We start from the raw sequence: 65,287 nt of genomic DNA, 5'->3' as shown, positions 1-65,287 counted from the left end.
GCCAAAGGCTTCAGCTTTTCTGAAAGCTCCAGCTGCATGTGCCTCCCCCCCTGGGGAATACCTGAAATTTGGGGTGTCTGTGTGGTGAGGCCACCCCGCTCCCTCTGCATTCCCCACTCGGTTTCCAGCTGGCACTGCATGCTCAGATAGTCTGATAATGCTCTTCTGAAATGCTCCTTTTTGTCTGGCTGTAATTAAAGCCAGAATTTGCCCTTTCTGAGTTGTTATTTCGGGAGCTGGAGCTCGGCCTGTGCTGTTGTCACTCGTGGGTTACAAATGCCATTGTCCCGGGCAGCCGGGCCCGGCCGGTGCTGCTGGAGGCAGCTCTGGAATCTCACTCCGCTATTTTTAGTCGGTGGTGAAAAATTGCTCTTCCAACACTTTTGAATCGCTGTCAGTGCTTAAATAAACCAAAGGGCAGGTCCTGGCTGCTGTAAAGAGCAGGATGAGGAGGTGACCTGGAGCTGCTGCAGGGCTGAGCTGCCAATGGGGGAGCTGGGGGAGCCCTGGCCCTGCCTGGGCTGGGAAGGGGCTGGGAGGGGTCAGACATTGCTGCCCTGCCACTGCCCTGCCACTGCCCTGCCACAGCCCTGCCACTGCCACAGCCCTGCCACAGCCCTGACACTGCCCTGCCACTGCCCTGCCACAGCCACAGCTTTGCCACTGCCCTGACACTGCCCTGACACAGCCACAGCTCTGCCACTGCCCTGCCACTGCCCTGACACAGCCCTGCCACTGCCCTGCCACTGCCACAGCTCTGCCACTGCCCTGCCACTGCCACAGCCCTGACACAGCCCTGACACAGCCCTGACACAGCCACAGCTCTGCCACTGCCCTGACACAGCCCTGCCACTGCCCTGCCACAGCCACTGCCCTGCCACTGCCACAGCCCTGCCACTGCCACAGCTCTGCCACTGCCCTGCCACTGCCCTGACACAGCCACAGCCCTGCCACTGCCCTGACACAGCCCTGACACAGCCACAGCTCTGCCACTGCCACAGCTCTGCCACTGCCACAGCCCTGCCACTGCCACAGCTCTGCCACTGCCCTGCCACTGCCCTGCACTGCCCTGACACAGCCACAGCTCTGCCACTGCCCTGACACTGCCACAGCCCTGACACAGCCACAGCTCTGCCACTGCCCTGCCACAGCCACAGCTCTGCCACTGCCCTGCCACTGCCACAGCTCTGCCACTGCCACAGCTCTGACACTGCCCTGCCACTGCCCTGCCACTGCCACAGCTCTGACACTGCCCTGACACAGCCACAGCTCTGACACTGCCACAGCCCTGACACTGCCACAGCCCTGCCACTGCCCTGCCACTGCCACAGCTCTGCCACTGCCACAGCTCTGACACTGCCCTGCCACTGCCACAGCTCTGACACTGCCCTGACACTGCCACAGCTCTGCCACTGCCACAGCTCTGACACTGCCCTGACACTGCCACAGCTCTGACACTGCCCTGACACTGCCACAGCCACTGCTCTGCCACTGCCACAGCCCTGCCATAGCCACCTGTCTGTCCCCTCTGTGCAGGTGTCCCATGGTCACTGCTATGGTGGGGTGGCGCTGGGCTCCTTGCTCATCTCACTGTGCCCCTTTTGGGGTCAGTTCTCCCCCCTTCCCTCTGTGTCCCCAGGTGTCCCCGTTGGCGCTGCTGCAGCTGCAGCTCTGTGGCCATGCCCTGTGTGCAGCTCTGCTCTCCCCAGAGCCACCACGGGGCCCACCCTGGACATGGAAGCTCTTGGACAGCTGGGATGGAGGCAGGAGCTGCTGAAGGACTCTGTAAATCCAGGCGAGTGTCCCTTGTGTGGGAGTCTCCCCTTCCACCCCAGCCACCTCCAGAGCTGTGAGACAAAAGCTGTTGCTTGCCCAGTTTCTCCTTTTCAGTGCCAGGGCAGGAGTTTCCTGAGAAGCTGCTTCCCCTGTTTGGCCACCAGGTTCCCACATGGGCACAAACCCCTCCTCCCCAGCTAAAGGATCCTCACAGCTGAGTTTCCCTGCCTGGTTGTTCCCTGCCATGTGCCTGGAGAGCCCAGGTGGCTGCTTTGCTTCCCTGCTTCGGCTCCAGGACTTGCTTGGAGTGGGGAACCTTCAAATCAGCTTGGCTGAGGCTCCTGGGATCTCCAGTGTCCCTTGAGCTGCTCTGCTGCCAGCCTGTGGAGGGGCAGTGGCAGTGGCTCCTGGAAGGACCCTGGTGAGACTGGGCTTGTCTGGGCAGTGCAGCTGTCAGGGAATCTTGGCCAGCCTCAGGACAGCCCAGTGTGGGAGGGTGTCAGGAGAAATAGTTCAGCTCATTATCCAGAAAAGATGTAGTGAGAGAAAATCCAAGGGCATCACTCCCAAAATCCTGCCCCAGGTGTGCTGTGGTGGTGCCAGGGCACGTGACAGACAGACAGACAGACAGAGCCTGTGTGGGAATAGAGGTGGGGATGACCAGGGAGCAAATCCTTCCCTGGGACAATGAGTGGGCAGAAAACATGGACAGAACCGATGGCTGAGTCCCACTGGAATCAGCCCAGGGGAATGGGGGTTCCCAGGGTTATTCTAAGCACAGGATTACTTTGCTTCCATACAGTGAGGCTGTGGTGACCCTCCAGGAATCACTGCCCTGTTGCACAACACGAAGATATCTCCAGGTTGGTGGCGCCAGGACTTTCCCTTCCACTCCCCCCCCCATCCTCATCCTCGCAGGAAAACTGGCAGAGCAAGTTCTCTGGGACACGAAACGGCCCCACCTCCCTGTGTGCCTCCACCTGAGCAGAGGCCTCATTAGCATTAATTAGCAGCTGTGTCCCTGCACGGCTGCTGTGCAGATGTGACACAGATCTGTCACACACTGGCACAGCCTTGTCTGAGCAAGGCACACCCAGAGACTGCTCCTCAAATTCCTGCAGCCAGTTAGGCATGGGAATATTGTGCTTGAATCATGGAAACATTTAGGGAGGAAAAGACCTCCAGGACTGAGTCCAAGCTGTGCCTGATCCCCTCCTTGTCCCCAGCCCAGAGCACTCAGTGCCACCTCCAGTCCTATCCAGAACCCCCCTGGGCAGCCCCTCCCAATCCCTGAGCCCCCTTTCCATGGGGAAATTCCTCCTGGTGCCCCCCCTGAGCCTGCCCTGGCCCAGCCTGAGGCCGTTCCCTCTGCTCCTGTCCCTGTTCCCTGGAGCACAGCCCGGCCCCCCCGGCTGTGCCCTCCTGGCAGGAGCTGTGCAGAGCCACAAGGGCCCCCTGAGCCTCCTTTGCTCCAGGCTGAGCCCCTGCCCAGCTCCCTCAGCTGCTCCTCCTAGGACTGACTCTTTCCCAGTGAGTTTCTATCTCAGAACAAATTTATCAAAACCTGTTTTTTCATCTTATTATGCCTTGGACATGTTGCTCAGTCCTCATGAGGTTTTAAGTTGTGAGTTGGTCAGAAGCAATTTTAATTTACAGGCATAGGGGTTGATATCCTCACTCTTGCTTTCCTTGATGTTCCACACTAAGGGCTAAATATTTGATATTTTTATAATGCTTTCCTTAATTATTTTCTGTGTTTTTCTCCTTCTCACATCATAGGAATTGCTTTTATTAACCATTAAGAGCAGATTACAGGAACTCCAATTCCATCTGACATCTCCTGCCAGAGTGAGGCCCATCCTGATGTGCAACATCCATTGCTGTGCTGCAGGAACCCTCGGAACTGCCGGGGTGGCTACAATGATTTACCCTTTGTACAGAATCATGGAAGATTTTCCCCCTCCTTTTTTCTTGATTTCATTTTCTCCTCATTTCCTTTGCCCTAGGAATCCTTCCCATACTCAGAACACCAGGCTGTGCTTGGGAAAGCACTGGGAGCCTTGTGCTGTCAGCAAATCCCTGCCCTGGGTATATTTAGACTGAGACATGCTGATTTTTTACTTTGGTGTCCCAAACAAATCTCTGCTGCCTTGGTTGATGTCCAGAGCCAGGGACAGCAGAATGGAGCTGGATTTTGTCCCACCTTTCTCAGTGACACCTGTGTGGGGGTGTTACACAATGGGTATAATTGCACTGCAATCCTTCCTTCCTTAGGGGCTCTGATGGGAAGGGGAAGGATCCAGCCCAGCTGCCAGCAGGGCCCAGTGTGGCAGGAAAAGGAAGGATTGTCCCTGGCAGGGGGGTGTCAGGGTGAGGGGCAGTACTGCTGGGGGCACCCTGGGGGGTTTGGGGAGCCTTGCTCGAGGCACTTTGGGCAGTGGCATCTCTGGGTTTGGCTTTGTCCCCACAAATGGAAATGGGGCAGCTTTTGGGGCACATCAATTTGTTATCCCCAGTTGAGCAGCAGCAGGGGTTTGATGCAGAGGGGCATTTGCAGTTCTTGTTTTGCCTTTTAAATGCTCTAAAAAGAGTTTAGACCTCATGTTAAGTATTGTTCTAAGGGATTTTGTGTGATGAAGGACATTTCTGACTCCACTGTCCTGTGGAGCAGGTGAACTGTCAGTAAGAAAGGACTTTGCACCATTTCCATTTGTTCATCCTCCATCTCTTCACCATTTGGCAGAGATGTGAACAGGTAACAGAAAAAAATGCTTAGCAGGAAGCTGCAGGTCCATTTTCATGGCAAGCCCAGTGCTGTGCTGTCAAGCAGACTGCTGCTCAGCACAGGTTTGCTTCCCATTTCCAATGCCTATGGCTGCAGTTGGTCCCTGCTGCGTGGCCAGAGGGCAGCCTGGGTGTCCTTGGTCCCCAAAGCACCTGAGCTCTGGATGGCTCCTGGGTGCTCTGTGGCTCCTGTGGCAGAGGCACAGTTTGCCAGCAGGATCCAGACCCTAAAGGCTGAATAAGCTGCTCATTGCCAAGGGTTGAGGTCAGCTACATGGAAATGCTCTGTGGTGCCAGCAAGACCAGGCCTAAGGCACAGATCAGGACTTGTTAAATAGAACTGTTTATTAAGTGAACAGTACAACATGCAGAGCCATCTCGTGAGTCCATGTACCACAGAATCCCAGACTGGTTTGGGCTGGAAGGGGCCTTAAAGCTCATCCCATCCCACCCCTGCCATGGCAGGGACACCTTTCATCATCCCAGGCTGCTCCAAGCCCCATCCAGCCTGGCCTTGGGCACTGCCAGGGATCCAGGGGCAGCCACAGCTGCTCTGGGCACGGCAGGAGCCGATAGGGGCGAGTCCCAAAGGCGCTTTCCAAGCTTCCGATCCCGCAGCGTCTGGCAGCAAACCCGGCCCTGGCCGTTCCCACACGGCTCTGCCCGCTCGGCAGCCCCGGCAGCGCGGGACAGGAGGCCCCGGGCGCTTCCGCCGCCCCACGGAGGCGCTCGCTGCCACTCCGTTCTATTCCTGTTCTGTTCTGTTCCGTTCCCGTTCCCATTCCCGTTCCGTTCCCGTTCCTGTTCTATTTCTATTCCCGTTCCATTCCTGTTCCTATTTCCATTTCTGTTCCCGTTTCCGATCGGGCCCCTCAGGCCGCCCCCCCCCCCCCCCGCATTCGGCGGGCGCGCGCCGCTCCCGGCACCCCCCGCGGGCGCCCCGTGGCCAATGGGCAGCGCGGGGCTGCCCCGGGGGGCGGGGCCGGGCCCCCGCTCTTTCCGCGAGCGCCGTGACATCACGGCGGACGCAGCGCGCGTGCGTTTGCGCGTGCGCGCGGCGGGGGCGGGCGGGCCGCGGCGGGGCCTGGCGGGCGCGGGGCGGCGGCGGCGGGGCCGAGTCGGGCCGGGCAGGCGGAGCGGAGCGGCCGCCGCCGCGATGGAGCCCGACTCGGTCATCGAGGACAAGACCATCGAGCTCATGGTGAGTCACCCCCGGCCCCCGCGCACACCCTCCCGCCCCCTCTCCCCCCCCGGCTCAGGCCCCGCCGGCGCGCCCGGCCCGCGGGGTCCGACGCCGCCGCTGCGGGGGCTGTGCCGGGCCCTGCTCGGCCCCGGCCCGGCCGCGCTCTCCCCGCGGGGGGATCCGCTCGCTCTCGCCTCAGCCGCGGCCCCGCGGCCCGGCCGGGGCGCCACGGGCGCCTCCGTTTCATTGAAAATAAATAAATAATTCCAATTAACCCCCGCAGCGGGCAGGGCCGGGCCGGGGCACGAACCGAAAGCGAAATGCCCCGGGCGGGGGGGGCTCCGGCTCCAGCCCCGGCCCGGCCGGACCCCTCCGCGCCCCCGGGGGCGGATCAGACCCCGCAGCGGGGGTTCGGGGCCCCGGGCCGGGGCAGCACCGGTGCTGCAGCTCCGGTCCAGCACACACGGAATTACCTAACGAGACCTAATTGGTGTATTGGTTATACTCCTAATTAACGCTTACGCCGCTAAATTCGCGTTAGTGGAGAGGCAGCCAGGTGGGAGCAGTAGAAAGAGGTGTTGATTGTTTTTTTTTTAAATATAAACAAATAAGGTTTCTATGGGCAAATATCGGAGGCCTATCATTTTACTGTTTTTAGGCATGAATAAAATTAAGTTAGGTGTTGAGATAAAATACTAATCGGTAAATATATCCTAATTTATTTGTTATAAACATAATTGCTTTTTCTCCTAAGCATAATTTGCTCTCATATACAAAATTTCTTACAGTTCTCCAGAACTGAGGGGCAAAATGCAAATAATTTCCCTTTAAGGCACTCTGAAGGTGAGCTGGGTTCAGTGGAGACATAAATGGGTTTTTTAGCCAGTGGAGTTGTTGCTAAACTACCTGCTCCAGAATATATGAACTTTCTTTAAGTGTGCCATCTGGTCTCAAAAAGCAGAAACAAGATGAAAAAAAAAAAGGGGAACCTACAAAGCCTTTGTGTATCTTTCATTCTTTCTGCTGGTTACTGAGAGCAGGGGCTTAAAAGTCATTCCTAGGAGCCTCCTCCCCTGGTCTGTGATCTCACACTTGCCCTGGGGGACATCAGAGCCATCAGTCCCCTCAGCAGGAAGGGCAGGGCTGGGGCAGCTCTGTGGGCAGCCGGCTCAGGAGCAGCCTCCCAGAGATGCCTCCTAAATTCCCGAGGTGGGAAGTGTGCTCTGGTGGCTTTCTTCTTCCGTGGAACAGTCACCAGCGCTCCTCAGCTTTGGGTTCTGTGAGGTGTTCAAATAGCATTTGGAGCTGGAAGGTTTGGCTTCCTCAGTTTTCAAAAACCCCCACTTCTTTGTCTTTTCACAAGTGCTCTCCCATTTTAGTCTCTCCTCTTTGCGGCCAGGTTGTATCAGGAGGAAGCAAATGGGACTTTTGCTGGTGAGTGTTGTATCCTCCACTTGCTGGAGCTGGGAAATGTGCTAATCCATGCAAACATCAGTGGGGCTTGTAGGAGTTTTAGTCTGTTGTAGGAGGTTTTAGAAATACACTTTTCTCACTTTCACAAGAAATGGATAAATGTAAAAATTGAATAAGATGAACAATTAATTCTGTCATTTCAAAGAGAAAATGGTGCTCTCTACAATGCAATTATTAGTTGAATTTCATGTTAACCTTAGTAGAGGCTTGCATGGGATCACTTGTGTTTGAGTGGAGATGTTTCCCTAAAAGCTTTGCAAATCACTGCTGGATGCAGATGTGGAGGTTTTGCCTTCTGGTGTGGTGCAGAAGGGGAGATTCTCCAGGAGATTTGTTTGAATCCACAGGGCAGAAGCTGTTTGGGCTGAGTTCCCTGTTGGGGATTTCTGTGTGATCTGGAAACGTGGGAGTTGGTCTGTGGGAAACATCCCAAACCCAGGATCATCCCTGGCAGACTTAGGGGGATGCTGCTTTTATAAAGTGTTCCACATTCCTAAAAGCAGATGTTTTATACCCCTCTCTGATCAGGGAGATGGGGTTTGGTGCATTGCTTCCCTCCAGTGCCAGGGATGAATCTGTAGTAAATGCAGGAGCAGAGTGTGATCTGAAAGTTCTGAGGAGCAAATAGACCATAATTCTGAGGGGCTGATGGGCATGAAGTAATGTGTCAATATGTTAATTGCATGTACGTTTCAGAACATGCTGCTCTACCCATCAACTGTGCCTTCCCTGGATTGATCATTTGCATTTATTTAAAGGAAAATCAGTCATGGAAATAAAACTGTTCTATTTTTAAGGCTGGAATCTCAGAGAAATATTTCAAGGTTTCAGAGTGAAAACTTTGATTTGCTGTGTGAAGTTTTAGTGAGTGTTCCAAGCCACTGTGTCCCTCAGGACAGCTGAAGGCTTCCCGTGCCTTGTGCTGCTTCTGTGGATGCTGTCCTTAGTCATTTCCAGGGGGATGAGTGTTGAGTGATGCCATTCCAGGTGCAGGTGGTGCCCACCTGTAGGGTGGGATCCCCAAGGGTAACTGGGGCTGACTGGGCTGCCCAGGCTGAGCTCACGGTGTCTGGCAGGGTTGGGGCTGCTTCACTATGGGCTCAGGGAAATGCTGGGTGTGAGGAGGTAATCCAGAACAGATGGAGGGTCACTCACTGAAAGGGCTCTTTCTGCCCCTGGTTTTGGTTTTCTCAGTGAAATTAGATAACTGTGACCTTTTTGCTCTTTTAAAGAACCACCTGCAATGCTTTGTGAAATAAGTTTTGTTGCCTGCAGATTCGAGTTGTGTTTAAAATCTGTGTTCAGTTGCATCAACCCTGTGATTTGCATTTACCTTCAATATCTGCTGGAAGCCTTGTGCTCTTCATCTCCCCAGGACCCTTCCCATAATTGTTATTTAGTCTTACCAGCAGCTTTCACAGTGTGGAGGGTTAGCTGCTTAGGTTGTACTGAGGTGGTTGTAACCAAATACATCAGTGTGGCGAGTAGTTTGGGGGGCTTTTTATACATTTGTGGGGTGAACTGTGTGCACCATGAGATGTGGATGGCATAACAAAATAAATCTGCTGCTCCCTGGCTCCTGTACCTACCAGCCACCTACGGGAGATGGCTCCTGAGCAGGAATCCAGCTGTGTGGAAATTCTCCCACTCACTGAGCTTATGCCCCTCATGTTTCACTGTGGCTTTGCTGCCCAAGCCGCTCTCCAAACACAGGTCCCTGTGCTGGCAGGTTAAATTCAGCATTCACTGCTCTGTGGTAGGAGCATGAAAAGGTTTGGGAAAGGCCATGCCTGGCAATAAAATGGGCAAGCACTTGTTCACACCGCTATCATTTGTATCTTGAAGTTGTATATACGGAAATAATCTTCCTACCACATGGCCTTCAGTGTCTAGAATGCTTCTCTGGCTCTCCTAAAAGCATCCAGTGTTTAAGTACCTTGGTAAATAATAAATGAAGAATTATAATTTATTATCTTGCCAAAAATCTTTCTGTTTCTCCTGGTAGGACTTTGATGTGAGGTGGAGGTGTTCAATTCAGAGGTACCAGTCTGGGAAGGAAGTGTTTCACACAGGCCTGCTGAGCAGCAGCAGCTCCTGCTGTAAATCACTCCAGGGGTACCTGAAGTTCCTTGGGTCACTGCAACTGGAGATGGTTGTGCCCCCAAACTATTTAAAGCTAAAGTGCAAAATAAATCCCAACATTCTGCTTGGAAGGTGAAATACAGCTGCTGTATATATATATATATATCTATCTCAGTAGGGCTGTAGTGCTCTGGCTTTTTTCTTCCCTGTCTCAGTCATTGCAAGGTAAGCAGGCAGTTGGATTTGTGTGATTTTTTTTTTTTTTCCACATACTCTTGGAGGAATCCTTCAAAGAGTTGACTTTTGTAGCGACACAGATACAGGAAATGATCATCTTTGCAGCTGAAACAAAGGAGATACTGTTCTAACTAAAATGTGACTGGTTCTTAATTGAAGCCTGGGAGTAGATGGAGTGTTAGTAAGGTATTTGTAAACCTGTGTGTAACTTGGATGTGCTTTCTTCAGCAGGATAACAATCCGTTTGCTTTGCTGGCATCTTTTTTAAATCTTCAGGAGCTAAATGAGCAGAGTTGAGAGCTGCATGTTGGACAGTAAAGCATGCAGGGTTTTATACATGGGGAAATAAGCAATGGCTGGAGCAGACAGCTAAAGAGGTGGTGGTGGGATGGATTTGAGGAAGGCACAGCCTTGGGATTAGCCTTGGGGCAGGGGATGTGAGGTATGTGCTGCTGCCAGGCTCTCAGAATGACAGTCCCGTTTCAGAGAGTGCCTTGCAGAGGAAGGATGCAAATCTGAAGAGAAGAGATTGCTGTGACTTTGGCAGCAGTGCAGAAAATGGGAAGGAAGAGCTTAAGAACATGAATTAGAGCAAGGCAACTGCACTCAGAGCCAGCGGAGTGGTGAAAGGAGGGAAGTGGACAAAAGAGTGTGGAAAGCTTTATCTTTTGGGAAGGGTTGGCTGGAGCAATGGCCTGATTGGGGAAATGAGATGGCAGAGAGAAGGAGGCTACAGAGATGCAGAAGTGTGTAAAGTTACCTGAGGTTTCTGATGATGGTGGCAGTAGCCATCAGATAAGTCAGGTGAAGGAAAGCTGCAGATGTGCCCATTATGGGGGAACTTCTGAAACTAAATTGCTTTTGGTTCTTAATGAAAGGAAGTTACCAATTATTGTGGAGACTAAGTCCTGGTGTTTAACCAGAGGCTTTTTAAATCTCATTCCAGACTCAGAGATTTCTCACTTCACATTGCAGTTACATTTTCTGACATAACAAAGTTCTCCAAGCTTTGCCTGGTGCTGAGCTAGTGAGGTGCAGCAGAGGAAGTTCCCTGCAGTCTGGAACACGTGCAGGGCCCATCTGGGGGAGTGTGACTGGGCGGCTGTCGGCTCCACGGCTGCCCCAGAGCTCTGCCTGGGGGCCAGCAGCTCCCAGAGTGAATCCCTGTCCAGGTGTCTGTGTGGAACGAGGTCCTGTCTCTGCAGGCAGCTGCTGTGGGTGCAGCTGCCCTCTCTGAAGTGCTCTGGGGCTGCTGCTTTGAAAAGCCCATCTGCCTTTGCTGCGTGTCAGACAGTGCCGGCTGTGTCCCTCGGATACAGAGCTTTGAGCACTGCTAAGATTTGGGTCACTGAGGAGTGTTGTGAGCAGCATCGCAGCAAAACAACCTGCCTTGTTACAAGCTGTACCCTCAGAGAGACCTGGGAATGTTCTTTGAAAGATGGATGTACCTTTTCATTTCATGGTTTCTAAAACACCTCTGCTGCTTGTTAAATCAGCTTGCCGTGTGTCTCTGGGTCTGCTGGGTTTATTGCCTCGCAGTTTAGAGGTCGCTGGTGCTTTGGCATTTCCAGTTGCCCAGCCCTGGGCAGCTTGGAGTGCTTGTGCAGCAGCATGCTCAGGGATATTGCTGATGGCTTTCAGATGAAATGGATGTTGCAGCAAATGTGCCAATGCGAGAGGAATGATGTGTGGGAGAGAACAAGAGGCCGTGCTTATGAGAGGGCTGCTCCGTGACAAGGAATTTTTTTTTTTGTTGCAGGGCAGAAAATGAATTGAAGGAAATGAGAATATTGACTGAGTTGTTTAAATTAATGCTGATGGATAACAATTCTTTCCTTCTAGCTTTTTCCTTGGGCGACGTCTTCTTTATACAGATGCCACTGTTTATGTTGTTACATAATCTAATTTCGTGGTTTGATTTTTATGGCATCATTATTCACAGAAAATCCACTTTTTCTGGAAATTCCCTTCCTTCCCCAGTTTATTGATGTATTTATGAGCTCAGTGGTGTGACATCTGACAGCCTACTCCATTTTCCTGTACCACTTCCATACATTTCCCAATACAAGCAATGCATGACCCGAGAGCAGATAATGCAAAAATAATGCAATGCCATTGGTGTTTTAACAACGAAAAGCATTGACTCTTTCTGAAAACTCAATTTGCTCCTCATGCAAGCTAAATTAACAGTGGTAACATTTGAAGGCATGTTGTTTCTTTGGTGCTTTGTTAATCCACATCCCCGCAGGACTTGCATCCTTGTACTTCCACCCCAGGAAATTAACAGTTTTGTGTGGGATCAAAGAGTAGTTCAGCTTCCTGGGCCCATTTGTAGGGTGAATACAGATGGAAATTTGTAAGATGTAGGTAGGGACCCATTTGCTAGGAATAGGGAGTGATGTGTTTTCTGGGTAAAATGACAAAAAAAGCTTTTTGGGTCAACTTCAAGCTGTTGGCAACACTACAGAATTTTGGTTTACTCACTGACTTAGAGGAGAATCACTATATATATATATAAATATATATATTCAGTGTTACAAGTTTGCTCTGAGTTTCATTCTGTTGAGTTCTAGAATGTGGAGTTTTGGTACAAAAGTTGTGCCAATCTGCACTGTTTGCCTTTTTGAGGGGTGTGAGCTTGTGTATTTCAACATGGTTTGCATGATGGGGCTGTTTTCAAGTCTTCCAGCCTTTGCAGTGAGACCAGTTTTTGATTTTCAGACAAAAATGCCTAAATCTCTTTGAAAATCTATACTCAGAATTTGCAGAACTGAGTATGTTCCAGCTTGGACTTGATAGAGAATCTCATTGGCAATTCTCTTAGGGCAGGGGAGGACTAGCCAGGGAAACTTGTTATTCAGGCTGTCTCCAGCACGCCAGGCCTTCTGGAGACAAAAATCAGACCTGTGCTGTTGCACTTGCAAATAATGTTAAGGTTTGGCTTCCTGGAGAAGTGCCTCTCCTTCCAGCACCCTGCTGGCTCTGCAGTGACTTGGCAAATCAGTACATTTATATAATTTGATAGCTGGCTTCTTGCTGAGCTATATTGTACTCTGAAAATTCTGAGTCATATGCCTTGACATCCTAGCACTTTCCTTGGCAGCCTTAAAAATCATGCATTGGACATGGTACTGGGCCTACAACGCTGCTTTGTCCTTGAAACGCTGCCCTGGGATTGACTGCCTTTGCCAGTGGCTGAAAGCAGGAAATCACCCCACCATGAAGATGCTCCTTTCTTTAAGGAGCTGTGGGCACTCAGGACAGTCCTGTCCTCATGGGGACAGTTTCTTGGCACACCTGGAGACAGTGGCATTTTTTCCACCCTTCTGTGACTTGCTGGAGCTCGAGATGTGGGGCACAGCAGTGGAAGCTGAGGTTCAGCTCTCTGGAGGGGCTGCAGAGCAGAGAGGGTGAGAGGTGGTGGTGATGTGTTCCTCTGGGGATGTTGCAGCATTTTGTTCTCACTGCTGGTAGGGGAAGCTCCATAGGCCATGGCCTGAAGTTTTTGAAGGTCTCGGTGCAAGTTGCATGGTTTGGTCTCTGCAGGCTGAGCTTTCTGTTGCACATGGAGTATGAGTTTTCTGTGGACTCCATCTTCTCTGAGGTGTCACTTCCTAGCTGCTTTAAAGTAGTCACACTCTCACTGTGCTGCTGGCAGGACTGGCTGGAGGCCTTTTATCTCCCTGCTTAGCAAGAGGTGACTTGTCTCAGGAGTAGTGTACAGTGTCTTACTCTCTTCTGGTTCTAGATTGTTTTCCAGAGACACAGCAGTACTGCAAATGTACTGAATACAGTGCTGTGTTCCCATCAGGAGTGTCTTGACAACTCCATCTTTGTGCTGCAGACGTGTAAGGCAAATGAGGTCATTTTGAGCCTGGAAACAGGGAAATAATCATTGGAGTAAAGTGCTTTAGAGGATGTTTATGGCAGACCAGGAGAACTTCATTGAGCTGTCGTGCAAACCTGTGTTCCTGGAGCAGGCCCTGTGAGGTGTGAGCTGGTGGTTGAAGCTTTAGGACTTGGCTTTGTTATTTGCATTGTAGCTTCTTCTCATCTTCCTTAATCTTAGCAAAGTGAGCTGTACCCAAAACCACTTGTTTGGGTGACCAGGGTAAGGGAAGGAGCAATTTCTTGTCTGTAAATGCGTTTCTCTGTCTTAGATCCACCAATCCAACAACCCCACTAACGTAGTCGGTCCCGGGCTGGGCAGGTGCCTGGGCTGCCTTGTCTCTAACAGCATTAGCAGTAATTGGGATTTCGTTCAAGAAAGAAGTAGATACACCAAGCTGAAGATGATTGGCTGCTCTCTTTTAACAGACAAGTCTGAGAAGGAAAACCCATTCGAATCCCCTTTCATTCTGGATTGGTGGATCTGAAGCCCAGAAACAAAGTTTCAGGTAAGAAGTCACCCTGTACTATATCTTGCTGCTTCTGCTTAGATGAGTTTGTCCGCACATTCAGTCCCTCGCTTTAACTGCTTCATGTCCCCAAGTGTTAGGGCAGAGTCAGACAGGGCATGGCCCAGAGATACAGGAGCAATACTGGAGGGCATTGCCAGTCTGCTGTGGAGCATCAGTCTGGGAGCACGAGGTGAACTTCTGTGTGTGCAGGAACAGGCACAGAGCCATTGGCTGCCCCATCCTGTTTCTGGAAGGGGAGAGCAGCCTTGTCAGTGACTGTCTTGGGCTCCCTGTGAAGTTCAGGGAGCTCTGAGTTCAGTCCCTATCCTTCTGATGGATCCATCAGAACTGGAGAGAACTTCTCTGGTTATTCCTAGGACAATTTCCTGCAGCTTTTCCTGCTAAAATACCATTTGAAATCCTGTTGTGGGCAGCACTTGGAGTCAGTGTCCTAAACCCTTCCTGAGCTGTCAGTGTGAAGGTTTGGCCTCAGCTGTTTTGGGACAGGTGTAGGGCTGGGGTGGCAGGAGAAGTCTCACAGTGACAGTGGGTTTATTTCAGAGTAGGGGTGAGCCATTTTACTTGGAGTCACATTCCTCTGAGATTTGGGATGGCTACAAAAAGTTATCTTAGAGATGGGTTTGGAAGGTGTTTCTGTGCCTCAGGAAGGCAAGCTGGGTCCCTGGCTGGCAGGAAAAGAAAATTATGTGGGTTCAATATCATATCTGGTGTGAATGGGAGAGCTGCACCTCCCAGTGCCCAGCTTTACTGTAAGCTGGTGCTTTGATGGACTTGGCAAGTTATTTCTAAAGTCACTGTGAAACAGTGTACCTGGATTCCTGTGGACAGTAACAGCAGTAATGCTCAGCCTTTGTGTGTTCTCCTTTGTAGGCAGTTACTGCAGTGACTGGTGAGGCCTCTGTATTTAACCTCCTGTAGCAGAAACTCTGTACGTGCTGTCGATCTCATGCATGGTTTGAATTCTGCGTTTGTTTTCCTGGTGTGGTGTTTTGTGCCAAAGTTATATTTGAATTTAATTGATAAGTACATTTATAATTAATTACTTGTGCAAAGGTTTCCTGGTTTGATTTTTTTGAGTAGTTGAATTTTATTTGGTTAGGGTGGAGAAGTCTGTTTTAATGTGACTCTGTTAAATAAACCAGAGGGAGAATGTATGGGCAATACTTATTAACCTTAGACTGACACATTTCTTGCATTCTCATCTATATCAAATTGAATTTGTTCCACACAGCCATCAGACTCACTTTGGAGTTAAAATTGTAAAATAGTGTCTCTCTGTGGAATATTTGCTGTTCAGGGTGTGCCTTTTTCTAAAAACGAGAGAACAGGGAGGCAGAAGCAAACTTGGCATCTTTAGTGATGAAAACTGAAAAGAGGAAATAATTTAAAATACACTGAGCAGGGAAAAAAAAGAGGAAGCATAAATGAGTGCTCCTGCTGATCAAGATCCTCAATGTTATTTAATATTGCTTAACTTTTGGAAACATCAGCCAGCCCTACAAAGGCAGCAGTTGAGCTGAGCAGGTTGGAGGCTTTGCTCTTGCCTGTGTTTTGAATGTTACATTTCAGAAAGTGCCATGTGAGGCAGCTCTCAGAGCTGTGGCAGTATTCCTGTGCAGCCCTGCCTGGCAGTCCTGGGTGGTTCTGGCAGCCCAGCCTCCACAGGCATCAAAACTTGAGTGCTTCTACCCTGCCTTGGCTGTCGTAGGATTTATTGTTAGCTCTGTTAGGCCTCAGCCTTGAAAACCTAAGGGTCTGAGACAGCTTTTAACATGTTAGACAAGCTTCAACCATGTTTTTCTCTGTGTTTGATGCCCTGCAAGTTTCTCCTGTGTGATGGGCAGTGCTGGGTCTGTGTTGCCCACTCAGGATTTGCCCTGAGCTGCTGGCTGGAGATGTCTGCAAGTCCCTGTTCTGCTGCAGGGGAGCAGAAGAAAGTGTTTTGCTTTAGAAATGGCCTTTTTAATGTAACACAGGGGATGTTAGTGCAGAAAGGTGTATCATACAACTGTGGGAGTTGGGGTGTATGTACATGAAGGAAGCAAGGGCTAATCTAAATGCTGTGTTTTGGAAAATTGAGATTATTTCAGTTAATGATCAGAGTGGCTTATGCAAACATCTTAGAATTTTTTCCCAGTCCTTTGTATCTTCTTGAAAATGAACTGCTGCATCTCATGAGTCTTATCCTGATTAATAAATTATAATGGAGTAAGATGGTTATTCTATTCAAAGAAAGCATTTAATCTTCTCTCCACTGAACCCATATTCCTTTTGTAGCATTGACTGTGTGTAGCAAACACACTTTGATCTTCAGGAGCAGAGTGGGACAGCGTTATCCATCAGCCTCCTGTGAATTCAGTGTCCTATCTAGAGCATCGCTGTGGTAATAAGGAGAATTTCTCTGGTCAATTCTTTTCCCTTGTCTTGCTTTAAATTTCCTGATTCCTCACTTAGTGTTTTTCCCCAAATGCAAGAGCTTACGTGCAGATCTCGAATGGCTGTTGGAAGGTTATTCCATTGAGCAGTTTGAAAAACTATTGTGAATGGCAGTGATTTGGCTAAATTGATTTTCCTAGTGGCACTGTGACTCAGCTATTGGTTACCTATTTTTTTAGAATTATCTAATAACAGAATAATAAAAGAATAATAAAAAAATTCACAAGTTAAAATTAGTTTTCCACTCTGTGGGTATTCATTTTTGAGAAATTAATTTTTGCATTTGTAGCTCATGGAAAGAGAGAAATAAATGCAAGAGTAAATTACGTCTGAAACAACTTTGTTGACCTGGGAGTCCAGTTCTGCTGAAATTGAAGCAGATTGCTGGAATGCACATGTAAAACTCCCTGGAGTGTGGAAATGTGTTGTATGGATGGTGCTCCAACAGCCTTCCGAATCCCCCAGGCCCGGTGGGGTTGCATTGGCCGTGGGAAAGGCAGTGATGTGATGGCACCGAGTCCAACAGACTCGCGCGGAGCACGTGGGCACAGGGCACGTCCCCGGGCACAGCCTGGCTGTGGGGCGGCAGCAGGAGGAGCCCAGAGTGCTCCTGTTGGTCAGGCAGCGGTGTCTGTGCCTCCAGAGGTGTGCAGGGATGTCCCCTGCCAGCCGGGCTGTCCCTGGGGAAGCGCGTGTCCCCGCTCCCTGCATGTCCCACCCAGTGTTCACACAGACCTTGGATGTTCTGCTTCCCCACCTGTGCACACTCATTCCCAGCCCAGGGCTTCACCACTGCTCTGCTTGGCACTGTTTGAAGCCTGAACAGGAAAAGCACCAGGTAAGATCTGGAGGAAATCCCAGCCTGCAAACTGGGAGGGAGTTGGAGTTGGCTGCTGTTCCTGCCGAGCGTAAAATAATAATGAAGGCCTTGAAACAGTGTTACTGCTCATGTTTTTTATGTCTTAGTGTGGTTAATGCTGATTTTTGAGGAGATCTGAACTTGCCATTAAGTTGGAGGTGGGAACATAAGGCTTTCCCAGACTGTCAGACTGCCCTCAAATCCAAGTTGGCTTTTCAGAGCACCTCTTGGGCTGCATTAAAGTGAGCCCCCAGCCATGGAGAGGGGTTTAATTAGCACCACTTACCCATAAAATTATCAATATTAAATGTTGGTGGAAATAAATACCAATTGTGTTGGTCCAGGCCAAAGTAAACTAACCAGGAAGTCACCATTGTTGAGTAGCATGTGAATTTCTTATAGCTAAAAAGCTGGAAATAATTGACAGTGAAGGCTGAGGTTATTTGGTTCTACCTTTTTTGCATGTTTTTGCCTTAAGACCAGAATTTCCCAAGCTGTAAACACACCAATAAATTTGGATTCTCTAAATTATCTTGTATAGATAAAATTAATGCAGTGAAAAATTTCGAGGTCATAATTTTAATATTTTATAAAACTTGCAGCATAAGTCTGGGTTATATAAATGCTGTCATTCTTAGTTGTGACACTGCAATATTGCCATGCCTGGGTTGCAAAGGTGTTCTAATTCCATCAGAAATACAGGCTATAGGCATTTCTTGGGCAGTTTAAAGGGCTTTAGAGGATAAATATATGAGGTTTTTATAAGGGATACAAAAGTGTGAGGATTTCTGTGTTACAGTATCAGATGCATTGGAGGAAATGATTTCTGGGCATGTTACACTGCTTTAACCAGGCTGTGCTGTAACCTGGGAGAAGTCCAGAGTGAAGGAAAACTTTAGGATAGGATAGTTCAGGGCCTGAGGAGGTGCTTTTTATACCTCCATCTAAAAGTTCCCAGCTACAAAGTTGGTTTATTAGATGCACACTGCTGTGTGCTTAATTAATATAAGAAGTTCTTAACATTTGAGTTTTAAAGACATTGAAGCATCTCCCCTTTTTACTGAGGATTTACAGGTTTCTCTGGGAATGCAGCATTTTGTATAGGCTGCTTCAGTTTGAGATTTAAGATTGAAATGTAAAGCTTGAAATGTAATTCCTGGGGCTAGACCACCAAAGCAGTTCTTTGTGTATGGAATTAGCATCAGTCGTCTAATAATAAAATTAAAGTACAGAATCTTTGCAAGCACAAGGCATTGAAGTGATCAGAATGAGAGTTTGTGTCTGTTCCTGCCTTGCCCTGGGGCTCAAAGCCCCTTTCAGCTCTGCAAATAGGACCTCCAGGTGATCCACTGCCCTCAGAATGTGAGGCAGTTAAAGCTTGCATTGCTAATTACCTTATTCCTTAAAATCTGAGTTTCACTTGGCCTTACCTTAACCTGTGCAGTTCTGAGCTCTGTGTTCTCATTTAATTCTGTGCCTGTTGGCCACTGGCACTTTCTCCTCCCAGACTTTATTAAACAGTGCTGCACCTCCCTGGGCTCCTGGTGAAAGAAGGGCCAGTGCAAAGTGAAGCCTTTGGAACACTTTTAAGCTTTTATTCGTGACAGGGTCAGGCAATAACATGTCAGGGAAGCACACAAATATTTGCACGTTGCTGTTTTGGTGTGAAGTGGGACACAATATTTAATTTGTAGCATTGTGCAATAGCAGTGCTGCAGCTGAGTGTCCAGGGAGTTTTTGTAAAGCCTTTCATGCAGGTTTCGTAATGCTGTGAAAAGGTTTTTGTGTGGCTTAACCTTGGCATGGAAATGGCCTGTGTCTAATGCATTTTGAATTAAATTTTTTAAAATGTTCTCAACTTACCCATTTTTCTCTTAAGCACTTAAAATTCAGTTTGTTTAGCTAGAGTAGTTCCTAAACTCCCCCACATGATAACCTGTAAACCAGTGATTTTTAGCTTATAATTTGTGGACATCTACAGGTGTAGATTCATTATAAACATTATCCTCAGCTTTGTGTACCTAATCTGAACATCTCAGGAGAGGAGTTTGCTGTGATTTTTATCAATGACTTTTATTAAGTCTAGTGAGCAAAGTGACTTTTTTTGATCAGGCCTGTATGTTTAAAAATGTTTTTGAGCTTTAATGAACACCTGCAGAAATACCCTGAATTTTGCTGGTTCAGTGTTGCAGAATAACCATGAAGGTATTGTCCTAAATAGGAACAAAGAACAAAACAGATTGGAAAGGGAGTTTCTTGAATTATACACTCATTTTTGAGAAACAGATCTATAAAAGTATGTATCTTCAATCAGTGGGTTCTAACAGTACATCCCATCTTTTTTGAAAATATGAAAACCTCTTTTTTTGTGTGTCTTCTTGAAGTTAAGGTAGTTTCCCTGTTGTCACTGATTGACTGTCTTAGAAGTGTCCTGCAAACTAAATTTCCAATGTTAATGTGAGGACATGTCAAAGTTAAGTAATGCAAAGTAATGACAGATACAGTGGAGTAATTACTTAATAGCTAAATCCTATTTCTCTATAAACATTAAATAAACTTAAAAACTTTTAGTAATTGAAAACTATGGATTTGTTTTGCTATTAATGAAAGAATAATACAATAAAACATAGATATGACTATTTTTACCCCTGTCCATAAGAGATATGCTCCCACTCTTGCCATTCCAAGTGTGTAGCACAGGACATCCCTGTGGAATCAGCACCTTCCTGCTGGGTAAGAGAGGGAAATTCGATGTGTTTTGGTGCTGCTAGGGCCATTCTTGTGCTGGTTTTGCTATAATTTCTCTCCTTGGCATGGAGATGAAAATATGAGTCTTCCTTTTGTTTTATTCATAAGATAGGAAACAAAAAAAAGTTTTTTACCCTTCAGGTGCTCTGGGCTCTCTCCCCCTCCTTGATCCTGGCACAAACTGCTTTCCATGAGGCTTCACCTCCAGTTATTCCACTTTCAGCTTTGACCTGTGTGGGGCTTTTCTTTCAAAGTTTTGGTGTCCATTGTAACTAAATTGGAAGCCTGTGTGGAAAATAGTGAAAGCTCAGTCTCTGCCAAATATTGCAGCTGGGTTTGTGCTCTGCTTGATGCTGAGAAATTGAATCCTTTTCCCTAACTTTATTTGGTGTATGTACTGCTCTGTCCTTAAAAAGAGCTGGGAAATAATATTGGGGAGCTACAGAAGTTTTGGCGAGTCTGTCTGCATCAAATTTCTTCAGCTTTCTCCAAACTTTTCCTAACTTCTCATGTCAGCAGTGGGGAATTTGGTAGTTAAGCTTTGGTGGCAGGAAGAGTATTAAATGTAGCCAAGGGATGATTTGGCTTTAGGATATCTTCAACTCTAATTCCAACATTTTTCCCCAGGTCATTAGGATTCCTTGATTAAGCAGAACTTGGTAATGTAATTTGAGCTTAGTGTGGTTCCTCTCTAAAATGTGCTCCCATTGTCGGGTTGTCTGTCCCAGTGCAGAATAAAGAACCACAGTTTGTTTGAGAAAGCTGAGACACTGGGGAGTGTCAAACCTTAATTCCCAAAGCTCCTCCAGGTGGATTCTAAAGCCTTGCCACCCCTGTGGCACCTCCTGGCCTCGTGTCCCCAGGGGGACTGTGCAGGGCACAGCTGGGCAGGGATTTTGGCCAGGCTGGGTGGCTGGGTGGGCTCTCTGCCCCAGAAGCTCTGCTGTGGGCAGCACTGTGGGTGAACTAAAACTCTCCTGCTGCTGGGAGTCAGTTAAAGCATGCAGCTGGGCACTAAAGCCATGGGGTTACAGAGGGGGAAAAGGAGCTCAGGCCAGAGGGATGGCTTGTTCTGGGCAGGCCAGAGGGGTGGCTTGTCCTTGATCGCTGCACAGCATCTTCAGTGGTTGTTTTACCCCTGGCCGCTAACTATGGTGAATGTAGAAATAACATAGATAAGTACCCACATTAACATACTAATGAGTTGCCTGCCTTGAGTGATTTGTTGTGGCATCTAACTGCTTCTTCTCTTCCTTCCTTTTTGTCACCCTGCAGTGTTCTGTGCCAAGGTCTTTGTGGCTAGGCTGCTCCAACCTGGTAGAGAGCATGTGCGCACTGAGATGCCTGCAGAGCATGCCCAGTGTCAGATGTCTCCAGGTGCCTTTCTTCTTTCTTGTTGTAAATGTTATGCTGTTGAACTTGTGTTAAACTCTCAGGACTCTGTTTAATCAAATTGTTTAGTCTGCTAAATGTTTTTTGTGCATCCTTTTCTGAAATCTTCTACTTAACTGCATTGTAGGAGTGACTCTTTAAGGGCTTTCTGTGCAGTAGGGCTGGGGGGGAGCTGTTGTGTTTTATTGCCTGTTTACTGACGTTGTGATATCAGTAGCATAGTTCTGCATGTTGCCTGCTACGTTTTGCTTTCTCGTTTAACTTAAAAATAACATAATGAGCTTTGCTGTTAATGAACTGACCAGCCTGTGATATTTGTGTGATTTGATTTAGAAAGGATAAGCTTTTTATTTGCTCCTAAGCGTGGGCCTGGGTGTAGCCTTACCTTAGTCTTTGCACGTGGTTGAACGCAGAATAGTGAGCATGGAGTCCTGGGCTCTTTGGGTTGCCCTGTTAACTCAGTTTTTTAACTTCTAAGAAGTGGAGAACGAGGGATGGGGGTGGGGGGTTGGTCTGCATAGAAAACCACTAAATCCTAAGTTGTCTGTTATTTTTCTTCTAGTAAGCTGTTGGAGCTAAGCCTGCATAACTTATAGATGGGGAATTGCTGCTTCATTGGTTTGGGAGGGATTGAAAATGATAAAAAGGGAACTTTTGGGACCAGTTAACAATTTTTCCCAGGGTATTTACCTTGGAAGGAAAATGCTGAACATGTGGAGTAACTGTGTGGCACTTCCCAAAGTGTTTCCGAATGTAATATTTTTGTAGCAGAAAACAAGGATTATTTAACATAGTCTGTTTGCATAAGAGCATCATTCAGTGGTTCAAGTCTTTCATGTGTATAAAATGAGTAGTTAAAAGAAATTGCTTTTTTGTGAATGAAAATGAACAATTGAGTTTTGTGTCACTCCATTTGAGGTCAGCCACTGGAGAACATCAGTGACTTACCTTAGAGAGTAACCAGTTATTTTAAAACCTCTCTTCTCACCTGCAAAATATGGCCACTTGAAATTCAGCAAATGTGAATTTCAGAACCAGAAATTCCTTCAAAATTTTTGTTAAAATACAAATCTGTTTTTCCATTTGAATGCTTTATGTTTCCAGTTTTGAAATAGTATTCAAAGAAAGGACAAAAACTCATGTCCAAGACAAACTCCTAGATGGGTAATTCAGTTTTATAGAAATGAACAGTCTCATGGCCAAATCATTGCTTATAGAAGAGTGCCTACAGTCATGCCAGGGCAGAGTCCCAGAGGTTTGGTGTCTGTCTTGGCAATTATCACAAGCTACTTCTAATTTCGACAGGGTGGGATTGTTGGGGTGTCTGCAGGGCCGGGGGTTGGACTTTGATGATCCTTGTGGGTCCCTTCCAGCTCAGGATATTCCATGGTTCAGTGAAATATTGTGCCAAAATAAAGACTTTTTTCTTATTATTAAGGTTTGATTGTTTCTGTAGAGCTGCAACCGAAGAGGCTTTGAGACTTTTGGAAGTGTCTGTGAAGGTTTATTTTTTTAAAAAAAAGTTCTTCTTTTAGGTGTGTGACTCAGTGATGTCGTAAGGGGAACTTGGAAGCAAAAGTGACACCAGCTGCTTTCCCCATTTATTATTTTTGGCACTGTGACTTGCCCTTCATAGTTTCCTGAACTCTTAAGCCCACATAGAAATCAGGTGGGGCACAGGTAGCAGGAGCTCTTGGTTCCGTAGCACACATTAGTTAGAGTGAAATGATTAATAGGAAGTGCTGGAAGGGAAATACAGAAGCTCTTGGTGATTGACAGAAGTTACCTGGGATTGTGTCTGTTGTGTGTGGTGTGTGTAGAGTAACCAGTGAACAGGCCAGAAAGGGGGAAGAGCAGTCTTCACTGGAGCCTTGGAGAATCTCTTCAGGAAGCTCTTACTCAGTCCTGGGGGTTTCAAACCTTTAGGCTTCAGCAGTCACCTGCCGTCCACCTAAAGGAAGAAAGAAGGGATGAGGTTTGTTCTGCCTTTCTGTGAGGTTGTTAACAATCATCAAACCTAACAAGGCTGTTTAAAATCAAGCTGCAGCATTTCAGCAAATCCCCTCTGCCCATGGATGGGGAGGTGCTCCAGTTCTCAGTCTGGGTGTGTACTCTGTGCTTTTCCTCACGCAGTAAAATAGCCTCGCAGTATTTTAAACCTTAGTATTTTAAACCTTGCAGTTTACTGGAGAGTATTTGCTTTCTGTATTCTGTGAGCTGTTAGTGAATGCAGAAGAGAAACAGGTCATTTATTTTTAAAAAAATTATTCCTGTTTGTGGTACTTGAGGTTTCTTCTCATCTACACTGGCTTTTGGTTTAATTGATAGTATTAGGAAATACAGTCCCTGGCACTTAACACTTGTTTCTGTTGCATGGAGAAGTACATATTAAGTGCCAGTTCATAATACTTGGAGCTGCTGCAAGGCCTTATTTTTAACTGCTTAGTTACCTTTAATGATGTTTTTGTACATGAACACACTGGTATCGAGTAGCTCCTGTTTTCATTTGCTTTGATACGGATTTCTCTGCAAGATTAAAACCAAAATTCTTGTTTAGGTCTTTAGAGAAACTGGTTCTTGTTAGAGAAACTTGTTAGCAGGTGTGTGATGCAACCCTGTGGGTACAGCACCTTCCATGGCTCCATCCTTGGAGCACAGCAGGATTTTGAGAGTGTTTTGTGGTGCTGATTTGGGAAGTGGCTCCAGCAGGGCTGCCAGGCAGAGACAGGCAGGGTTCTGGGCTCTGTGAGTAAACATCTCCAGTGTGATGTGAGCACTGCTCATTAAGCAACAGAAGATAAGAGCCCAGGCATCACTTTGAATTATTGCATAATGTAGGAGATGATGAAATAAGTCTTAGGAAATGAATTATTAGAGAGATATAAATGAAATTAACCCAGTAAACAAATACTGCCCCACCAAGTTTCTTCCCTGTCTTCAGTTATGCCTTTCTTCTGCTTCTGTTTTTTAAAAAATAATTTTATCTCTTTTAAAACTCCACTTAGGTTTCGTTTGGCTTATTTACACCCTCCCAAGGTCTTTGGGGTTCTTAGAAAAGGTTCTTTGTTACACTCTTCCATCTATGCTTGAAGTTTTCAGCTTAATTGCATGCAGTGCCCTGCTCCTCTTTGCCTTCGTGTTCAGACATGGCCTGTGTGGCCTGGAAGCTTTAACAGAGTTCATTCACTGCAGGAACAAGAAATGTCTCACTTCCCAAGCTGCCAGTGGGAGATCTCAGCTTGTTCTTCCCCAGGCCAGGTTGTAAAGTTCATGCAGTGGCATTTTCAGACTCCTCCAAGCCCATTCTCCCAAGTACTCGGAGGCTTGGGGCAGCGTCTCTGCCTTTCCTGTCCTTTATCCTTGCCTTCTGCCCAGTGGGGTGTCCAGCTCCAGAGGTGCTCCTGGTCCTGCATTTTCCTTTTCATGGAGTCCCCATCCCCAGAGGTGGCACTCAGTGCTCTGGGCTGGGTATGTGACATAAGTTTCCATTCTTTCAGTTTAAACAAAAGTTTTCAGAAGGAAGTTTATTTTTTTATTTATGGATGTTACAATTTAGTATTAACTTGCTTAAGCTTCTGTTTGTTTTTCTTTACTAATTTTGAGCTTCTGTTTCTATTCTGATACCAGAGGGAAGCACAACAACAGAAAGTGTAGTTGGAAAAACTTGTAGTTGAAAGCTAAGAATTGAACTTGAAAACTACTTCATCCTCTTTTTCCAGTACAAATTGAGGCACAGACATGATGCAGTTTTCTTAAAACCACAGAGTGCTGGAGATGGGCTCTGCTCAAACCTTCTCCTCCAGAGCATGAAATCACAAATGGGAGATGATGAGTGGCCTGTTGCTCTGGAGCTTGCATCCCTTTGGAAATGTTATTCTCTGTAGCTGTTGAAATGGGTTGTGATAACCAGACAACTGCTTTGCTGCTTCTGTTGGGTCTGAAGTCATTTACAAATACCTTTTTGACATGTTTTCTGGTATTTTGCCTCAAAACAGTGGAACTGTTACCATTTCTTTTTGGAAACAATCCAACAGCTCCATTAAAAAGAAATACATATTTGATTCCTTTTCTTTAAAGGAACAGAATGTTCTGTCCAATATCTGAAATATTTCTGCTTGTTCCCTGTGTTTAAACAGACTTTTCAGAGACACAGAGCTTTCAAACCAAGGCCAGCAGTGTAGAAGCAATTAAAACTACCCATGATGGGTCTGGGGGCAGTGTGGCAGGGGGATGGCCTGGATTCCCCAGTCCTTCATCTGAGGTAAAAATGACCAGTTTTCCCTCTGGTAATCAGCAGTGGTGCTTTCCAGTGTGGTTCCTTCTGGCTGGAGTCTCCTCTCAGTGAAAAGTAACAGCAGTTTGGGGTTTGTTTTCAGCAGTTTCTTGTAATAACTTTTCTTTTTTAGTTCTCAGTGTGGGTGTTACAGATTTTGAGGCCTGATCCAACAGCTCAGTTTGGTGGCAGTTGCACATCCTGCAGGCATTTGCAAAGGGTAGCATTGCATTTTATTCCCCCTGGTGCTTCAGTGCTTGGCCAGCCTTGTCATCTCCACCATATCCCAGCCTGTTTCCTTTGGAGAGCCTAAACTGGGATGAGCATTCTGGATGCAGTCTGGGCATCCCTTCCAGTCACAGCAGCTTCTTGTGGTGCTTCCAGGTGGTGTGGCCAGCCATGCCTTGGTGCTGGATCCAGATACCTCTGCCCAGGAGGATGGGGAAATGTGAAGTGCAGGGATTACTTTTTCAAGTGTGATTTATTCTCCAAAGGGAAGGGTTCTCATAAGCAGTTCTCTGGTGTCCTTCATGTATCTGAGTGCTTTGGGCTTTATGACTTCAGTTTTTAACTGAGCCTGTTCATTCTTAGGGGCAAGAAGGGACCTTCTCTGTCTTGGGTCAGTTCCTAGTGTTTGTTTGGAAATGGAAGTGAGTTGTTATTTACTGGAGTGGGTCCCAGGACTGAGCTCTGAGCCAGAGCTTTGCTTTCCTCAGCTGAGGAGCAGAAATGTGTCCTTGATGTGTGAGAACCAGCAAAATGAAGTAAATATCTGTGAGTTTTGATTCCTGATTTGCCTGGGGCATGACGTGCATCTGTCACTTGGAGCTGGCTGTGGCTCCTGCTGAGGATTCCAGCTGTATTCCCTGTGATCAGCAAGAGGGGGTGAGGATTCCAGCTGTATTCCCTGTGATCAGCAAGAAGTGTTGAGGATTCCAGCTGTATTCCCTGTGATCAGCAAGAAGGGTTGAGGATTCCAGCTGTATTCCCTGTGATCAGCAAGAGGGGGTGAGGATTCCAGCTGTATTCCCTGTGATCAGCAAGAGGGGGGAGCAGCCTGTGAAACCTCATGGCAGGTTGGGATCACCTGTGGTGGCCTCCCCTGGCTGGCACCATTTGGGTGCTGCCAAGCACTGACCTTTCTGCTTGTGGGGAAAGAGTTTTGCTGCTACAAACAATCTGATACACACGAGTGCTTTTTTTGGACTTTGTTGTTTTCAGTGGTTTTTGGAGAGCACTAAAGGTCATACACTTCATCCCCAAGCTGCCAAGTGTGCTCAAACAGAAGAGTGACCCCTTTCAGGAGCCTGCTCCTCTTGGTGGGGAGTTCTCTCATTGTGGTCTTCTCTTCAGAAGCTGCCAGTATTCAGAAGTCAGTAATTGACTTAATCACTGATCTTCATGAGCCAGATGAGGTGGGAGTGGTGAAATGAGTCCCTCTGACATACATCACTGCAGAAGGGACTTCTGAACACAGCAAAAGTGATGGGAGCTTAGAGATCCAGTCCTTACTCCTTTGGGTGACTTGCTGGCCTGCCTTTTTTGTTGGTGTTTCTCTCCTGTTCCATTCAGAGATCCCAGTCTGTCCACTCCACACTGGATAGGATATGTCCCTGTGGAGGCAGGTTCTCCATGGTGAATTCATGGATCACCACAAGGTACTGGATCGTGCCCTGGCAAATCCAGTGCCCGTTGCTCAGAGCTACAACAACGAGTGCAATATCAGACATTAATTGTGTCCCTCAGAAAGCACAACACAGTCCCACTAAGCCTGAGAGATTTCACAAGTGGTGGGCAGGAGCTGTTATTGCTGATGGCTCTGCTGAAGTGTCTGCAGAAGGGATGCTGTTAGCCACAGCCTTGTGTTGGTGCTTTCTCAGCCTCATGTGGAAGAGAGGATTTTTTCTTTCTCTGATCCTGTTAAGGTGGAAAGAAATGTGTTAGGAAACGTGTCTTGCTCCCTGCCTGCCTTCTGGCAGTGCCATGCTCGTGCTGGGAGGGATGGGGGAGGGAAATCTGCCCAAGGAGAGGAGGAGATGCAAGGCAGTCTGTTCTGGGTGTGTGTGTGACAGTCCTCTTCCTTGCAGGTCTTGTCTGTTTCCCGCAGAGGAATTTTCTAGGAAGCAGAAATGTATAATCAAAGATTTCCTACCAAGGCTGAAATATGGCATTTGTGCAGTGTCTTTGCACTGCAGACTCCTCATCAGACCCCCCTGGCAGGAGGGTGGGTCCCTTGCTCAGGAGAATTCAGCAGCTGTGAGTACCAGTGTTGATGGTTTTGCTGATACTGATGGTGCCACTCTGAGTCTCCATCAGAAGGACACTTATCCTCTCCAAGTGACAGACTCCTGGGTGCTTAGCACACTGCCCATTCCCAGCTTTCCCTGAGCCTCTGCGATTTGCATCTGATGAGATGTTCTGTGGGCCTTCAAGACTCACATTTAAGAGTCTTTACATAGGTGGTTGGTTTCTTATGGCAGGAGAATCCAAATACATAGGGAGGCATCAATACAATACAAGGGAGGCATCCGAGTCAAGGGTAGCACAGCTGGCTGTAGACACAGCAGGGGATTGAGCAAATTGTACCAATCCCCATCTGGCAGGCCTGGAGGAAGTGCTACAGCAGAGAAAGAAGGAACTATAAAGTGAGCTCTTTACTCCTCTGTGTAATATTTCTGTGGCAAAATGGTCCTGTTTGCAAAGCCTCACTGCAGAAAGATTTGGCTTTGTGGTGCAGGATGGTCTTCCACTGTTCCCAAGTGGATTTTGGGATTGCTGAGAAGTTTGAGGTAAAGCTGTTGCCCTCGAAGAGCAATGCTGTGTGTTGTCCTGAAGTATCTGTGAAATCCTCTTACAGCCTTGCTGAGTTACCCTTCCCAAAGACCCTTCAGACTGTGGGTCTGCCCCAGGAAGCAGAGCTGGGACTCCTGGGGCTGTCCCTGGGTTCAGAAGCGAGGGCCTGCAGCTTTCCTTCCTCTGCCATCCTGGCCAGGCCCTGGGGAAGGGATTCTGCTGACACTGCCACGGGCACAGGGCTGTTCTTGGGGTGCACAAGGTGTCAGCTGGTCCTGGCTTTGGTTTGCCCTGTGCCACAGCTCTGCCATCTCTCTCACACAAGAAGCTGTGCTGTGACACCAGGCACTGATGATGTGGTGTGGATTGAAAATAATCTTCCCAATCCAGGAACCTGAGACCTGGGGCAACTGTTCCTGCTGTTCTCAAATCCTCTTCTCTTGAGTCCCACAGTGAGGTGCTTTTGTATTCATCAACTGGATCTTGAAGTTGTAGAGAGAGAAGGGGTGCTGACTTTCCAGGTCAGGAACATTTACCATCCATTATATAAATCATGTGAAATCTAAATTATGCAATTGCACATGCCTTTGAAAAGCCAGATAAAATCAGCACTCAAGTGCAGTGTCTGACTATCCCCAGGCAAGGCTGGGTGGATATATTTAAAAAGTATTTTGAGTATTTTTTTACAATTTGTATTACTGAAGGCCTTTTCATTTAGCTGCAGTTAGGCTGCAGCCCTCATGGATATAAGATTTTCTCCACGTTCTGGATTGCTTGGATATCAGCAGTTCCAAACCCGCACTGAACTTGTGCATAAATGAAAGCTTGTGTTTCAGGCAATTAGTGAGTGATTAGAATTTCCTGAGGAGTTGTGAAGATTGATCCATTTCTGTGGGCTGCCAAGTCTGGAATACACTGCTCTACATCTCTGGAGGAAACAACTGAACTTCCAACAGGACAGGATTCTTCCTTGGGGTAGCTCACTGGTTCTTGGCTGTAGTTGTGTTGAATTTTCATTGTGGTGGCTGCTTTTTTTCTGTATTTCTTTTGTGTGCAAATACCATCTATTTTGTAAAAGATGAATAGTCGAGGTTTACTGCAGGTTTAGTATTTCAGACTGTCCAGTGGCTTTGAGTAACCTTTGTGTAATTTTCAGTGTAAAAGTTTGTGTAGAAGCCTGTTCAAAACCTGCTTAAAGTTTTGCAGTGTCTGAGGCCTTTGAGTGTCCCCTCCCTCTCACAGCTCTTCAAACCCCTCGTGCTGAGGGTTGTGCTTTGGGCTGACAATTTGAGGTAACTCCCTTTAGTTTGATATGGAAACAGCAGGAGAGATCTGAATCTAAATTCCCTCTGGGAAACCAGGAATAATCTTTCAAGTATTTTAACTTTGCACCAGGCAGCCGAGTTGCAAATGTGTAGTTAATCTTAACAGAGGCTAATTTATTTTTGGTGAATTTGAACTGATCTAATTGCTAGCTTAGCTTGAAATTTGCTTCCCAGATGTTACTTATCCTACCTTGAATATGGAATACTGTTAACCTTTATCAATTCTGTGGGGCAGAGTGCTGTCTTCTGCCTTGTTTACCCATGAATGTGGCCCATAGAGAAAAACGTCCAACTTCTGGAGCTTTTGGAATTTGATTTTGCCTTGCCATGGTGTGGAGGTGTCCATACAGGCCCTGGGTTTTGGGAAGGATGCTCCATGGGAATGGCAGAGCTTGTAGGAGGGGATGGGCAGGTTCTGGGCTGTGAACAGCAGTGCTGATGGAGCAGTTGGTGTTGCAGGGATGCATCAGCTGCCTCTGGAGTGTCTTGGCTGCTCCTGGAGCCCTGGAATTCAGCTGCTGTTCTGTGCTCAACCCTCAGTCAGATGTGCTAATCTGAGCAGTCAGCAGTCAAATGCAACTTTAAATAGTTTGTTTTCCTTTTACAAGTCCTGTAAATGATGAGATGAGTGGATCTGAAGAGGTCTCTCTGCATCTGCTCTAAAAGGAAGAAAAGTGATGATAATCTTAAAGCCAGTATTTTCCCTTCAAGTTTTCTTTCTTGGATGCTTTTCTATTACAGGAAATAAAAGCTAAATCACTTTTTTACTAGACATTGAGACAGTTTCTAAGGTAGTAAATATGACTTCATGTTTTCATTATATATATAAAAAAAATCCCAAAAGCTTGACATACCTAATCCTCCTAACTGTCTAACAAAATCCAGTTATTTAGAGTGGCTTTTGATACAGTTACAGGTGCAGATGTTCTGAACAAGTGTGTAATATGGTGTAGTCAAAGCTTTGAAAACTTAAGCTCTGCTTTTCCTTCAGAACTTTCAGTGAGTTTGCTGTATAAGGGACATGGTTTGAAGTTTGCCCTGAGTTTTAAAAGTACAGAGGAAAAACGGTCCTGCTTTGGGATGGATTAAGAGTGAAAGTGCAGATTCTGCCTAAATAAGTTTATGTGAATAGATAAGTTTATGTAATAGATGAACCATTAATGCCAAACTACTGCTAATAATTGTAGCTGAGAACTTGTGGTAACTTCTTTATTTAAAAATATCAATTGAAAAAGCAAATCAATACCTTCCTCCTGACATCTATGTACCTTCCTACAGCCCCTTTGTCAGGGCCATGTTTCTGGTTTAAACATTTTACTTTTAAGCAAAAGTTATTCACAGGCAGAAAGGATTTGTCTTTAGAAGTATTTGGCCTGTAGGGCAGTGAAAGTTAATTGTGGGATGTTTTAGGCAAGTGACTGCAAGTGTTATCAGTGATATCAGTGATAAGCTTGATGACTGCTTTGATACACATTTGAGTATTGAGATTTGCTGCTCTGCCAGGAATGGATTGGGATTCCTGCACACATCAGTGTCTGCCAAGGAAAGCTGAGGGACTGGACAGTGAAAGGAATGAACTGAGACACCTGGAAAACAAACACCACTCTAAGCTGAAGGTGGAATTAAAGCTCCTGTTGGGCTGGGCAGGGGTGGGAAAATGAATCCAGTTTTCCTCTAGGTGAGCCTCAGGTGAGGCTTTGCAGGGAGCCTTGATGGCTCCTCTTATTGCTGGCTGCTCTTGTGCAAGCTGGGAGATGATGATGATTATTATTGATTGAAAATTTCCCCCTGGCAGCACAAGCTGAGCTTGTGGGCACCTTAATCCCCAGCCCTGGCTGAAGTGCCAGCTGTTTTTGCCATTTCTCCTGCCTCAGTGGTACTCTCTGTCTGAGGGGCAGGTGGACAGACAGTGGTTTTTCTGTGTTTGGGCTCTGGTTTCCATCCAGCACGAGGGTTTGCACCATGTGCAGTTTTGCAGGCCGTGCTTTGGTGCTGGAGTGGTGCAGGGATGAGTCATCAAATTGCTACAATTACACAATTCCCTGCTCATTGTCCTTGTAAATACAACGTGGTTTTATAGGATGGGCGCAGGCAGGTTTGGGTTACTGACTCTTACTCCAGACACTCAGAACATTACATGAGAGTTTAGGGTGTCTTTGAAACAGTCCTTGCAAGGAAGGTGTTGTTCATGTGATCCTGCAGTACCTGTTGAGGTAAGGCTGTCCTTAAGACCTAACCAGTTACTGCATATTTAAAACCCAACCAAACCAAATCAAACCCCCACTGGATGTCTCTTGGGATTGCAGTAATTACATTGTTTTTCTGGTGACATCAGCCTGCTGTGTGGAAATGGAGGCATGCTGGAAAATAGCTCTGAACTTGGACAGAAGTGCAATTGTTTTGTTTCTTATGACAACCTATCCTGAACTAAGTCAGTTGGTGAATATTTTTGATGTAAATCTTTCTGAGAACGTGTAATACGTTATTTCAGAAGTTGGAAAAGCCCCAGAGTGGTTTTCTTGCTACAGTTCTCCATCGTCTGTGGCCCTTCACAGGCTGGGATAAGGATTAAACCCTGCCCTGCCAGGCAGGCTCAGGCTGCAGTTTGGGCACACAGCTGCCTGTAAAAGGATGTGCCATCACCAAAGGCTCACTGGTGCAGTTGGAGTCCTTGCTGAGTGTTTCATGGAACTGGATCAGAAAAGTGATCCTGAGCTGCTGAGCATTTTCATGTGTAATTTCCGTTTCAAAACAAGTGACTCTGGGTACTGCCCCCACTGACCTGACTTCTGAGGGCCACCAGGGTGATCAGAGGGGGGATGGAACACTTCTCCCATGAGGAAAGGCTGAGGAAATTGGGATTGTTCAGCCTGGAGAAGGGAAGGCTCCAAGGAGATCTAATTCTGGCCTTCCAGGAGCTGAAGGGAGAACTGACTAGGAACATGGAGAGAGATTATTTACATGAGTTTATTAGTTTCGTGTGAAGTCAGATATACTGAATACTCAGAGATACACAGTTTTATGTGTTTTATAAAATATATATATAATATACACACACACACACAAGATCAGCGAGTTAATTTGTAATGAGTTTAGGGTGAGGATTGATACTCTCAAAAGAAAGTTAACATAGTGGTACTAATTGCCAGTCATCAAAGCATTGGTGATTAAGCAGCATGATCTGCTTAGTGACTGCTTGTGGTCTTTGGAACCTGCAGAAATTACTGTTCTGGAACATGTAGGTGAGGAATGGCTTGAGGTTTTCCCTCTTTGAGCAGGGGTAAGAGCAAGCAATTCTAGTTTTGGGAAACTTGTTGCTCTGGCCAAAACCTCCTGCAGAGCAAACCCTTGAGAGGTGTCAAACCAGGGTATGGAAGTGCATTAGGTATCTCCTAAAAACTTACCATCTGTAACTTGTCGTCAAACTTTAGTTTGTAGCAGCTTGAAACACAAACTGGGGAACTGTGGTGCTGAATTCAGCATGTCTTCCTTTTAACTTTTTGGTGGTTAGTCAAAGGCCAAATAAAAATTGATGCCCTATTTTCAGTTACGAGGGTTTTTTTCTAATTTTGCCTTCAGCTGTTGGCTCTTGGTAGACTCTTTAAGTATTTTAAGTATATTTTTGTCTGAACTTCCAGCAATAGCTGCACTAAAATTAAACCTGGCAACTGGGAGAGCAGCAAGCTAGGTAAGAATTGAAGCATGTTCAGCCTAATTCGTGCAGATCCCCAGTGCTTACATAAATAGTTTAGTTTAAGCTGAAACAAGCAATTACTAATGCAGATATCAAATATAGACCTGGCTATGGTCAGCAGTGTAAACCTTCATGTTTGGTGGACAACCAACTGTCCCTGGGGGCCAAGGAGGCCAATGGAACTTGGGGACATCAGGATTTTTGCATTTCTCAGCAGACAGATCTTGAGGAGGGTGAGAAGGGAGAGATTTGGTCGTTGCTGTGAGAGAGGTTCATTCCCTTGTTGTGCAGTCTAGGTTAGGGGTTCTCCAACTTAATTTCGTATTTGTGCTCCAGAACATTTTTACTAAGAGCCTCTCCATAGTTAGAAGAGGAAAATCCCCTTTTATCCCTGATCAAATATGAAGATGTTGTTAATAAACTTTGTTTAGCAGGTTCCTGGGTTAGCAAATGCTGCCCATTTCTCCCCATGGAGATGCTCATTCCGTTTGGAAATGCTCTGAAGCGTTTGGCAGTTTCTGGCTCTATTAAAAGCAGGAAGCCATGAGGGGCATGTGCTCATCACTTTTAGCTGGTGCAGATGGCAGCCCAGCTTCCTCCCTTGCTGCTGGCTCCAGCTGTCCCAGAGGATGGCAGATTCCTCACTTGCCCTGGGAGATGCGTGCTGGGACCTCCAGCAGTCCCTGTGTGGCAGAGCTGGGTTCAGGAGGGGATTGAAGCTCCAGTGCTGTGTACTCCACCTGCAGAGTTTGAGGTATCCAAGTATGTATTTGTTATTTTGTGTTGGTTCTTCAGCTTCTTCAAAGTCAGATGTGGTTTGTTAAAGGACATCAGAACCTGTTTAGCTGAATTGTTTTAATTGGTTTTGCTTATTTTGTAACTTTAACTGAAATTTCCTGGTGGTTTTTTCCAGAGAGTGGGAATCTTGTGAAAAGTTAGACTGTTGAAGACTTAGCTGGGTCTTTAATCTTTAACTGAGATGGGAATTACTGGTGTAGTTTCAAGGGCAGTGAGACACAGAAGTTCTTACTTCCTTTCCCTTTGATTAAAGCTCAAATATAAGACTCTCTTCTTTTTTTCAGGGCAGCACAGCTGTTGTCTTGTTTTGTCCATCCATCCTCTGTATCCTGTGAATCCTTTCTTTGTTAGGGAAAGCTTTATTATCATCAGAGAAACTTAGCAGTGTTGTGAGCCTTGCTCAGTGCTGAAACTCGGTGTGTCCTGCCCCAGTTCCCAGGATTTCCTGCTATCACTTCCATAATTGCTCTCCCGATACTGGAGCTCACAGTGGCTGCAGAACAAAGCTGCACCTGGCTGTTCTCCTGCCCAGGCAATTAAGTGACTCAAGGCACTCCCAACTCCTGGAGCCCAGTGCAACCCAGGCTAAGAGCAGCCTGCTGGAAATCTGGAGCAGCCTCCCCAGGTTTGATGGATTTCTGCTGGAAAAGGTGCAGCTTTTCCTGCTCCTTCTGAGGGAGGGGAGCCTTGCAGTGCCACTCACCTGCAGGAAAACACGGAGTGCTTTTGCCCCTCACAACCTCAGATCTGTGGAACTGCTGTACTTGAGACATCAGTTGCTGCCTGGTATCCAAGGATCTGAATTGAAGCTGTGATTTATGGAGTTTTAGAATACCTACAATATCTTTGCCTTTGGGGATCGTTCATGGTTCTTTGTATTTCGGAAGCTTTTCGTGATCTCCAAAAGGAATTAGCTTGATGTAATCAGGCTTGTCAGAACCTCTTTCTCTCCAAGTAACTTGTGAACCTGGTTTTGCCACAGTTTTCTGCACCCCATAGAAATCCCATAAACTTGAGGTATTGTGGAGCAGAAAGACTAAGGAAAGCCTGAAGTTTCTGTGGGACTAAGCAAGGAATGTGGGATACAAATCTCCAGGAAATGAGCTTTTAAACTTGCCCAGCTTGTGGAGCAATGTGTGAATTTTACTGCCATTTCTGGTTACAGTCAGTGGAAATAGAGGCTGGGGCTTTGCTCAGTGTAACTCAATTCAGTTGGGTTTCAACAACTGTGAGGCAGCAACAAAACATCCCAGCTTGGACCCATTGTTATCTCTTGGCTGTCGCTGCTGTTCCCAGTAGGGATGGAGAGCACTTACTCCAGGCTGACTAATTAAGGAATGACAGCTGGTTGGAAATAATCATTCTACTTTTGCAAGAGCCATGAGCAACTTCACAAGAATTCCTGGAAGAAATGAACCTATAAACAAGATGAATTGACAATATTTAGAAGCTCTTGCCCTGTGAGAAGCTGCAAGGCTCTTGTGGGGGTCAGAATCACGCCTGGAGAATGTCTGCAGGGGCAGCTCAGCCTTGCTGGGATACTGGGATGAGATGTCAGTGCTTCCGTCAGGCCTTGGAGTTGTTCAGCAGCAGAGCTGGGGGAATTGGGGTGAATTCCGTGGTGATGCCACTTCAAAGCCACCTGGGAAACCGGCTGTATGTGGAGATGGGTGGGGTGAGCAGAGGTGCTGCTGAGGGGAGGGAAGAGCTACACTTGGAGATGCCTATCAGTGTTCTTGCACAAGGGCTGGAGCCCAGGAGCCAGGACTGGTGACACCATCTGTCAGGAATTCTGAAATCCTTCTTCTACCAAGTGCTGGGAATGGACAGGACAGATCAGAGCTGTCTAATTGCTTCTTCCAGCCAACAGGGCAGGATCCACCCATCACCTCCTGGTCTCCAATTAGTAGGCTTAAGTGTTGGAGAGAGAGATTGGAGTATGAATTGGGATGTGTGTGATGGGGGGAATGACCCCAAAATGAAGCGCTTTAAGAGAGAAGCAGAGCGAGTTTATTAGAAAGAGACAATATAATAGGGAAAACAAAATATGTATTTGGGAGCAGAAAGGGAAAGGATGAAGGATTTAAAAGCTCTAAAATACAGTAAGAAAGTGTGGAATGAGTCAGGGTGGGAAAAGAGTAGATGTAGTAGTAGATGCCATTAAATGAATGCAGCTGTCAACTTCCTGGTGAAATATCTGATTACCATGTTCATTTCCAGCCTAAAAATCAAGCTGTGTTATCTGCCCCCACAGTCATGGCTCAGATGGTGACAGGACATGAGAGTGTCTCTGGACAGCAGTGCATTTGGAGTCCCTATCCCTGGAGGTGTCCAGGGAACACCTGGAGGTGGCACTCCGTGCCACTCAATGGTCCTTGTGGTCTTTCCAGCCTTAATGATTCTGTGGTCCTGTGAGATTCCAAGGCTGTAGCCTCTCCCCACAGCCTGCTGCCCAGGTCTTTCCCTGGGCATCAGTGGAGCCACAGTAGAATTGAGTAGGGGCACAGCACAGAGGGAAAATCACTTTTCAATCTGCTGGTGTGGAAATCTGATGGTTTTGGTGACATTTGTGTCCCTGCAGTCTGTGTCACAGTGCTGCTGTGCTGTAGTTCTATTGGATGTTCACAGAATGACATCATGTTTAGGAGGCAGTTCTTAGTCTCCATCCCTGGGAAAGCTAGCAAAGATCTCAGATATTTTCTGATAAAGGGAGAAATGCAATGGCAGAGACCCACCATAGCCTGCCGAAGGAAAGTTAGGGCATAGATGGATAAAATGTGGGATTTCTGCTGAATTTGCTAACCCAAGCCACCTGTTTGATATTCTCAGTGTTCTTGTTTGTAGCTCCCAGGATCCATGGGTTTATTTAGCCTTCAGCTGCCAAAGGACATGAGATGTTCCTTACTCGTTTAAGGACACACTAATTGGATGCACAGTTAACAACATATAATCACACTAATGAGTGTTTTTACATATTCATATTGAAATAAAATAAAATCAAAGACACCCTCCATAGCTCCCTGGTGGCACGTTTGCTTTCCAGAATGGTGTAACTGGTGTGGGCTGGCAAGGTCCCAGTCAGTGAGGTGCTGCTGTGTGTTCCCTCCTGGGGAGGAGCAACCCTTGCACTGGTTTGTGCCCCAGTGAGAGGGGCTGGTTAGGACTTGTAAATAACTGGGATGGCCCTGCCAAGACTGTGGCTTCAAAAACCAGGAAAGGTGTGGCTGTCTGTTCTGTGGGTGTCCAGAAACACTAAAATCCATGTTTTTGTAGAGGCACCCCAAACATCTCCTGCCTTTATTCCTTCCTGGATTCCCCTCCAGCCACCTCCTGGGCTTGTACATGTCACTGCCATGTGTGTCATGACCAGGCAGTTGAGTCTTTCCATCACCTGTGGGCACAGTTTTTATCCTGTCATCCAGAGCCCATGTGCCACGTGTTTTCCACACCTTCAGAGAGGGCTCAGGGTAGGCTTGAGCCAAGGCAGCTGGGCAGGGGAGGGAGCGTTGCTGTAGGCAGGACACTGCTCATTTGCCAGATTCTCTCAGTTTGTGCAGCACATCCTTATGGAGGAAAGAGGAGGAGATGAATGCTTTTGAGATGGAATTGTGTTTTGAGTGGGGGTGGATGTAGTTTCTAAGGAGTTATCCATAATCCAAGATGGTAGGAGTAAGGGAATTATTTGACTTACTTCATTGTATGTTTTACCTGAGCGCCTTGTTCCTGTTGAGACAGAAGGGAAGAAGGCTGAAATAATTACAGGTGTTTGAGGACACTCAGTTTGTCCTGGTAACCCTCTGCCAGTCCCATGGGGATGGGGAGGGCAGGGCTGGGGGAAGCTGGAACTGCCCGGGAATGAGGGACTTGGGGGCAGGGAGGAGGAGGTGGTGGGTGTGCCATGGACAGCAAAAGGGAGCAGCTCATCAACAACGGGCAGAAAAGACACAACTACTTTGGGAGACAGGTGAGCTCAGAGAAACATTTGCAGCTGCAGGTTTGTAGAAATGCTTCCATCTTTTATTGGTGAAGGAAAGGGAGGAAAGCAATAGTAAGGATCAATTCTGATGTGGGGAGAGCATGCAATAAAGGCAGGGGTGACTGCCAAGGGTTGTAGACACAGCCTGGGCAGTGAATTGCAGAGATGTTCTGCAGAGAATGATCACTATTCCTAGACCTGGGAAAAAAGCATATTCTGTTGCATGTAAGTAGTGTATAGTGATTTTTTTTTTTTTTTTTGCCTAGCTGTATGCAATTTAACTTTGGCAGAAAGTGCTGGTTGAATACATTGACAGGTTTAATTGCTTTGGCTTGAGTAGGATGAAAGTGAATTTATTTCCCAGTGAGAAAAGCGTTGAAAGGCTGCATGAAAACCTGTCAAAGGAAATTGAAGCGGGGTTGGGGAGTTATCTTTACAGTAAATGGAATTGATAAACATGTCAGTTAAAAGGGGAATTTATTTATAATACTCAGGTTTTGTGGCCAGAAGTCTTTGAGAATTCCATTCACTGGGAAAATGAATTTTATTTATTCAATTGATTAGCTTTTTCGTAATGCTTGTAGAGCAAGAAATTGTCACAGAGTAAAAAGCTGAAGTAATATTTGTTCTTTTTTTCCAGAACACGTCAGTAATGGAGGATCAGAATGAAGATGAGTCTCCAAAGAAAAATACCTTGTGGCAGGTAGGACTAACATGGATGTAGAAGGAGAGGTGCCAGGATTTTATATGTTCCTGCTTTTGAGAAATGGCCAAATCTTGGGTCTGCATAATCATCCTTGGATGTCGTTGGCTGTATCCTCCTAAAATTAGCTCAGCCTTCAAGTGAAGGATGATGCCAGTGGATAATCCTCAAGAAATTATCATTTTTGCTCAGATTCTGTGGTTTGTGCTGACCTTGGAAGGACAATGCTCTGTCAAAGCATCCTTGGGAATAAAGTTAATTTATATTTCTGAGCATGTGACTGTGTTGTTTAGAATGAGAAGTTCAACATGGCAAGGACTCACAACCTGTTTGCTTTGAAGAAGTTTGGGAAGATTTTGGAGCTGCCAATTGCTCCCCAGCAGCCCCTTGGCTCCTGAGGGGCTCAGAGGAGCTGGCATCACTCTGAGCTGTGCTCAGTAATTAGCAGTGGCTCCTGCTGGGGTGTTCTGGGCCATCCTGATGTGGAGCTGAAGCTCCTGGGATTTTAATGAGGTGTTCATGTACATGTCCCAAACATTGACAGGAGCAAAAACAAACCAAGCCCTTGATTCTCAGTTTTTATTTGAGGACAACCAGTGCAACACTGACATGAGGGTCTTGAATTCTTATTTTAACCGCCAGAATCTGAGCAGAACATTTGTGGAGACAAACTGCAATGTGCCTAGAAAGCACTGCTTTGAGCTGGGAAAGGTAGTTCTAAAAACAACTACATCCGTGGGGTTTAAGTGGTAAGAGATGTAAGGGAGGAATTCAAGATTTTCAGTGTAAGTAATAATTTTGGGAGCAAAGGCTATGAAAGACTTTAAAAAGTCTTTGAAATTCATCTGATGTAACTCATTTCTTGAAGAATGTGTTTTAAAATTTAGTTTTGATTATTTCTTTGCATCTTCTTACATGTTCTTCCTTGAGAGAGATTTTATTAAGCTGTTCCTATAGCTTATATATAAATCTCAATATTTAAATATACACTAACATATAAATAATGTTCCTTTTCCAACCCCAGATAAGTAATGGAACTTCATCTGTGATTGTCTCAAGAAAAAGACCATCGGAAGGAAATTACGAAAAGGAAAAAGACTTGTGTATAAAATATTTTGACCAGTGGTCTGAATCAGATCAAGTGGAATTTGTGGAACACCTCATTTCCCGGATGTGTCACTATCAGCATGGACATATTAACTCCTACCTGAAGCCCATGTTACAGCGGGACTTCATCACTGCGCTGCCAGGTAAACGCAGGGCACAGAGCAGGGACTGCTCTGGGCTGTGCAGCCCCTTGGGGACATCTCTGCATTCCCATTGTCCCTTAGAGAGCCAGCGCTGCTTCCTGCTGCAGAGAGGGGCAGCAGGGTGCTGAATCCCTTCTGTGATTAATTGGGTTGGCCACTGGATGCCAGTGTTGTTCCACGTTAAAATAGTCGGACTGGTGTAGCCCAAAGGATTTGTGCTGGAACTGGAACTGAGTTGTCACAAAAGTTGTGTATCTGCAAGCTTTGGTCTGAACTCTTTTTTCATACAGAAACTGCTACTGCAGAGGCATTTTAGTTTAGGAATTCTTACATTTTAGTGTTGTTCTGAGTTTCTGCTTAGATGAGTGCATCTAGTTTGTCTACTCTTGTTGCTGACCCGAGAGCAAAAACACTTGTGGATTTTTACTGTGTTGCCCAGCCCTGACTCCTCCTTTCAGTTACTCACAACCTCTTCTGACACCCACAAGTGTCAGCCTGTGTGGATATGTTCAGATATGAAATCTGTTTTTACACTTGCTCAGTGATTTTTTTCACAAAAGCACAGAGCAGCAATAGTGGATATACAGAATCTCTAGGTTGTAATCTGGTAAAGGCGTGGTTTTCTCAATAAGTTTTTGGAAGAAATTGTATCTCTGGATTCTTGCTGCTAGGGGCAGTAATTCATATGATTCTTGGAAAGGGAAAAGTGTGGACATTGTTTGCAGAGTGGGAAATCAGCCTGGGTAAGTGGTCAGTGTGTTCTGTGTGCCCCTGGCAGCCCACTGGCACAGCTTCACCCTGCAGTGTGTGAGCAGTCTGTGGGGTTATCCCAGGAATGCCAGGACAGTTCTGAACACTGAGGGTGGAAGAGGCCATGCAAAGCCTAAAAGCTAAATCCTGAAACTGCAAATCAGCTGCTCCTCCTAGGACTGACTCTCCAGACCCTTCATGTGCAAGTTTGATCTTCAATTAAAATTCTGTTTTGTTTGCTTTTATACCTCAGGGCTGATAGAGAATTATACAGATCTTTCATTTTATATATTTCTGCCTAAGAAAATGTTGGGAGCTTTGTAAGGTGACACTTGTTTACACCACATTTGTATATACCAAAATACATCTTTACAACTTCTGTTGCTTGTCCCCAATGTAAATACTGGGAATTGTTCCCATGTTCAGCCTTCCTTGAAGGTGCTGTGGCGTGCGAAGAACATCTGTCTGAATTTACCCAGGAACTTAATCCCAGCTGGTTGAAATCAATCCTGTGTTGGGCTGCAGTCACATTAAAGGAGAGCTGGAGTACCACTCTCAGGCACATGGAGGGATTTTTGGGGTCATTCTGTGCAGGGCCAGGAGTTGGAGTTGATGATCCTTGTGGGTCCCTTCCAATTCAGGATATTCAATGATGCCTTTTTAATAGATGGCTTTGCTTGTCTTGAAGTCAGATTCTTTTGTTGTAAATAGGAGTAGTTTTTGCTCTCTGTCCTGACCAATTTTACACCTGTGAGACTGTAGGAAAAATGGAAGAAGAGTTAGATGGAATTGTTTTCAGTGACAGAGTGGTAACTGGCGTGTTTCGTGATCTAAGTGACTGTTTTGTATCTAATGTTGATCACATTTAGAGAGTTGACAATCCCACATTTGGATTTCATTTTCACACAAAGTGATATTTATACACAGACCTTTGAAATCCCTGTGAATTTTAATTGTTTGAATTTATTATTGAAATTCAACCAAACCTTCAGCTGCTCCCTCTAATCAACAACAGCTCTTTTTCACCATTTTCTGTTAAACTGTAAAGACTCTGTAGAGTCATAAGGGATGGGTGTCATATTTTCCTTTGAAAAGTCTACCAATAGATGTCAAATTCATTTTACTTTAGAAAATGGAAAGGCTTTAGTACCTATTTCAGAAATTTTCTAAAACAAATCCCTGTCTTTTAATCTAAAATAGGGACATACAGCTATTTCAGGCCTTAATGTGTCTTAAACTTAGTCCTGCATGTTGTCTGATAGCAAATCTAGTCTGGAGATTTTTACTGCTAGCAGAAGTTCACAGGTTTAAATTGCTGCATCCAAAAGAGATGTCAACTGAAATATTTACCCTAATTAACGTAATAGGATCAGGTCCAAAGCACAGACACAAAGGACAGGGCCACTAGACATATGTTATAGTTACCTAAATTATGTAGAATAAATCAATAAATGAGTAAGACTCACATGTATTAGTTTCTGCTTTCTGCTGCTGTTCATTTTTATGAAGGCCATGTGAAATTCAGTGTGCAGTGGAGGACTGTATGAATATACTTTCTTCATGCTCTAAAAAAATAACAGTAGTTCCTTTGATTTGTCAGGACTATTTGAAGCCCAAAGTGGGCTGTCATGAGATAAAGTGGAAAATTAAAAAGGTCGTCATCTCCTGGTTTGAAAGATTTTTTTCATGCTTGGCCAAGGGGTGTATGTTACTCATGAAAATTGAGTTATTCAACATCTCAGGTTCAGGGAAATTTTGTGGAAAGCAAAATTGCAGGTCTTTGAAATAAGGAACAGACTTAGCAGTGACTTTTCCACAGGGAAGAATTTCTCTCCAGTATCCCATCAAAGCCTGCCCTCTGGCAGGGAAGCCATTCCCCCTGTCCTGGCCCTGCAGTTCCTGGTGAACTTTCCTGTAGCCCTTTCTGACACTGGCAGGGGCTCTGAGGTCCCCACACAACTTTCCCTTCTCCAGGCTAAACATTCTCAGCTCTCCCAGCCTGGTTCCAGGGGGAGCTGCTCTAAGTCCCTCTAGCAGCTCCAAGGCCTCCTCTGGACGTGCTCCAACAGTTCCATGTCCTTGTGTTGGGGACACCAGAGCTGTGATCCCTGCTCCAGGTGGGATTTCAGGAGATCAAGAGTGCAGGGGAGAATCCCCTCCCTGGGCCTGTCCATGCTGCTTTTGCTGCACCATTGTGCTGATTCTCCCTGCAGGGCAGAAGAATGGTCCAACAGGCAGGAAAGACCAAACCTTGGAGATATTTTGGTGCCTCTGTGTGCACTCACCTGTAGCTGGTGCCCCTACCAATGGCAGTGTTCTCACATTGCTGCCATGCCCCAAAGCTCTGGATTCTCAGTGTCTTGCAAAGCTGGTTTGGTTGTTTCTGTGCACTCACTGATTGCTCTTCATTTCTTTGTAGAGCAAGGCTTAGATCACATAGCAGAAAACATCCTTTCCTATCTCGATGCCAGATCCCTGTGTGCAGCAGAGCTGGTGTGTAAGGAGTGGCAGAGAGTGATCTCGGAGGGGATGCTGTGGAAGAAGCTCATTGAGAGGATGGTACGCACGGACCCGCTCTGGAAGGGGCTCTCCGAGAGGAGGGGCTGGTGAGTGCCTCACTCTGCTTGGTAATTGTTGAGGTGTTGGGGGTCCCAGGAGGAGGTGAGAGATGAGAATTGACTCCAAGTTCTTAGAAGGCTGATTTATTATTTTATGATATTCTATTCTGTTATATTAAAAGAAAATTATATACTAAAACTATACTAAAGAAAGAGAAAGGAGACATCAGAAGGCTAAAAAAGAATGATAATAAAAATCTGTGACAGACTCAGAGAGCCTGACACAGCTGGACTGGGATTGGTCATTAAGTTAAAACAATTCACATGGAACCAATCAGAGATGCACCTGTTGGTAAGCAACCTCCAAACCACATTCCAAGCAATCAGATAACTGTTCACATTTCATTTCTGAGGCTTCTCAGGAGAAAAATCCTGGGGAAGGGATTTTTCATAAAATATGACAGTAACACCTGAGCTCCCCTGCTGCTGCACGGCCTCCTGCACACATCCTCCCATGAGCTCTGCCCAAAAGGAAGGTTCCAGGAAATGGGTGTTGCTGAGCTCCTGATCTCTGCTGGGGCTGGAGGCCAAAGCTGTCAGCTCCCCTTTCTGCTCTGCCTTTGTCCCTGTCCTTTTGTGCTCCCATGTCTGACACCATTTTTTCTTGCTTGAGTCTGTGCAAATTTGGAATTTCTATATTGCGAGGAGAACTATCAGTTCCATCAGCTCACAAAAAACAGTGCCAGCACATTTGCAGGGCTTTTTCTCAAGTGAAGTATTGCCAATTGGACTTCTTCTGTTTGGTTTGGTTTTGGTGGGGCGTTTTTTGGGGATTTTTTTGGTGTGGTTTTTGTTTGTTTGTTTGTTTGTTTGTTGGGGGTTTTTTGGTTGGGTTTTTTTTTGTTGTTGTTTTTGTGGTTTTTTTTTTTGTTTTTTTTTTTTTTTTTTTGTTTGGTTGGTTTTTTTCTTAAAGTATAAAATAGTAGCTTGGGCTGCGGAAGCCTCTCAAAGGGGAAAACCCTTGTTTTCCTGTCCTTCCCAAGTTTCTGGAGAGCTGTTTCTGCTTCAGAAACCTGTTTCCCTGTGCTCTCTAGTGGTGTGCCTGAGCAAAGGCATGTACAGAGCAAGGGGATGGCACAAGGATGAAACCTTGTGGAGCAGGAAATCAGAACTGGAAAGCACTTTTTATCTTTTTAACCTTGGACATTCTAAATATTGGTCAAATTGCGAAGTCACAAGAGTTTAATAGTGATACTAAAAGTTCTCCCAAGTATTTCTGAGAATACGTGCTGAGGGTTTTGTTCTGGGCAGGCTTTGCATTCCTGTCAAGTTTGGATTCTTTGTGGTACATTGAAAACTGTTTCTCCTTCTTTCTAGGGATCAGTACCTGTTTAAAAACAGACCAACAGATGGGCCCCCAAATTCATTTTACAGGTCCTTATACCCAAAGATAATCCAGGATATAGAGGTAGGTGTTCTGATCTATCCTGTCTGCAGGACAGATAATGGTGCTGATTTTGGGGTTTCAGAGATGGTGAATGTTGGAGCAATGAATCTGTGTCACTGCTGCTCTTGGGATGATGTGAAAAACACCCACAGCAGGTGCATTGGTTTAGGTATTAACACTGCCTTTTTTGCATTTAAAGAGTTTTGGAAGTCTTCTGAGACTATGGATTTTAATAAAATAGCAGGTTTAGGACACACTACTCCAAGAAAATTCCCTGTATTGCTGAATGTTCAGTATATTGGTGATACACTCACTTAGAAGGTGATCTGACATTGATGCCTTAAACAGCAATTATTTAAAATGTAACTTATCACTTCTAAAGCAGTGACTGACTGTTGCAAATACAGCTTTGGTCCTCATAGGGGATTTTTCCTCTCTGCAGTGGTTTGCTGGGGAGATTCATCAGTGCTATGGTGATGAACCCACAGGGCCATCAGCAGTAAAGAAGCTTCAAATATAAAATTTTGCTTATCTTGTTTTGAGATTTACAGAGCTGGGCTTGCCTTGGTGGTTTTGAAATATTTCTGATAAATCAGGATCATCCCAGCTGTTCTGCCAGCAGGAGAAAATGTGTCTTGCTCTGTTTGCTGTACTCACCACAAAGCTCTGAAGTTACTCCACAGACTGTCATGGATTTATTTCAGGATGGGAAATTATTGGTCTGAAATTCATTAGCGAGGAAATGTGTTTTGATGTTGAAGACAGATGTGAACTAATGGAATCACTGTGTGGAATGACAAATGACAATTTGTGCTTCTTGGCACTCAGGAAACAAAATTATCCTCAGCTCTGAACCCAGCTGTAAAGTGGTTCTGCTGGAAGCCATAATGTATTTTCCAAATATCTTTTTATAAACCTTGCTACATTATTTATAGACATTTAAGGAACTCAGCATGAAATACACCTTAGGCAAAATATGACCAAACTTGATATTTACCTGTGAGCTGAATGATCACTTAGTTACAGGAGGGGAGATGTATTTCCCTGCAAGGAATGAGAGTGATGCTGCAATGATAAGAGGCCTGTGGGATTAAGAGCTTTTATTGTGGTATTTTCTTGCTTTCTGCACAATTCTGGCCTAGTTCTGTAAAGAAAATGGGCAAAAAGCAGCATGAAAATGTTTGCCTAGAACACTAAAACAGTTTGGCATTACTGTAACTCACACTTTTAATGTTATTCTTCTGAAACTCATTTGTATAAGTGGAACATTTGTGTAGGCACTGTTGTTATTAGAAATGGAAGGACTCCTTGAAGGTGTTCTGAGGGCTTTTGAATTATCCCAATCTACTCTTTAGTGTTTTGGTTCTTTAGTTGCTGTGGATTTGCTTTCCAGTGCACAGAAACAAAGCTCCTGAATTAAATACTTCTTGCTAGGGTGAAGCAAGTAGGAAAAAACCCAAACCCTTTGTGCTTTTCTCATCCCCAATACCAATAATAAATAGAAAAAATTGCCAGTATTTGAATAGCTGCGAGTGGGAAAAGAGTAGGGTTTAAAAATGTATTGTAGCAATGAGTGTTTCTGCCACAGCAGATTTTCCCCTGCTTGCCTATTCCCTCAAGCCCTCTGAAATATTCCTGTTTGCCAGGTCTCTGACCTGGAGTGGGGTTGGTGCTAATAGTCAAGGGCCCAATAATTCTTCCACTTCAAAAGTCTATTAGAATTTTTCAAATAAATCACCCTTTAAAGTACTTTTCACAAATTGCTTCCCTAAAGGGCTGTGAAAAGAAGCTTTCAACACTGTTTAAAATGTAGAGAGTGAGTACCAGTAACAACCAAACCTAGCTTTAAGATTAACTTTTTCCTCCTCTTCCTGTTTTTGTTGCTCTTCCACAGTTTTGTATTTCTCCATTCTTCCATGTTTCACAGCAATGTGTAGAAGCTCTTGAATAAGACTTTCTTCTTAGATGTCATGAAGAATTTTTTGTCTCTGAATACCAAAATGTTTTTTCTTCAAATATTTGCCTGGATCTTAAAGATCTTCCTGTTTCTGTCAGAGGGTCAGAGTTTAGGGAGCCATATTAGCATTTATAGAATTATATACCTGTTGTTAAAAACAAATCCAAAGGATGGGATTTTTTAATACAGTTAAATATATTTGATGTAGCACAAAAATGTTGTCATTTGGTATTTTACCACAAAGATTGACCAAATCCTGCTAGATTGTTTCCAAGGGTGAGAGTTAGGAATTTACTGCAGTTGGTGCTAAATTGGGTTGTGGGCAGAGATAAGCTCAAAGCAGAATGTACTCTCTGACTGTCAGAATTTGAAAAATAATCCCAAACCTGAATTAACAATTGGACAGAAAAATGAGGAATGATAAACAGCAAATTTGAATTCTTTCCCTTGGGCTCTACTTGCATTGTGGGTCAAAAGTTCGTGCAACCACAGAGTGGTGGGAGCTGAAGGTAACACAGGCAGGGGTTTGGCAGAGGGAGCTTCCCTTGCCTCTCCAGAAATGTGGTGGTGCCAGTGTCTGTTTACTTCATGCCAAACACATTTTAGGAACATAATGTCACTTCTAAAGTCATTTGATTTGAAAATAAGAGGACATTTAGAGATCAGAAACGAAATTCTTGGAAAGAGATGGTTATTCCCCACCTCCACTGTGAAACCAAATATTTAATTAGGTTTCATTTCACAAGAGGTGGCCCAGTCCCTCCAAACATCTCCAAGTCACACGTTGAACTGCCAGGGTTCTTTAGGAGCTTTTTTTAAAGGGAAAACCTTTTTTGATTTGAGGGTTTATCCTAGAAAACCAGACTTGGTGTGAGCCCCTGTTTGTGGAGAGCCCTGGCTGGCGTGGGGTCCCCATTCCCATGGGGCCCTGTCCTCGGGCACAGAGCCAGGCTGGGAGCTTTAATCCTGCCCACTCCAGAACCACAAGTCCCTGGAATGTTTCCATATTATTTGTGAAGCTTGGCCAACTATTGTGTTGTCCCCTCAGGATTAGCACAAGTATCTGTTTCTGGTGATGAGTTGAGAAGACTTTATTTCCTAAATGTTCTCCTTATCTTGAAGCGCATGGTGAGTGCCCTCAGTTCATTTCCATGGAGACTCAGATCCACCTAATTAAGATGAAAATAAAAATGTGGTTTATTCGAAGACTTTACAAAGATGTGGTGCCAGGCCATCAGATAAACACTCTGTGTTCTTCTGATTTCTGGAAAAGTTCAGGTTTTAGGACTGGAACATAAATTTTAAAGCCTTGGGACAATTTGAAAAGGGAAAGAAGTCAGTTCTTGCCCTAAGTCCCTGCCAGCACTGGGACTTGGTTGTTTATGAAGATTTCAGGGTATAATTTCTGAGGGAAATGGGTTTGTTTAGTACGGCTCTAATTATGATGCTGGAGAAATTTTATGTGCGTGTGTGGGGAGAATCTGGTCAGCATTAGATGCCTCGACATTTTTTCAGCCAGCCTTTGAAATCTCTATTCCACAGGCTCTTTCCAAAAAGCATTTCTTAAAAATGAAGCTGGCCAAGGAGAGGCGAGGCTTTGGAGCAGGAGGGACCAAGTTCTCGTGGTGCATGGCACAGATTGCAGCTCTCTCTTCTGAGCAGGGCAGAATTCCCCCTTCAGCTACCCTGGGCTGGGGCCCTGCCTTGGCTCCTTGGGTTCCCTTTGCCCCACAGCACTCCTGCTTTTGAACACAGAGGGGCTGGAGAGCAGCCCTGGAAGGGGACCTGGGGGTCGTTGCTTATCAGACCCTCTTAATTTGATCATGAATGAATTATTAAGTCTTCATCTACCCTGGTGACACAAGTTCATTTCTTTGTGCCTTCCCTCTGCCATGGCCAAGAGGGATTTTCCTTTTTCCCTTTGAGGAAAGCATGAGAAGAACAAAGGGTTGGATTTTCATGGCCTAATGCGTCAGGAGAGATCCCTACATTCGTAACAAATGTGGATGTTCCTTCTGCTTTTTCCTGCCCCACTTGTCCTGCAGGAGAATTGTGTATTCAGAGGGAACAGAAACTCCTTGGTTTATGGGATTAAGATAAACCCACTTACTCTGCAATAACATTCACAAGGATTAAAATGCAATTGTTAGCCAAGGAGCTGAACACAGTGTACATTATCCAATGGTAAAAAACCCCTGCTCCTAGTAGATTATCCTTAACACTTCCAATGTATAGTTAATGTTCCAGCTGTTAATGCAGATGAATTGCATTTTTTTCACTGTGCATCTTTGCACCAGAGAATGTATTCTGGCATGGTCAAGTCTTGGCTACACCTCTACATCTTGGACTATGTTCTGTTTGTACTTTTCTCACTAAATGCCTTTTTTTCATTCAAGCCATTTGTGCACCACTTGAGCTGCCAAATGACTCCTGCTGTGGCAAATGCTAGGTCTTTCCCTTGTATGTCCAGATTTTGTTGGTTGTGCAGCATTTGTGAGCTCCTCACTGCTGTTGCTCTGGTGAGCTTTTAGGAGAGTGTGAGAAGCTGTGGGTGTGAACTCAGAGACTGTTCTGCCTTTTACTGGGGAAACCGGAGTTCAGAGGCAGAGAAGATTTTTGAGGGCATCTGTAGAAAATGCAATAGTGGCTTTTGGATGTCTTGGTGTTGGTTTGGAACCATAAATACACAAATAAACTGTGGGATTCTTCAGCCCTGACTCTCTGGTGCTCGTAAGAGCCCATAGACACAGTGGTGTCATACCTGCTGTCCTCCCTGCTCAGTGTATCCAGTTAGGATCTCTCCTGGCAGGAGGGTGCAGATGAAGACTTTCACTCCCTGCACCATGGAGCAATGACCAGAAATTCCCTGTAGCAGAAGCTTTCATGTGGTTGGCAGTTCTTCATTAACCATGTTCCTCTCAGAGGGTCCTCCAGTTGCCCACCCACTCAGTCTGTTCAGTCATCCCAAATGTTATTTCTCTGGATGTGCACATCTGGTTTCACTCCACTGCCCAGGGAAGTGCTGCTGTACATTCTGTGTGTCATGGCTGCTTTCCCAGCATCCCAAGAATTAGGCAGCGTGAGGGGATTTTACAAGTTCTCCAAACACAGGCACTGTTTTCCCACAGTAGCCACACCACATAATGCCTATATGGAATGACATCTCCTCACAGAACTGAAATGTGCACTTGTATGTGCCTTACTGCCCTCACAGAGGTACACAAGACTTTAGTTTCCTTTTTCTGAAGCCAGCATTTTCTTATGGGGAGCAGCTGAAGTAGCTTCCTATAGTGAACCCATGTGAATTGAGCCAGCTCGTGTCCCCAGTGCCTGGTGAGCAAACTTCCACTGTGTGCTGCTCTGTCTGGGGAGCTGTGACCAGCAGAACACTGGAGGGTTCCCAGTGTGTTCTGCAGCTGTGGAAGTGCTCACAGATCCTTCACAGCTCTTCTGGCACACGCTTGGTGCAAGCTTAGTGCAGACCTTTCCGAGAGCAGGGCTTTGGGGAAGCTCTCCCTTAAGACTATTCAGAACTGAGTATCTGAACATAAATAGTTTCTAGAAGTATTTAAATTGGCTGACTGGGATCTCTGATGCCTTATCTCCTGTGCCTCCAGTGTTAGTATTACATATTTAAATCTGCTGCCTTCAGATCTATAATGATACTGGTTCCTGCTGCTGATGCCTGCAGTCCTCTCCTGTTTCTGAGGGTCAGAGGAGTTGATGAGCTGCAGTCATGCCCTCCTAGCCCAGATGAGATAAAGCTTGGGAGCTGCCTGTCCTTCCCCCCTCCCAGCCTGCATTGCATGCTGAGCAGGGAGATGAGCTGGGCTGACCTCCCCAGGGCAGTGCCAGCTTTGGGCCCAGTTCCCAGTGTGCCAATCAGCAGGGCACTGGCTGGCCAGGAAAGCTGATCCCAAACTCACACCCTCACTATCCTGATTTTGTTGGTTTTCCCACCAAACTGGAAGGGAATGAGGGGGCTGAGTGATCTGTCAGCTGCTCCTCTAGAAGCGTCTCTTCATATTTGTGATTTAGACAAAGTCCTGGGGCACATCAGGTTTGTATTAGGACTGGGTGTAATTCTCTCCAAATTGCATAATGGGAGACAATTTAAGGAGCAAACAAGTGGAAGACAAAGTGGAAAGTCAGTTTTCCCTTGAAGCAGACATGTTTTCCTAGAATTGGGATGTCACAGTCATACTCCATTTCTGTCTTTACTGCAGGTTCAGTCAGTTTTAATCTTGGAGGAGCTGCAGAGGTGCCTGCTACTGCTTTGGAAGTTAGGATTACATAATAAATATGCTTTTCCAAACAAACTGCCAGTCTGTCAGCTTCTCCCCAGGTTTCCATGCAGTATTTGGGGAGAATCCCAGGGAACTAGCTAAACAGATGGCCTATTCTGATGAAAGCATCCCAGCCTGCCCAGGTGCTGCAGGTGTTGGCCTGGAGTTCTGGGCACACATTCTCTTAGGGTTGTGTTAGGATCTTCCTGTCCAAAACCCCACATTTCTTTGAATCCAGCACTGATTTTCCAACAAGGAGTAAATCTGATTAAGACCTGAAAATCATGCTGGTTCTGCTGTGAAATAGTTTGCAGCTTTTTAAGGCGTGTTAGGTCTCTCTCCTTAAAAATACCTCTCCGAATGAAAATGTTGAGAATTACTCTTCACAGATTTCAAGTGGGGGGAGGAAAGCAAGTTTGGGTTATTTGAAACCTTATAGTTCCTGTTGAGCTTTATTTTTATCAGGATTTTAGATACTTTCAGGAGGGTTTCATATCTCAACACCTCTTTCCAAGGTGTGTAAGTACAATTAATGGGTGATACGGCTGGGTAGGGGAAGGGAAGACCCAGGAAATCCCTTCACCCACATGTTGGAATCAGCAGTTCTGTAATGTTGATCACCCAGGTGAGGCTAGACAAGGCAGCATGTGAGCTCCTGGTCTCATCTTTGCAGCTTTTGTTGGTTGGTCACATAAATGTGGGGGGAGATGGTTCTGGAATGCATCGCTCTAATGGCTCCTTGTGAAATTATCATTACGGCTGATTGACCATGATTTCCTCCATAAACACAGCTTTTGTCATGACAAATGACAGAAGTGCTGATGGTAATTCATTGTGGTTTGTGTGTCGTTATTGGGAGCAGGAGAAGAGATTTGTTTTATGTCCTTCAGATTCAAGGGTGGTGTGTGTGAAAGTGGGAAGCTGGGGGTGTGGGACAGTCCTGCTGCAGCCTGAGGCCCAACTCCTGTTTTTGCCCTCTGGTCAGACTATAGAATCCAACTGGAGGTGTGGGAGGCACAACTTGCAAAGGATCCAGTGCCGCTCTGAGAACAGCAAAGGGGTCTACTGTTTACAGTATGATGATGAGAAGATCATCAGTGGCCTACGAGATAACTCCATTAAGGTGAGCACTTCCCTTGGTCCTTGCCCTGGCTGTGACTGGGGTTCTGCCCTGGAAGCTGCCTGTGCTTCTTGGTGTCTCTTCATGGGACAGTGTCTGCTTGGTGAGGGTGGGATGTCTGAGCCTGGCAAAGTCCTCACCTGCGCTCTGCTCTGGAAGCCTGGGGCACTGCCAGGGATCATGTCCATTAACTACAAAGGTTGCCCTGAAAGCAGTGTTCCCCCAGGAGGGGGAGGTGTCTGTGTGCCACTGGCCTTGGCTGTGGCTGTTTCATTGCCAGGAACTTGCTTCCATGCTCATCCTCCCTGGCACTTCTTTGGCCTGACAGGATTTGATCTCCTCATGGTGCTTGGTTATTTTTCACTGTTCTCTCAAAAACTTACATCAAAACTCACTAAAGCTAAGGAAAGGACAAACCCTACTGATGGGACAGACTCACCCCTCATGGCATCTGGTTGTCCTCCTTTCTTTGCAGCTGTGACAATGTTCAAGTCTTGATCCATGTTCTTGATGTTGATAAGCCATTTACCTTTCTTTTTTCTAACAGATTTGGGACAAAACAAGCTTGGAATGTTTGAAAGTATTGACGGGACATACTGGCTCAGTTCTTTGTCTGCAATATGATGAAAGAGTTATTGTAACTGGATCTTCAGATTCTACAGTGAGGTGAGTGTTAAGTTCTTGTACAAAAATAATTTGAGTGTCAGGGCTGGGAATATTTTCAATAATCTCTAAATATCAGAAAACATCCCTACGATTAATGTGATATTTGTATTCCAGAAGCAAGATACTCATACTTGGCAAAGGAGCATATTAAATAATTTTTCTTCAAAATCTATTTTGTTCTTTTAGCATTAGGAATTTTGAAAGAATATGACCTGAGGGATTCAAGGCATATCCTGAAGTTTTGGAGTGGCTGATGGCCAACTATGCAATAATTTCTTCAGTTAGGGTTTCTTTAGTGCCCTGTGACATGTTGCAGTCATGACTCTTACTGAGGGGGTGTTCAGTACACGTGGAGCACTGCCTGACGTGCAGTTCTGCTGGCAGTGAGGACATTTCAGGAGCCGTCTTCCTGCCTTGCACAAGCCCTGCCAGGGGTTAGCCAGCCAGAGCTCTCCCGTGGAGACTGGGGCAGGCTTGTGCCTGTTCTCCCTCCACAGAGCCATCACTTCCCTTGGGATAACACTGCTGTCTCCCACAGAGTCTGGGATGTAAATACCGGGGAGGTTCTGAACACGCTGATCCACCACAACGAGGCCGTGCTCCACCTGAGGTTCAGCAATGGGCTGATGGTGACGTGCTCCAAGGACAGGTCCATCGCCGTGTGGGACATGGCCTCCCCCACGGACATCACGCTGCGCCGCGTGCTGGTGGGACACCGCGCTGCTGTCAACGTGGTGGACTTCGATGACAAGTACATCGTGTCAGCCTCGGGGGACAGGACCATCAAGGTCAGTGGCAGAGCTCTGCTCCAGGGCCTTGCTGGTGTCTCTCAGTCAGCAGTGTCCTCTTGCTGGCTCTTGGTGACTTTGGGCACACAACTGCACTGGAATATTTTCATGGAAAAGTAAAGCCCCTTTGCTGTTTGAACTCTTTGTCTCGAGATCAGTTGCTCTGTTCAATGTGGCACATCCTGTGCCTTTTTCCAGTGGTATTTTTAATTTCACTTGGCAGTTCTGTCTAGACATGAAATTCCTCAGCAGTGCCTTTCCTCACCATGCCTTCCCAGCAGCTCAGCCAGGCTGTGCCATGTTTGAAGGATTCAGAGGCTGAATTTGAAGGCTGTGACATACCAGAAGATTTGAGTTACCCAGAGTGCACTAATATAACAAAGGCATTTCCACCCTGCCCTCTGTGAACCAGAGCTGCCTTAGCCTGGGCCAAGAAGTTCTTGGCAGTCCCATGTCCAAATCTCTGCCAGAGATCCTACTGCACTCTGTGTTGGAAAATGAGGCACTTTATACTCTGTGGTACAATTTCAATTACAGTTCATTAAAAATGGGTGAAGTTGATTGAATCCTTTAAGGTTAAGACCAAGCTTAAAGGCCATTTGGACCTTCTCTTACTAAGAGCTTCCTAATAATTTCTTTGGTAAAAAAGTGTGAGGGGTTTGTTTTTGCTAACTCCAGTTTTAAAAATTATTTTTAACTTAGGAAGTGTTATCAAGGTTTTGAAATCATTTGGAGCAGTCTTTGCCCCCTGAAAATATTTTAGACACAACCCCCAGCTCTTCTCAGTGCCATAGCAGTGCCTGTGTCTCTGTCCCTGCTGGGTCCCCACTGGTGCCCTGGGCCCTGCTCTTGGCCTCTGAAGATGCTCTGTGGGTTTTCCCTCCTCTGTGAGCCTCAGGCCCCTCTGTCTGTGAATTCCTCGTGGTTTCTCGTGCGGAAGAAGGGCTGTTTGCTGCAGCTCTCAGGGGGTTTGTCCCGTGTCCCCAGGTGTGGAGCACCAGCACGTGCGAGTTCGTGCGGACCCTGAACGGGCACAAGCGCGGCATCGCCTGCCTGCAGTACCGGGACCGCCTCGTGGTCAGCGGCTCCTCGGACAACACCATCAGGTGGGTGCCACCAGCTGCTGGCCTGGGCAACAGGGGCCTTCTGTCCTGAAAACAGCATTTCCCTCAATTCTGATGCTGCAAAACTTCCTTGGCATGGCTTGCCATTGGAGCAGATGGTTTGTGAATGGGGCTTACCTCAGTGTGGGAGTAAAGTTTCACAACCTTGTGAAAGAGTGGGACACTGAGGCTTCAGAGTGAACAAAACCTCTTATCTGCTGCTGTATCGCCTTGTCCTCTGCTGGGAGAAATGGAGAAGACATTGCTCCCTGGTTTTCTTATTTTCTGAACTTCTAATCAATGGCTTACAGAGAACAGAAAAAACTGTTGGAATTTCCCAGAATAACACACATCTGAGCTTTACTTGCATGTGATTCTGAATGCTGAAAATAATTTTAATATGTGTACTGTAGTTGCTCTGAATGACACATTTTTAAGAAAATTACATATTCCCCCCATATCAAACCAGGCAGTAGATGCTTAACCCTGGGTGTGGGAATCAGCCTTTCTCCTATGTTCTCCCCAGGCTCTGGGACATTGAATGTGGTGCCTGTTTAAGAGTATTAGAAGGCCATGAAGAGCTGGTTCGGTGCATCAGGTTCGACAACAAGAGGATTGTTAGTGGAGCCTACGATGGGTAGGTCTGAAAGCAGTCCCCAAAATTTAGCCTTTCTCTTGTGGGGTTCTCAGGAGTCTGCAGACCATTTCTGTGGGCTGATGGCAGGATGGCAGGACTCCTCTCAAGAGTACTTCTGGCTTGCTCAGTGTCTGCAGTGCATTGTGGATTCATGGCAGTTACATCCATATCCAAATTCTCTATTTCTTTCTCTGCCTGGAGAGTTACTGAAAACAATTCTGGAACTGGGTTTGGCTGTAGCCTTTTATTTGGGCTCAGTGTCTGCCTGGGGTTGGTGGGCCCAGCTTCATTCCCACATTGCAGAGGGGTCTGTGTGTGCATTGTCAGCTTGTCTGTCATAGCTGTCACAGAGCCATCACTGGAATGGCTGCTGCAAAGAAACTCAAAACTACCTGGCTTTTACAAGCTTGAGCATTAGTATTTCTCACAGTGTCCTTGATCCTGAGGAAGTAGCTGTAGGGAAAACATGGCAAGCTTTCTGGGCTTTGAATGTTATTTTCTATGTTTACATAATTTCTTTCTTCTCTTACTTTTAGGAAAATTAAAGTTTGGGACTTGCAAGCTGCTCTTGACCCTCGTGCCCCAGCAAGTACGTTATGCTTGCGTACGTTAGTGGTAAGTAAAAATTAATTAATTTGGAGCAGTCAGGGGTGTTTCAGTGCATTATTTTGGGATAGGTGGGAATGTCAGGGGGGTTATGAGGTCTGTAGTGCTTAAGAATGAAGAAAACTTTATTATCATATCCCGAATGATTTGCATCTGAGCTTAAATGAAGGATCAAATTTTTCTGGTTTGAGATTCTCAGATACTCTTAAAAGAAACAGAAATCATCATGATACTGTATCAAATCACTCTGGTTATTGGTGTTTCCCTAATATCATTGTAGAGCTGCTTTTAAATTTCCTCCTATTAAAAAAGGGCGAGAATCTTGTGACCCTTTCCCAAACTTTTTTCCTAACCCTTCACTTTGGAAGGAATAGCTGGGAAGGGGGAGGGAGGCTGAGTCCAACAGATTGCCACAGGAACTCTCAGGCCTTCAGGGGACAGTCACATTTAAAGCTTAAGTTGCTTAAGCTATATTTTTCTTTGTAATGAGGGCTTTGGTTTATGACAGCAGACTTAATTAAAAATAGATGGGGGACTGAATTCCTTATTCTTTCCACCCAAATGTGTGTGGAACTTTACTTCAGGAGTCAGTTTGACAAGCCCATAGCAACTCAGAGTCCTTGACTGTAGGTGATGCATGTGTTTGGCCTTTCCAGCACCTGGAGAAGGGCTTATGTGGCTGGACATGCTTCTCCTTTTTCTTTCTCTTCAGTAGTCTTGGTACAGAGATGAGATTTAACTATTCATTTATTTAGTTTTAGTGAAAAAGTTGTTTGTTTCTATGTTCTGTAGGTATCCTGTGGCTTAGGTTGGGGTTTGGGATCACTCTGCCAGCTTGGCTTAGTTCTCCAATAAAGGCAGAGTCCTCACTTTAAATTTAATGAACATGGATAAGCTGGACTAAAGGGAGGGCATTTTCTGGGCTTCTTGGGCCACTTGGAGATTTGTTGGAAGAGCTGCTGGAGCATGTGCTCCCCTTCTTATGGCAGAGTTTGAATTCCTGGCTGCTGCTGTGTGAGGTGAGGATCCTCTCAGCAGGGTGGAGCTGTGATGTGCTGTCTGGGGCTGCACAAAAACAGACTCAGCAGAGAAGGAGCCCTGGCAGAGCATCAGTGCCAGCCAGGGGCCAAAATTGCTACTCCTTGGTGGACAGACAGCTTCCATCTGGAATAATCTCAGCCTGTGGCTGGGCTAGGCCCACTGAGGGAGGCTCAGGGTACAGCACTGGATTTGGGAGCTGTGTGTTTCTGTAAAGAGTTTACATACAAAAGCAGCTTTTCTTGTATCTGTGTATAATTATGAAGGTTTTTTAGTCAGCATAGCAGAGTTTGAACATACCTTGTGTGTCCAGATCCCTGTGTGATACCAGTGCACTGCCATGTTTTCCTCTTGCCTTGCTGACTGCTTGCCTCTTGCCCACAGGAACATTCAGGACGTGTCTTTAGGCTCCAGTTTGATGAATTTCAGATCATTAGTAGTTCCCATGACGATACAATTCTGATTTGGGATTTCTTAAATGTGCCACCGAGTGCCCAGAACGAGACCCGCTCTCCATCTAGAACATACACCTACATCTCCAGATAACAGTCTGCACTTTACTGCCCTCAGAAGGTAAGGCTCTCTCATTGGCTGGGGCTGGGAAATGTCTGAAACATTCCCTCTGCCTGCAGCTTGGCTTAGTCAAACAAGCTGAGGTATTCCTTAAGAGAATTAAACCTTTTTATGCCACTTCTTTCCCCATCTGGTCTTTGTGTGGTCATGCTCCAGCATGTCTTGTTGGCTTCTCCCTTCTGTAAACCCTCATGGTTATAATTGAGTGTTCAGGCATGTTAGAGAGAGCTGTCATGTATTCACAGCATTGCTGGCAGTTGAGGAGCCTTGGTGTATGGCACAGACATTCCAGCTGTCCCATGAAGTGGGAGCTGGTGGGAGCTCTGCATGTACCTGCTGGCTGTGGGGAGCTGTGCAAGGAGCAGTGCAGGGATCTGAGCCTGGGGCAGGAACAGCAGCTCTGTGAGGAGCACAAGTGGCAGGGAGAGCTCTCAGAGCTCACCAGCACAGCTCAGAGCTGTCTGAACCAGAGCCCAGAACTCGCTGGAGTTTGGTTCCCTTTCCCAGTCACTGCAGTCAGTGCTCAAAGCCCTTTGTTGGGAGTGTGGATTCTTCTCTCTGCCAACAATTGCACTTCAAACTACACCTGCCTGTGAGTGCTGGGGCTTGGAACACAGGCACTGCCTTGCAGAGCACAGCAGGCTCTGCCAGTGCTTCCCAGGAATGGAGACACCACAGCAGGAGGAGCTGGGAGTGACATTGCCCCAACAGGAAGGATTTACTTTATTGGAAGTAGAGAATGAGTACTCTGTTTAAATGTGGTGTGGAAAGCCTTCCTGTAAGAAGGGATTTTTATTATCTCTCTGGATACATTTGTCCCTGCTGTGGCAATGTATTTCCCAGGTTTTTGCACTCCTGCAGGACCTCTGTCTGGCTGGGAAATCCCTTCCCTTGTGGAGACACACTTTGAGGTGCTCCTGCTAAAAGATGAGTTTTCTTTCATCTCAGGAAGGGTTACTTCCTTCCCTGCTACCGCACTCCTTTTAAAAGCACCAGGGCAGCCTCCTCTGTGGATCTGACACTGGGATCTGTTGGCACATTGCTTTGCAGGGTCTGAGCCAGCAGCTGGCCATTGCCAGGCTGAGTTGCCTCTCAGCATTCCTGTACTCAGGCCCTGGAATAAGAAAGAGCTGTAATGCTGTGAACATGGGCCATGTGCAGAATCCCAGCTAAACCTTCCCTCCATAGCAGGTTTTAAGAACCCTGCTGCAGGGGTAGCTTAGTGAAAGTCATGGAGTGGCTCATCCTGCCTGGGGCAGGACAGGGACACCTGGAAAAGCTGCATTTTATAAACAGTCTCCATCTGCCTTCCAGTCCTGCATCACTACTTGCTTCTGTTAACTAAAAGGATAATTTGAGATGGACAAAATCTGTTTTTAAAGTACAGATTGGGCATAGGTCTTTAAAAGCCACATAGAGGGTGTCTTAAGCACAAAAGAAACACAGAATCATGGACTATCCTGAGCTGGAGGACCCACAGGATCATCAGTCCAGCTACTGGCCCTGCCCAGACCCCCAGCAATCCCCCCTGTGCATCCCTGCTGTCCAAAGGCTCCTGGAGCTCTGGCAGCCTCGGGGCTGTGCCCATTCCCTGGGCAGCCTGGGCAGGTGCCCAGCACCCTCTGAGGGAGAGAAACTTCTCCCAAAATCCAGCCTGGCCCTGCCCTGGCTCAGCTCCAGCTGCTCCCTCAGGTCAAGAAATGAGGAGTTGTATAAAATTCCTGTCACTCCTGAGCAGCACCGTGCTGGTGTCATTTGGCCACGTGACACACACAGCTCCACCTTTGGGGTTTGCCAGGGCAGTGGGAGATGCTTTTGGCAGGGGGTTCTGCTGCTCACACCCTGCACACTTGGCAGCTGAGCACAGCTCAGTCTGCCTAGCCCAGGAGGCACAGCTGGGACCACACAGCCCCCAGGTCCTGTTGTTGGTAATGACAGTCCCTTAACAGCTATTTCCTCTGCTGCAGAGATGCTGTGATGTCACTTTTTGACAGGTTTGTCTGACTTCAGAATCCAAAACGCCTAAATCTACATAAAATTATGGTCAAACAGCTAATATTTCATCATGACATTTAATGAAACAGTTTTATAAGCTTTCAAACATCACAGTCTTGTGAGTTTTGAAGCAGCCCTGCACACGTTTTTACAGGCTTTGCAATGTGAGGCTCTTCAAAGTGGATCAATTTTGACAGTCCTGGCAGTTGGCTGTGAGAGTTTTATTGCTTTCTGTTGAATTCCTGTTGTTTATTGTAACATGATAAAAATTGTTACCATATGATAGTTTAATATTCTGGTATTAAGCATTAGGCCTTGGGCTGAGGGAAGGGAAGTCAAGAGCAAGTGCCTAAGGATGTTTTAACCTTTCATGGGAATGTCAGATCAGAAGAGGGAAGTTCTCCCTAGTCCATTGAAGATGGTTTTGGGAAGTGGCAGGTAAAATCAAAGTTCAGATTTAATTACACTCAGACCTTACACTGCCTCCAAGCTGATAACAGAGCCATCAGGCTGGAAGTGGGATTAACAAAGTATTTGAGGGTTTTGTCTGTTTTCCTAAAAGCTGCTCATGTATTAAAGTAGCTGAAATTGCCTCTTGTGCAGAACTCTTCCTCTGCAGTGTGAGGAAGAAAGAACCATCCCCTGGCCATTTTGGACTGGGTTCAGGGGGCTGAGCTGGAGGGTCCCTGGCTGTGCCCACCAGGGCTGGGACTGTGGCTTTGGGAGAGGAAACTGCCTGTGGGTCACTGCCAAGGACCAGAGCCATGCAGAGCCTGGCTCTTGCTGCAGTGGGGCTCAGAGGCCTGGCCAGCAGCCCTGGCTGTCCTGCATGAGTGTCACCTCCTGCACGTGCTCTGCCCTTCCCCTCCTAGACTGGATGCAAAGGATGCTGTGGGCCTGAGCACCTGGGGATGCTGCTTGCTCTGTGCCTCCTCTCAGTTCACTTGTCTTTTGTCTTTTTCAGGGTTCCACAGTCTTGAACTACTGGATTTTTGGCTACTACATGCCTGAAGATGATTGACAGCTAAAGTCAGAATTGGTTCTAGATGCTGTGTAGATGCAAAGCAGCACAATTCTATATCTAAATTTCTTAATCTTTCCTGCTCTCAATGGTCGTCTTTGAATTTGCTACAAATTCACTGACTTGGAGTAGATGAGTTTCAGAAGCCTATCCTTCCCTGCTGTGAGAAATCCAAAGCTTCACATGTAAATTGTCCGTAGAAACTGAACTCTGATGGCTTGTTTTTCAGATATAAATCAGAAGTCAAGAAAGGACTTGGCCTAATTTATATTGCTTTGCACTTTTGTCTGACTTTAAAGGAAAAAAAAAACATTCTCCAGTGAAATTTGGGTGCCAAACACATGCCCAGAATGTACAGAGCTTTGCTTTCCAGTCACCACTGTCCTTTAGGCGTTCCCCATGGCAGGTTCAGAGCCCTTTCTGTTCCATAGGTGTACGTTGGACTCTTAGAAATATTTCTGAGTTGCTCAGTAATATTTTTGGATTACAGTTTACTTGTTTCTGCACCAATAATTTCTTTTAAATTAAAGATTCCCTGTAATTCAGGCTAGGTTATCTGAACTAGTTGTATAGCACTGTCTTTTCCTTTGCCCTGTGCTCTGTACTCCCCGTCCTGCGCTTCCTGATGTTTGCTGTAGTCCCCCTCCTTCCCTGTGTGCTTCCCTCATCTCGGATACTGTGTAAGCATGTAGATACCTTGTACATACAGCAGAGCCTCTGGTGCCAGCCTCAGGGTGTCCTGACACTACACACCTAACACTCAGCGTGGTGGCACTTGGCAGCAGGATGTCCTGACCCCTGGCACTGGTGGTGACATGATTACCTAGACACTGTCTCTGCAAAAGGAGGTTTTCAGTATTCATTAGTTGGGGTTTTGGTTTTGTTTTGGTTTTTGTTTTGGTTATTTTTTGGTTTTTTTTTTTTTTTTTTTAATGGGAACTACATATTTTAAAATGTAATTTCTAAACTTTTTAAAAATTAAAAACTGTTTAATTTATGTTCTGTATCTTATATTTTTGTGCCGCGGGATTTGCAGCTTTGTGTCTCTGATACCAGTGGGGCCTCACAGCCCCTGCTGATGTCCTTGGTAGCATTAGTTTGGCTGCTCAGTGGAGAAGATACCATGGGCCAAAGTTCCATTATTTATGTTTGATTTGTGACACTTGGTGACGGTGAGAGGAGCTCGTTCCAGTCACCGCTCTGCTTCCTGTGCCAGTTCCGTGCTGGTGTCCCAGGAGGATCGGCTGCCGTGTCCTGGCTCCTCCATGCTTTTGTTAGGGAGCCTCCATAGCTGCTTCTTCAGTTCTCACAGTGTCCCCTGTCATCTGTGTGGTCACACAAAACCCCTGCGTTGTCCTGGGGCCAGGAGGAGCCGTGGAGCAATGCCAGGTGGATTTGCTGTCGCGTGCGGGGCCGGCGCGGTCCCGGCTGTGCGGGAGGGCTCGGCTGGCACGGGCTGTGCTGCCATCCCTGTCTGTTCTGTGCTGTTCTGTGCTGGCAGCAGCTCTTGGCTCTGTGGGGTTGTTGCCTTTCCCTGTGCAGTCCCGGGGCGGGCCAGGGGACAGCGGGGGAGCTCGAGGTGTCACCAGCCCAGCCCTCGCAGGGGGCACTGCAGGGGCTCCCCTCCCCACCCTCCCTGTTACTCCAGCTATTTATTCATCCAGATGAGCGAATGTGATGAAGTCCAGAAGAGCAAACTCGCTCCTGAGCGTCCATAAGGTCACTTTTTGGTAAGCTTGACAGTAGTTCGTGCAAGTGTCTTACTTTACCCTTTCTCATCTAATAGCTTTAATATTAAACTGTTTAAAAAAGATCTGCAGCCCTGAAGAAAAAGGTTCTTTGTTTCTGAAGAGCGGAGTCCTTTTTTTAAAAATGCATGTGTAAGATTTAAATTCCTGTTTTTCCTTGGGAGATAATGGTATTTGGACATGCAGTCTAAACTTCTTTGTGCTTTGTGTAACATAGCAGTGGACTTTTGTGATTGGCACCCAAGGAACTCGACTCCTGGGATTCATGGTAGTGATCCTGGCTGCACTCTGGACTTTGTTTTGCTAACCATAATTGAGCAACTGTACATTACTGCGATATTAATGTTTCAAAGCACTGGGATAGTCTAATTCTAACTTGTAATTATGTTTGCCAATTATCTGTTTGGAAAGTTGATGTATGAACAGCTTCTTGAAACTGTTAAATTGTACAGATATCGTTCATGATCTAAAGCTTTGTACTGTGGAATGTGCTTAATAAAAAAAAGTTTGAACTTAATTTGTCGCATGAATGGATGAGTGATGTCACCTCAGCGGAGTTTGGGTGTGAGTTAAGGATGGGTTGGAGCAGCCTGGCTGGGGGGTCCCTGCCCAATAAATGCCCCTCCAGCCCAACCCCAGTGGAAGACACAGGGCATGTGGAGCCCAAACCCATCTGCCACAGCCCAGCTCCTGCTCTGGCACAGGGGCTGGCAGCTGCTGTTCCACCCTTCCCTTTCTTCAGGACAAACTGGGACGAACAGTGAGATGTGGAGCTGAGCTCATTCACCCATCACAGAGGTCTGAACCCCACTGCCTCTGCAGGAACATCACAAGGAATTTTTCTTACTTTACCAAGAATGCAGATAGAATGTTTAAAATACTCCCCATCTCCTGGCTTGTTGAAGCAACCTCCATGCCTTGAGCTGTGGCAGAGTCTTCCAGGGCTCTGACTCAGGAAAAGCTTTGCCTTGGGCTTTCCTTTGCTGTGCAGTGACTTGTTCAATGCTGGGTTTGGTGGGTGTTTCTGGGAGACACTGCCCTGAAAAGGTTTTGGAGGTGCCAGAAACTCCACTGTAAATATGAGCAGTTCTGGCTCAGCATTGGCAAATCCAGGCCTCAGGAATGACTCCAGTGCAGGTGACTTCTTGCTCTCCTTGCCCCACTCTTGATTCTGGATAGGAGTGTTGGAAGCAGCGTTGCTGCTGTCAGGCTGAGGCTGCCCCTGCAGCTGAGTGAGTCCAATCCCCTCTGGTGCCAGGAGTGCTCTGTGGAAGCACAGCCTGGCCGAGCTCGTGACGGGGCTCTGAAGGCCTTGCTGGATATCATTATCCAAATAAGCCACAAAAGCTCTGGGATGGATCTGCAGTGTAAACCTTGAGGTCGGGCTTTAACATTCCAGCACACCTGGGTGGCCTTTGCATTTGGTTGTTTTGTGGGTTTTCCCTTGCAGCCTTTCATGGTTGGCTGTAATTCCCACCAGAGAACTTCCCAGGGAAGTCGGGGAGGCCCTGGGTGCTCCCACCCATCCTAGGGGGATTTGAGGCCCCTTTGGACTCTCCCCACACACTGTCCTGAGCATGGAGTGCCCATGGGGCCGGGCAGTGCCCTGGGAGGGTGGGCAAGGAGGGCAGGGCTGGACCCCAGGGACCCCCACAGGCACTGGGGTCTCACTCAGGCCCAGCATCTCCTGCCAAGTCCTTCCCAAACTGCCTGTGGATGGGGCTAAAGCAGCACAATTCCAGAGGGGAAAACTCCATCCAACCTGGCCTTGGGCACTGCCAGGGATCCAGGGGCAGCCCCAGCTGCTCTGGACACCCTGTGCCAGGGCCTGCCCACCCTCACAGGGAACAATTCCTAATTCCCAATATCCCATCCATCCCTGCCCTCTGGCACTGGGAGCCATTCCCTGTGTCCTGTCCCTCCATCCCTTGTCAATTGTCTCTCTCCAGGTTTCCTGGGGCTCCTTCAGGCCCTGCAAGGCCACCCTGAGGTGCCCCCAAAGCTTCTCCTGTGCAGGTGAACAATGGCAGCTGTGCCAGCCTTTCCTCCCAGCAGAGCTGCTCCATCCCTCTGCTCATCCTGGAGCCTCCTCTGGCCTGGCTCCAGCAGCTCCAGCTCCTGCCTGTGCTGGGCCAGGGCTGGGGCAGCTCTGCAGGTGGGGAATCACCTGAGCACAGGGACAGGAATCCCCCCTGCCCTGCTGCCCACGCTGGGGAGATGAAGGGAGAGAAAGGACCTTTGGAAAAGACCCTTTTCTGTTCTCCATCCCAGCAGAGCTTTTGCTAAAAATTCCAGGAATTTTCCAGGTTCAGTCTCCAGGATCACTCCCCGGCCTGGCTGTGCTGCCAGACACAGCTGTGCCCATCCCTGCAGTGGGAATTGCTCCCGTGGGAAGCTGCTCTGGCACCCAGGCTCTCTGTGGTGTCTGTGTGGGCTGTCCCTGTGCCACAGTGACAGGATTTGGGGCTGCCCTGCCCCGCAGCCCCCAGCTGCTGCTGCTCAGCAGGGCAGGGGGATGGAGCCAGCATTGGCTTCTCCAAGCTCCAGCTTTTGCCTGGATACTTTAAATACATTTGTGCAATGCTCTGTGGTGCTGAAACAGAACTCGAGTCACTTGTTAATCACTCACACACCAGGACCAAACTGTTCAGAGCTCCTGCCCTCTGCAGAGCTGTTCTGCAGCAGAACTCAATTCAGGGCAGGGGATAACAGAAATCAGCAGTGATTATCCAAGCCTGTAGGTAACATCCTCTTGGAACACCTCTGGGCACTGGAGCAGGGTGAGGAACTG

The 65,287-nt window shown here is 46.5% G+C and overlaps 1 protein-coding gene across 3 annotated transcripts; it reads left to right on the top strand.

Annotated features, from left to right (window-relative positions):
• Window positions 1-5,645: 5,645 nt before the first annotated feature.
• FBXW11 (F-box and WD repeat domain containing 11) lies at window positions 5,646-63,013 on the top strand. Of its 3 annotated transcripts, none has more exons than XM_036391524.2 (14): window positions 5,649-5,761; window positions 21,275-21,376; window positions 38,891-38,953; window positions 39,978-40,203; window positions 43,373-43,559; window positions 44,889-44,979; window positions 52,187-52,324; window positions 52,869-52,987; window positions 53,526-53,775; window positions 54,763-54,881; window positions 55,405-55,515; window positions 56,052-56,130; window positions 57,544-57,732; window positions 60,692-63,013. In XM_036391524.2, the coding sequence occupies exons 1-13, from the start codon at window positions 5,717-5,719 to the stop codon at window positions 57,703-57,705; spliced, it is 1,692 nt and encodes a 563-aa protein (XP_036247417.1). In that variant the 5' UTR covers window positions 5,649-5,716; the 3' UTR covers window positions 57,706-57,732; window positions 60,692-63,013. The 3 variants fall into 3 exon arrangements, with proteins under 3 accessions (XP_036247418.1, XP_036247417.1, XP_036247419.1); XM_036391526.2 differs by lacking the exon at window positions 21,275-21,376 and adding an exon at window positions 13,853-13,932 and having other exon boundaries at window positions 5,672-5,761; XM_036391525.2 differs by lacking the exon at window positions 21,275-21,376 and having other exon boundaries at window positions 5,646-5,761.
• Window positions 63,014-65,287: the final 2,274 nt, after the last annotated feature.

This window comes from Molothrus ater, chromosome 15 (assembly GCF_012460135.2).
Source record: "Molothrus ater isolate BHLD 08-10-18 breed brown headed cowbird chromosome 15, BPBGC_Mater_1.1, whole genome shotgun sequence".
Lineage (NCBI taxonomy): Eukaryota > Metazoa > Chordata > Aves > Passeriformes > Icteridae > Molothrus > Molothrus ater.
This window is presented reverse-complemented; position numbering and strand designations above follow the sequence as displayed.

Excerpts from the sequence above, each read along its gene's own strand:
- FBXW11 (XM_036391524.2), top strand. The coding sequence starts at position 5,717 with ATGGAGCCCGACTCGGTCATCGAGGACAAGACCATCGAGCTCATG. Across the intron at positions 21,377-38,890 it reads CCAGTGTCAGATGTCTCCAG|AACACGTCAGTAATGGAGGA; the intron begins GTGCCTTTCTTC and ends CTTTTTTTCCAG. Across the intron at positions 53,776-54,762 it reads CGGGGGACAGGACCATCAAG|GTGTGGAGCACCAGCACGTG; the intron begins GTCAGTGGCAGA and ends CCGTGTCCCCAG.